Source organism: Aulonocara sp. 'chitande type north' Nkhata Bay, linkage group LG3 (genome assembly GCF_057382095.1).
Source record: "Aulonocara sp. 'chitande type north' Nkhata Bay isolate Kocher_YH1m ecotype deep benthic linkage group LG3, A_spYH_male_GT1.1, whole genome shotgun sequence".
Taxonomy (NCBI): Eukaryota; Metazoa; Chordata; class Actinopteri; order Cichliformes; family Cichlidae; genus Aulonocara; species Aulonocara sp. 'chitande type north' Nkhata Bay.
Genome location: NC_141346.1, coordinates 44,063,188 through 44,135,276, shown reverse-complemented (window position 1 = coordinate 44,135,276; position 72,089 = coordinate 44,063,188). Strand labels below are relative to the sequence as shown.

Below are 72,089 nucleotides of genomic sequence, written 5' to 3'. Positions count from 1 at the left end.
CAGCAACATTTACATGCATGGGGTGGGAGACTCTGTCCATCAGAGATGTTATTTTGGCCAGAGTCCTTCTGTCTCCCACCACCTGCACTGGGTCCAGGGTGCATCCCAGAACAGAGCTGGCCTTCCTGATGAGTTTATCCAACCTCTTCCTCTCAGCTGCCGATAAACTGCTGCTCCAACATACAACACTGTAAAAAATGACGGATGCCACCACAGAGTCATAGAAGGTCTTTAAAAGCGCTCCCTGTACTCCAAATGACCTCAGCCGCCTCAGCAGGTAGAGTCTGCTCTGATCCTTCCTGTAAAGAGCATCAGTGTTGTGGCTCCAGTTCAGTTTATTATTCAGATGAACACCCAGGTTGCCCTTTCTCTTGTCTGGCCAGGCTCAGGAATGGGCCGCGGCTCTCTACTACAATAAATCGGCAGCTTGCAATGACTATGCCCTGTTTGTGGAGGAATTAAAGAAGACGTTTGTTCCCCCGAGCAGCGAAGTGGAAGTGGAGTCACAGCTGCTTCATCTACGCCAGGGCAGCCGACCCGTCTGTCACTTTGCCTCTCAATTCCGCACCCTGGCCGCTAAGCTACAGTGGGGAGACGCTTCTCTGCGCTCTATTTTTCTGGAGGGACTGGCTGACTACATCCGAGACGAGATGACCGGCCGTGAGGCCCCTAAAACCCTGGATGAGGCCGTGGACCTCGCACTGAAGATTGACCAACGTGTGATGTCGCGGCCTCGCCATACCCCTCGGGCCTCCAAACCCTTCCAGCCTCAGAGGACCACGTCTTCGTGACCTCCTCCCCCCTCTGATGGAGCCACAGCTAGCCCAAGCAGCACATCCAGCGAGGAGCCCATGCAGCTGGGTGGACTCCCCAAAGAGGAGAAAGAGAGACGCTGGCGTGAGGGCCTCTGCGCCTACTGTGGATCAGCTCGACACCGTCGTCCCCAGTGCCCGCTACGGCCAGGAAACGATGACGCCAGGTAGACTGGCCCTTCCCACTCCTCTGACCCCTCTCGTTTTTTGTTACCGGTAACTTTTCACCTGAAACACCAACGGCTCTCATCTGAAGCCCTCCTGGACACCGGAGCCGCTGAGAACTTCATCGATCAGAAACTGGCCTCTCGGCTTCGCATTCCGTTGACTTCCGTCGACCGATTCCTCCTGGTGACCTCAGTAGACGGGCGACCACTCCAACCCTACCCGATCCAGTTCCAGACCCAGCCAGTCCGCATGTCTGTCGGGGATCATCAGGAGGAGATCCGGTTTTTAGTAGTCTCGGCCACTTCCTCTCCTCTCATCCTCGGCTACCCCTGGTTCCGTCAACATGACCCCCACGTCTCCTGGTCTCCCTGCCGGATCCTGGACTGGGGTCCCCAGTGTTCACGCCGCTGCCTTCTCTTCCGGACTGGAAAGGACTCAAAGTCAGAAGAGGCGTCACCCCCGGAGCCCATTGATCTGGATAAGATCCCTCTGGCTTACCACGACCTATCTGAGGTCTTCAGTAAGAGGCGAGCCTCTGCTCTCCCTCCTTATCGCTCCTACGACATGGCCATCGAGCTCCTCCCGGGAGCGGTCCCTCCTCGTGGTCGCCTCTTCTCGCTGTCACCCGCAGAGAACAAAGCCATGGAGGAGTACGTCGCTGAGGCTCTCCAACAGGGCTTCATTCGCCCTTCTACCTCCCCTGCAGCTGCGGGATTCTTCTTTGTCAAGAAGAAAGACGGCGGGCTTCGCCCCTGTATAGACTACCGGGGCTTGAATAAAATCACTGTTAAGAACCGCCATCCTCTTCCTCTGCTATCCACCGCACTCGATTCCCTCTCCCAGGCCTGCATCTTCACCAAACTAGACCTACGCAGCACCTACAATTTGGTGCGGATTAGGGAAGGGGACGAATGGCAGACGGCCTTCATCACCCCTAACGGACACTGGGAGTATCTGGTGATGCCCTTCGGCCTCTGCAACAGCCCTGCTGTCTTCCAACATCTGATCAACGATGTCTTGCGGGACATGCTGGGCCGATGGGTGTTTGCCTATCTGGATGACATCTTGATCTACTCCCGCACCGAAGTGGACCATATTCGCCATGTGCGGGCCGTGCTGAGCAGGCTGCTCGAGTACCAGCTGTTCTGCAAACTGGAGAAGTGTGCCTTCTATCAGCGGTCCACTACCTTCCTGGGCTTCACCATCTCCTCCAATGGCCTGACCATGGACCCGCAAAAGGTCCAAGCCGTGACCCAGTGGCCTCAGCCCTCCAGCCTTAAGCAGCTACAGAGCTTCCTGGGCTTTGCCAATTTCTATCGGCGCTTTATCCGCAATTTCAGCACCATTGTCGCCCCACTGACATCCCTCACCAAACCAGCTAACCTGCCCAAGCCCTTCTGCCTCCCCCCTGGTGCGAAACAGGCATTCCGAGACCTTATACGCCGGTTTGCTACAGCTCCCGTCCTGCTCCACCCTGATCCTGCCAGAGATTTTGTGGTGGAGGTGGATGCCTCCGATGTTGGCGCTGGCGCCGTCCTCTCTCAACACGGCCCGGATGGGAAACTTCACCCGTGCTGCTATTTCTCGAGGAAATTCTCTGACACGCAGCGACGGTACGGTGTCGGCGACCGGGAACTCCTGGCCATCAAGTGGGCCTTGGAAGAGTGGCGGCATTGGCTCCTGGGAGCGAAAGAACCGTTTCTGATCTGGACTGATCACCAGAACCTGATCCATATTCGTTCTGCCAAGCAGCTCAACCCAAGGCAGGCCCGTTGGGCCTTATTCTTCGAACCTTACAACTTCCACCTCGCCTACCGCCCTGGCTCCAAGAACACCAAGGCAGACGCTCTCTCCAGGCAGTTCGCCCAGGACGGCCTCACGTCAGACCCTGGACCTATCCTACCGTCTCATTGTTTCGCTGCCCCCCTTCGGTGGCCCTTGGAGGACTCTATCCGGGATGCCCTGACCGCCGAACCGCCTCCGCCTGACACCCCGGCTGGGAGGCTCTATGTACCATCCTGGTGCCGTCAGGAGGCCTTGCTCTGGGCTCACTCCTCCCCGCTCTCTGGTCACCCAGGGCCCGACAGGACCCTCCAGCTCCTCCGTCGTGCCTTCTGGTGGCCCTCCATGACTCGGGACGTCCATGACTTCGTTTCCGCCTGTGACACCTGTGCTCGGGCCAAGTCCTCCACCCAGCCGCCCGCTGGCGACCTTCGCCCTCTCCCTGTGCCGAGACGTCCCTGGTCCCATGTCGGTCTTGACTTTGTTACCGGCCTCCCATCTGTGGACGGTCTTGACACCATCCTCACCTTTGTGGACCGGTTTTCTAAGGCGGTGCACCTGGTTGCCCTGGCCGGCCTCCCCTCCGCCAAACGGACGGCCGAGCTCCTCCTGGACCATGTCGTCCGGCTTCACGGATTCCCCAAGGACATAGTCTCCGATCGGGGGCCCCAGTTCACCGCCAGGTTCTGGAAAGCCTTTTGCCGCCTGATTGGAGCGTCTCCCAGCCTCTCGTCCGGCTATCACCCTCAGACCAATGGGCAGGTTGAACGGACCAATCAACAGTTGGGGCGCTTCTTACGGTGCTTCGTCTCTGCCCAACCGTCGCTTTGGCCTTGTTACCTGGTGTGGGCTGAGTTGTCTCATAACCTTCACGTCTCTTCCGCCACCGGTCTCTCGCCCTTTGAGGTCTGTCATGGTTTTCATCCTCCTATCTTCAGCCATCAGGAAGCGGAGGTCGACGTGCCTGCTGCTGAACGGATGGTCCGCCGCTGTCGTCAGGCCTGGATCAAGGCGCGGGCTCTATAAACCCTATAAACCTTGAGTGGGCAAACAATAGAAATTAAACTCTTTAAATAAAAAATAAATAGTTTTAAAGACGGAGACTCTACAGTACGCAGCGGTAGCATCTCTTCCACAATATAGGCTGCAATCATGTTTTTAAGCTCGCCTTCAGACGCTTTCTGTGCTGCTGAAGTAAAATCAGGTTTTGCCTGCTTAGCAGGAGTTGCCGTGGTGTTATCCATGGATGATGAACAAGGATCACTCAGAAGTGTTCGTCTATGCTCTCATGTCAGGCGCTTCAGTAGATTACTCATGCTATTAACAGCAGCCGATAGTTTTTTCTCCCCAGGACATAGGTTACATATTACTGTAATATTCTTGTCTGCTTGTTTCAGAAAAGTGAAGACACGGGAATATGTCCATTTCATAAAACAGCCACTCGCTTCATCCGAGTCCGACATCTTTCGAATACGACTATGCAGCAAACTGGCGCAAAATGACGTGCACCTGCACTACAGCGATGTTAAAGCGGCAGAGTTTACTTCTAGGTTTAGAAGACAAATTATTGAAATTAAATAATGATATTCAGTGAGTTTAATTATTTTACAATGTAACGCAAGTACATTGTAAGTAACTGTAATGAAAATACCTAAAAATGAATAGTAATTAGTTACTCTACTTTTTCAGTGGAAAAGTAATTTAATTACAGTAACGCACTACTTAGTAACGCATTACACCCAACACTGATTATCTGACAACAGATAATGAAAGTGTCATTAACCATAGCTTTTGGAAAGCTTATTTCCACTTCAACAAACACACCCTGAATACTGGCAGAACTTTTGAATGAGGGAATCACTGAAACAGACTTGTCTGACAAAGTGAAGCTGGCTAAGAGATCTCAAAAAGCAACACATCATGCCACTATCTAAAAAAACACCTGTGAAACAAAGTCACTGCCATCTGTCAGTATGGAAAGGGTTACAAAGCCAGTTCTCAGGCTTTGGGCTTCGACGGCCGTTTAGGACGGAAGTGAGTGGCTGTGAAATTGGACAGCCTTCTACCCTTCGTTCAAGTCTGCCCTTACTTCGGGTTGCTGTTTTTCCGGTTGCTATCGCCACAGCGTGAAAACTTTAAAATGGACCCAGAAATGTCGCTCCATTTTTTTTTGTACATTTTTAATTCTCATGGAGCTAGTAAAAGGTAATCATCGTCGCTGGCATGTTTTGTACCTTAGACTCATCAGAGACAATCTTATCCAGGTAAAATACGTTTCTTTAATCTACACGCATTAAGGAATTACTTAGCTACACTCAACAAAAATATAAACGCAAGACCTTTGTTACTGCTCCCATTCCCCATGGGATGGACGTAGAGACCTAAAATTCATTCCAGATACACAATATAACCATCCCTCCCAAACAGTGGTCACAAATCAGTCCAAATGTGTGGTAGTGGGCACATCTGCTATATTGAGACAATCCATCCCACCTCACAGGTGTGCCACATCAGGATGCTGATCTGACATCATGAGTAGTGCACAGGTGTACCTCAGACTGCCCACAACAAAAGGCCACCCTGGAATGTGCAGTTTTTTGCGCTATTGGGGGTCTGGGGACCCAGAACCGGTCAGTATCTGGTGTGACCACCATTTGCCTCATGCAGTGCAACACATCGTCGCATGGAGTCTATCAGATTGTCAATTGTGGCCTGTGGAATGTTGGTCCACTCCACTTCAATGGCTGTGCGAGGTTGTTGGATATTTGTGGGAACTGGTACACGCTGTCGTATACACCGGTCAAGCACATCCCGAACATGCTCAATGGGTGACATGTCCGGTGAGTATGCTGGCCATGCAAGAACTGGGACATTCTCAGCTGCCATCTGCCCTGAACAATGTGAACCATGATTCATCCGTGAAGCGCACACCTCTCCAACGTGCCAGACGCCATCGAATGTGAGCATTTGCCCACACAAGTCTGTTACGGCGACGAGCTGGAGTCAGGTCAAGACCCCGATGAGGACGACGGGCATGCAGTTGAGCGTCCCTGAGACGGTTTCTGACAGTTTGTGCAGAAATTGTTTGGTTGTGCAAACCAATTGTTCCAGCAGCTGTCTGGGTGGCTGGTCTCAGACGATCTTGGAGGTGAACCTGCTGGATGTGGAGGTCCTGGGCTGGTGTGGTTACACGAGGTCTGCGGTTGTGAGGCGGGTTGGATGTGCTGCCATATTCTCTGAAACGCCTGTGGAGACGGCTTATGGTTGAGAAATGAACATTCAATGCACGGGCGACAGATCTGGTTGACATTCCTGCTGTCAGCATGCCAATTGCACGCTCCCTCATTGCTTGTGGCATCTGTGGCATTTTGCTGTGAGACAAAACTGCACATTCCAGGGTGGCCTTTTGTTGTGGGCAGTCTGAGGTACACCTGTGCACTACTCATGATGTCAGATCAGCATCCTGATGTGGCACACCTGTGAGGTGGGATGGATTATCTCAATATAGCAGATGTGCCCACTACCACACATTTGGACTGATTTGTGACCACTGTTTGGGAGGGATGGTTATATTGTGTATCTGGAATGAATTTTAGGTCTCTACGTCCATCCCATGGGGAATGGGAGCAGTAACAAAGGTCTTGCGTTTATATTTTTGTTGAGTGTAGTTTCATGGATAATTTCAGTGACTGAATTATTGCCGGTCATTCGTACACATGTACTGTATTATATAAAAAATATAAACTAAATGTCTTTGAAACTTATAGAATCTAATCTTGTGGTTTCTTTTTTTTTACATAGCATTTTATCAAACTGTTGTCTGTTACTGTCTTAGAGTATTATACTAATCTTAGTGGTGTGGCAGCTGACGATTGAGCCAGCACTGCAAAACTTGTGGATGGGCGATTCAGTGAACAGTGGGAGGAAGCATCCTATAGCTCTCTTTGCAGTGTGATTCTCCACTCCCTGACCAGAAAAGACAAACCGCATGCACATGCGCTACCCCATCCACGTCTATGGGGTTTTACAGCCTTAGAACATCTATAATAATTGTAAAAAATATAGCTAGCTACTTTGCAGATTTCACTTATCGCGGGTTATTTTTTAGAATGTAACTCCTGCAATAAATGAGGGACCACTGTAAACACAATAAATACAACAAAAATATTTTAATTTGTAATTAAAGTAATTTTTAGGAATTGTTAGGTGATGGCATCATTAAAGATTAAAAGTCAAATCTGAGACCTGGAGCCCCTTGCATAAGAATTGCTGCTGGAGGAATTTCCCTCAGTCCAGTTGCAAACATATGGACAGATTTCCACTTTTTTCTGAGGATGGAAAAGGAGGAAAAAAAAGTTATTTCTAATGAGAATAAACTGAAAAAAAGTCCCATTACACTATGCTGACATAAATATACACATTACTACAGTTTCAACCAAATTTAATACTTTCTACGGAAAGCAGGTAGTCTTGCCAGTGGCTTAGTACTCTCGACTGACGCCTGGTGCTGCCAGGTGGATGGAAGATGTTTTCTAGAACATCAGCTGTCAGCCTGGTCTTGGTGTAGCACATGGATGAGAAGAAGAGTGAAGGATGCTGTTCCAGGGCGTTAACAAAATCCAGTGTTGCTAGAGCTTGTCTGAAACTACAAAACAGTATCATTTTTAAATAATTGATTCATGTTATTTCTCAAGGTTGTGGTGCCTTACCTACAGCATAATCTGCATCTCAACAAGCAAGCAGAGTTAACATGTGTTACGGATTCAAATATTGGGGATGGATACAAGAGGAAAAACCAAAAGAACAACACTGGGCCGGTGTTCTGACAAACCATCCTACTTTGGCAAAACGTCCTACCCGTAGGAAAATTTTACGGTGTCCCCTGACAAACAGTCCTACTTTGGCAAACCGTCCTACCAGTAGGATAATTTTACGCTGCCATATGACAAACTGCCCTACTTTGGCAAAATGTCCTACTGTATGTAATTTATGCACATTTCTGCTGCCAAACAATAATTCCAGCACAAATTTAAGTAGATATGACTGTTTGCCACTTAACTTTGCCCATCAGAGTATGTTTGTAGCTGATATTCATAAAGGCAGTTCGGTTTGACACTTCTTTTTACCCATTAAAGTGTGCTTGTAGGTCACATTCACAAAGGTAGCATGTTTTGGCACGCAATTCTTCCTGTCAGAATTATGCTTCTTGCTCTTATTAACAAAGGTAGCATGTTTTGGCACGTAATTCTTCCCGTCAGAATTATGCTTCTTGCTCTTATTAACAAAGGTAGCATGTTTTGGCACGCAATTCTTCCTGTCAGAATTATGCTTCTTGCTCTTATTAACAAAGGTAGCATGTTTTGGCACGTAATTCTTCCCGTCAGAATTATGCTTCTTGCTCTTATTAACAAAGGTAGCATGTTTTGGCACGTAATTCTTCCCATCAGAATTATGCTTCTAGTTTATAATAACAACAGTAGCATGGTTTGGCACTTGTTTGTAGAAGCAGTCTGCATGCCAAGGTGCTTAAGTTATACAGCTGTCACCACTGAAGTGATTGGAACACCTGACTATATAAACTATGACAATGAACTCACTCCATTATAGTTACAGTATATATTTACTGAATATATTTACAGATACATATATTTGACATTTATAGATCCAACAGAACACAGGGAGAAAGAACTGAAAAAGAAACAGTGTACAAATTATGCACATTTGTCGCACAGGTACTTGACCAGGCTGCTGTCATATTGAGCACATCCAAAATGTACCCATCTGGAACAAAACTCGCACTGCACCTGAAGAGGGAGAAGGGGGGGGGGGGGGGGGGGGTGTAAGTGTGTTAACCAACATTATGAATTTGATGAGAAAATTATTACTACAGTGGCTTGCAAAAGTATTCGGCCCCTGTGAACTTTTCCACATTTTGTCAGATTGCATTCACAAACATGAATCAATTTTATTGGAATTCCACGTGAAAGACCAATGTCTCTACCAGTCTCTAGCTGGTAGAGACATACCCTAAAAGACTGGCAGCTGTAATTGCAGATAAAGGTGGTTCTACAAAATATTGACTCAGGGGGCTGAATAATTACACACACCCCACTTTTCAGTTATTCATTTGTAAAAATTGTTTGGAATCATGTATGATTGTTGTTCCACTTCTCACGTGTACACCACTTTGTATTGGTCTTTCACGTGGAATTCCAATTAAAATTGATTTGTGTTTGTGGCTGTAATGTGACAAAATGTGGAAAAGTTCAAGGGGGCCGAATACTATTGCAAGCCACTGTATATTGCATTTGTGGTTTATTTGTTTTACCATTTCAATCATACTGGACTCAGGATCGGCTTCCAGCATGGAACAAACCACACAGTAGTCATCAGCATTACCTAGAAACACACTGACATTCAACCTAACAGTTTTAAACAAAACTGAAAGTGCTATTGCAATACAAAAGCACATGACTCAACTTACTTTGTTGTTCTAGCAGTCCGCAAGCAATTTCAGTGCGGTGCAGCCCAATGGCTTCTGGAGTGGTCAGCACCCTAGTAACCTCTCCACTCAGAAGGTAGTGTTCAGCAAACTGTAAAATATGCTACAGTAATTGCAATTGATTAACTTAATTCTAGTTAAATACATTAAATACAATTGGTTATTAAATACCTTCAACACTAAAACTCCACAACTGCTGGAGTCCATGTGCTTGTTGTGTGGCAGAGTCTCCATTTTCCAATCCACTCAGGACTCTTCCTTTCCTTTCATCTTCAGAAAATTCCTAATAAAAACAAAACAAGTTTTTAAAATTTAGCCAGCATTTTGCTCTAAATAAAAAGAAAAAAAACCCCACAACCTAAAACAGATAATTAATGAATGATGAATACCTCCAGTTACGCATAACTTTCCTTTCATAACAACCTTCATTTCCAAGAGGGTCTAACAGCAGTATAGATTGTGAGGAGATTTTGACAACCTAAAATTAAAATTGTATTTAGTAGAATATGCGTATTACACTCACTTAAGTAAACATAATCAATTGTAAGCATTTTCAAAATAAGAATATGCTGCTAAAAAGAACAGTAAAACAAAAAAGAGAAAAAACACATGAGGTGTGAACATGTACCACAAGGATCCAGTGTGCACCAGAGTTCAGTAGGCACAACCAAATGTCCTCAGCCGGAAACAACATCTGTGGAATATTTTTACGTTTATAAAGGTTTAGATTTATTTACATAACATACACTATATAACCAATATAACCTCTACATTACCTTGCTGACACATTTAAACTTCCCAGAAAACAGAGAGGTTGCAACAACGCAAGACAACTGATACACGGGTTTCTGAAAAATGCAAGATTTATTTTTTTTTTAAAAAGATTACAAAATTGTATAAAATACCTTTGTGAAATAACCGGCATACGTTCTTACTTGCCTTTTGTTTCCTAATGAGGCAGTGCAGGTATGCATCAATGACCTGTTTGGATTAAAAGAAGATTATTTTTACAGACCACCACTAGGACCAAAAATGATTATTTCACTTACCTCATCAGAAAGCCACCCACTGTCCTCCAGTGTGCGAAAAGAAGAGTCATACAATTTGTATGGCCCAACGACTGCCTCCACACGCCAGGTGTCTTTTGCAGCCCAAAGCCACTTCACTAAAAAACAAAATATGATAAGTTTCTTTAGTAATAACAGTTGCCATTTGAAAATCACGGTCAATGGCCAACGGGCGACAAGCAGACAAGGGCCAACGGGCCACAAGCAGACAAGGGCCAACGGGCCAACAACATAAACATGCCAGAGGGGAGTAGCTTTATGTAAATCAGAAATTAGCCAAAATTGGACCAACAGGTCAAAATTAGCAAGAGGGGAGAAAAAAATAAAACATTCTATCCATTTGACTAGCCAAACAGGCAACAATTGACCAACCGGTCAGAATGAGATTTTTAGCTATGCCACCTTTTTCTTGCGTGCTGGGTTTCTGGGGGGTCACTGGTACAAGCTCTTCTGGTGCTTGGACTGATTTTACCTGAGCTATTTTTGGTGCAAACTGAATGACAGAGGATCTGTTATTTTGCAGCGCTTCATGTTGATGCTGAGGACTGCAAGGCCACATCTCAGAAGATGGGCTACTCTCAACAGATTCAGTTGGAGTTGAGACTTGGACAGGGTGGCTTCTTCTATAGGGTTTAATGTGGTCAATACTGTATAGACTTTTTAAAGTATTTCCCTCAGCGTTTTTCAGTCTAACACATTTTCCACTGAAGTCATCAATTGTGTAGGGACCTGAAAAATCCGGTTCAAGTCTTCCTCCTTTTCGCCCACGTTTCCTCATATTTAGAAGCAGAATTTGATCCCCTACATTGTACACAACATTTTTGTACTTTTTCAGGGCCCGCTTGGCGTATGCAACCTTTTGCTTGTCTTGTGACTTCGCAATGTTTTCTTGTGCAGTTTCTTTAACTGCATGTTGTGCTTCACTTTCAGACTGTACATAGTCACTGTACCTTTTGTCGTCTGGCAGATCTGTCAGTGCGTCCCAGGGTGGCTGTGGCTACAATGTAGCTTGCCATCACCAGTGTGTGAATGTGTGTGTGAATGGGTGGATGACTGGATATGTAAAGCGCTTTGGGGTCCTTAGGGACTAGTAAAGCGCTATATAAATACAGGCCATTTACCATTTACCAATGATGTTGGAAATCTAAAATTTTGTAGATATTAGCAATTAAAACAAGATGATATCATATTCATAAAGACATTACTGGGTTTTTTTCTTAAATGGTTTCAATTCTTAGTTCTAACATAGAAAGAATTTGACAAACACTCACCGGCACTTGAGCAGGCACTTCTGATGGAAATACTGCCTCTCTTCCATACATCAGAAAAAAAGGTGTGTATTTTGTTGTGGTATGTACTTTTGACTGAAGTGAAAACAGGGTGGGCTCTAGATACAGATCCCAGTTATTCTGCTGGTCATTCACCAGTTTTCGGAGGGCTCTAAATGCAGGCATAGAAATATGTAAACACAGTAAGTAAGACAGAAAGTTTAATTAGAAGTAAAGAAATTAATAAATTATTAAGTAACAATTAAGTTTGAATAACATAAGTAATGTTATTAAAAACTGATAGATAAAAATTAGGCATGCCTTTTTATGTTGTCATTGGTCTTTTCATCTAGACCATTGGTCTGTGGATGGTATGGTGCTGTGACACTTCTTTCAATTTGCAATAACTTGCAAAGATCAGAGTTGAGCTTCAACAGATAAGGACAAGGTTATACTTCTTATACAAGCACACAAGAAAAAATCTTTGACCCCAGTGAAGTAAAGTTAACAAATGTAACTGAAAATTATTTAACACTTACTTCATTCACAAACTCTCTGCCTTGGTCTGACAAAATCCTTTTGGGGCAGCCATGTCTATATATAATGGAGCACAAGTGCTGGGCTACCTCAGATGCAGATTTCGTTTTTAATGGGAAAGCTTCAACCCATTTTGAAAAGTAGTCAGTTGCAGTAAGTATATACTGGAAGCCGCTTGAAGTTTTAGGAAGAGGTCCAGTAAGATCTATACCAATAAGTTCCCACACTTCAGACACCTATCAAGGACAAATTAATAATTTGAATAACAATTTGTATAATGTACACATTAACATTGATGGTTAAAATTAGTTGGCAAACCCTCCTGCCTTTATGAATATGAGCTACAAGCATAGTTTGATGGGTAAACGGGGCATAATATTTACCTGAATACACTGCAACGGTTGCACAGCAGTTAGTGGTTTCCCAACTTTTTGACACTGGTCACATTCCAGAATCTTTAAGGTAAAAATATTTATGGAGTTCACGTAAATGTTCAACATTCTCATTTGGAAAAAACAAAAACACTTAATGACATATTCTCTAATGAACAAACTATTTAGCAACAATAGTTTGTGTGCGCGTCTTCAAATCTCTGCCAGGCCTACAGGTTCACTACAATATCACTAATTGACCATATTTATTTATATTTTGCAAGTGTACAGTTTCTCTTTTAACTGATATCAAAAAATTTGCTTATTTTAAACACTATTTAACAACAGTACAAACAGTTAATACATACCCATGTTTTAATGTCAACTGTCATACCAAACCAGTAAAATCTGGAACACACTGCATTTAGCGTTTTGTGTGTGCCAGTGTGTCCTCCAATTGGAGATGAATGAAACTCATGAAATATCTTCCTGGCATCATCCATGGTTTTTACTACTCTTCTGGTTCCAACAAAGAGTTCTCCACCTGCAAATTTCAAATTCAAATTCAAATTCAAATTTTATTTCTCACGTACACAGTCATACACAGTACGATATGTAGTGAAATGCTTGGACAACTGCTCGTGACCTAAAGAAAACAAAAAAGGAAAAGGCTATGAATAAGATAGGAAATAAATATGAAAAATTAAAAAGGGTAAATTTAACTAGGAAGGAATAAAATATAAATTAAGGTTAAAAATGAAATAACTGTACAACACAAATTAGAATGAAGGGTAAATTTAACTGGGAAGAATAAGATAAAATATATAAATTAAAGTTGAAAATAAAATAACTGTACAACAAAATACACAATACACAATATAGAACTATATAAGAATGTATGAAGAAATCTAAATATAAATAAATATATACACAATAACAGCAGCTGTACAAGTATTAACTGGAAATGAAGAATATAGTGACCAGTGTTGTGCAAAAACAATGTCCAGAATGTCCAGTGTGTGTGTAAGAACCATATGTGTGGGTCAGTACTGTGTGGTGGTGTGATTGAGAGACCGTATCGCCTGCGGGAAGAAGCTCCTCCTCAGTCTCTCTGTGTTGGTCTTCAGGGAGCGGAATCGCTTTCCTGACCTCAACAGAGAGAACAGTCTGTTGTTGGGATGGCTGAGGTCCTTCACGATCTTCCTGGCCTTGGTCCAGCACCGCCTGCTGTAGATTGAGTGCAGGTCAGGGAGCTCGGAGCGGACGGTGCGCTCAGCTGACCGCACAACCCTCTGTAGAGCTCGTCTGTCCTGCATGGTGCTGTTCCCGAACCAGGTTAAGATGTTTCCCGCCAGGATGCTCTCTATGGTGCACGAGTAAAAGTTCCTGAGCACCTTGGAGGGCAGTTGGAAGTCTCTCAAGCGTCTGAGGTGGTAGAGACGCTGTCGGGCCTTTTTCACCACGGTGTTGATGTGACAGGACCATGACAGGTCCTGCGTGATGTGAACTCCGAGGTATTTGAAGCTGTCCACTCTCTCCACTGGGCACTCGTTGATGACGGGGGTCTGGTAGTTCCTCTCCTGCTTAGTGCTGAAGTCCACTATCAGCTCCTTTGTCTTACTGACGTTTAGAAGGAGGTTGTTCCTCTGGCACCAGTTCTCCAGATTCCTAATCTCCTTCACGTAGGCCGTCTCGTTGTTATCAGAGATCAGGCCCACCACGACGGTGTCGTCAGCAAACTTGATGATGGTGGTGGAGCTGGTAGTGGCCACACAGTCATATGTGTACAAAGAGTACAGCAGGGGGCTCAGAACACACCCCTGGGGGGCTCCAGTGCTGAGAGTGGTGGAGGCTGAGACATGTCCGCCCATCCTTACTGCCTGTGGTCTGCCAGTTAGGAAGTTGGAGATCCACTGACACATAGATGAGCTGAGTCCCAGATGCTCCAGCTTGGTGGTGAGTGTGGAGGGAATTATGGTATTAAATGCAGAGCTGTAGTCTATGAAGAGCATTTTAACATAATTCCCCCTTCTAGTGTCCAAGTGAGTGAGTGATGTGTGGAGGAGATGAGAGATGGCATCGTCTGTGGAACGATTTGGACGGTAAGCGAACTGTAGTGGGTCCAGTGTGTCTGGTAGTGAAGAAATGATGAAGTCTCTGACCAGGCGTTCAAAGCACTTCATCACTACTGAGGTGAGGGCTACAGGGCGATAGTCATTGAGAGAAGCAGGGTGGGGTTTCTTCGGGACAGGAACAATGATGGACTCTTTGAAGCATGTGGGGATCACCGACTGAGATAAAGAGATGTTGAATATCTCAGTGAACACAGGAGCTAGCTGGTGTGCGCAGTCTCTTAGGATACGACCTGGGATGCCGTCTGGTCCTGCTGCTTTCCTGGTGTTCACTCTCTTGAAGGGTCTCCTTACTTCATGCTCGGAGATGACGAGCACGTTTCCGGTGCTGGCAGTATCTTCCTGTCTGCAGCCGTTAGCGCCGCTAACACTAGCATTGTTGGAGACCTTAGCTGCAGCCTCGAAGCGAGCATAGAAAGTGTTCAGCTCGTCTGCCAAAGTCACGGCCGCGTTCGTCATACCGGTTGTTGGTGCTTTATAGTCCGTTATTGTCCTTAGTCCCCGCCACAGGCTCCTAGAGTCACTCTGTTGGAGTTGTGACTCTAGTTTCCTCCCGTAGCGCTGCTTCGCCTCTTTCACCGCCCTCCGCACGTTATATGACGCGGCTTTGTACGGGTCCATGTCCCCCGTCATGAGTCCCGTGTTGTAGGCAGCAGTGCGGGATCTCAGAGCATCGCGGATGGTTTTATCCACCCACGGCTTCTGGTTGGGAAACGTTGTGATAGTCTTTGTCTCCACGGTATCATCCGCTAGTTTCCCGATGAATCCCACAACCGCTTCCGTAAACACGTTGACGTCATCGTCGGAGCTGTTTCTGAACATGCCCCAGTCTGCGTCATCGAGTGCGTCCTGTAACGTGGCCACCGATTGATCCGTCCAGCGCGCGACCTTCCTCTGAACCGGAACTTCCTGTTTCAGCCTTTGTTTGTATTTTGGCATGAAGATGGCGGCGTGATCAGATTTGCCAAACGGGGGGTGGGATTGTGCCTTGTAGCCGTCCTTGACCGTAGTGTAGCAGTGGTCCAGTGTCCTTTCACCCCTGGTGGGGCAGGTGATGTGTTGATAAAAGTTCGGCGCTGCGCGTTTGAGGTTGGCGCTATTAAAGTCCCCCGTCACAATAAGCGCAGCGTCCCGGTGTTGTGTCTGGTGCTGTGTGAGTGCCTCATGCAGCTCGCATAAGGCGGTGACCGTGTCCGCTTGTGGTGGAATATAAACGGCACTTACAATGACCGATGTAAATTCCCGAGGTAGATAAAAAGGACGACACATGATGGACAGTAGTTCCAGATTTGGTGTGCAGGAGCGTGTGAGAGGAACAACGTTCGCACTGTTGCAACAGTTGTTGTTCACCATTAAACACACGCCGCCTCCCCTTGACTTCCCCGAGTCCCGTGTCCTGTCCATGCGGTGAACCGAGAAGAACTCGGCCGGCTGGATGGCGTGGTCCGGCACCGCTGGGTTCAGCCATGTCTCGGTGAAGCAGAGGAGATTGCAGTCCCGAATGTCTCTCTGGAACTTTATCCTGGCCCTGAGGTCGTCAAGCTTGTTCTCCAGTGACTGGACGTTGGCGAGCAGGATGCTAGGCAGAGGTGTGCGGTGTGCACGAGCTCTCAGCCTGTTCCTGACGCCGGCTCGCTTCCCTCTAGGCCGCCGCCGCTTCCCTTTGTTCTCCCTCGAGATCTCACTCGGCCAGCTCGGATCCGGAGTTAAAAACTTCGAATTGTGAGTACATTGTATACCAATAGAAACAAGAGTGTCACTGTCATACCTAATGTACCCAATGGTGATTGTAGTGGCAATTCCTTTACTTTTGTAAGATCAAACGTCCCACAACTTAAAGTCCACAAGCCACTGCTGCACTGAGGTAATATTTCGTACGCAGGCAAAAGAAGTCCATTGTCCAAACCTTTTAGTTGAGAGTTTTGGTTTTGGTTTATTTATCCATTTGGCAAGCAATAACAAGATCCTTCCTACTGCTTCTCCTGTTCTGGTAAAAAAAAACCATAGGCCCACCCCAATGCATGCTGGTCCTATACCAGTCTCTTTATTTATAGAAACAAAATGGCCCTACAGCTCTTACTGACTAATTTAACAAAATAACAACAAACAAAACAAATCATTTAAAACAAAATATTAACCGACAAATAAACCCCAAAATATAAGTAAACTAACAACAAACTTTAACTAATTTCAAAAATAAGAACAAAAACAAAAATAAAGAACAAATAGCTCCAACACTCCGGCCCCTAATTGTGCATACAATCACAATTACTTTAAAGTCCCAAAAGGAGGAGCTATTCCCTTAAACAAATCCTTAATTTTCATTGAGGATTTTCTTCACGATGAGGCTTCCAGTAGCAAAATAAGTTTTGTCACTGGCCTTTCCAAAACACTGGTCCTTGTTTGTAGTCTCACAGAACGCACCAAGCCTTTTGCATCCTGGTTTACATTTAAGACTTTCGCCATCATCCATGATCCTCTTGGAGCTGTAGCGTCTGCAATTAAAACAACATCTCCAGGTATAAGACATCTTTTAGTCCTCATCCATTTTTGTCTTTCTTGCATCAAAGGTAGGTACTCAGAAAGCCATCTCTTCCAGAACAACTCTGCCATGTACTGTACCTGTTTCCACCTTTTCCTGACATGCAAATCACTTGGATGAAACAGTCCTGGTGGAAAAACTGGTTTATTTTTCAGCAACAACAAGTGATTGGGTGTCAGTGGTTCAAGATCATTTGAGTCATCTGAAACTTTAGTAATGGGTCTGTCGTTCATTATAGCTTCAACCTCACAGAAGACTGTGTGGAGTCCTTCATCATCCAGAACTTGCTCCTTAAGAACTGAGGCTAAAATATTCTTTACTGAACGAATGAGACGCTCCCACACATCGCCTTGGTGAGAAGCTGCTGGGATGTTGAAGTTCCATTTCATGCCATCCTGAACAAAAGCCTTTTGAATTTTGGCATGGTCCAGCTCAGTCAAACTTTCTTTCAACTCTCGATTCGCCCCAACAAAATTTGTAGCATTATCAGATCTGATGGTCGAAACTGGGCCTCGTCTACAGATGAACCTCCTCACAGCATTTATACAAGAGTCTGTATCAAGTGTACATGCAATCTCCAGATGTACTGCACGACTGGTGAAACAAGTAAAAAGAACTCCATACCTTTTAAGGAGACTTCGTCCTCTTTTAACACTTATAGGTCCAAAATAGTCCACTCCAACATTTGTGAATGGGGCTATGTCTGGCAGGACTCTCTCTTCAGGCAGATCCGCCATCTTTTGTTCAACAAACTTTCCTCTGTTGCGTCTACACGTGATACAACGAGAGATAATTTTCCTGGCAGCAGAATTTGCATTTAATATCCAGTAATTTTGTCTTAGTTTTGACAGCATGTGTGCTCTTCCTGCATGTCCCAACCTTTGATGGATATGGCGTAAAATCAGTGTTGACACATGCATATCTTTTGTCAAAATTACAGGATGCTTTAATTCCATAGGCATGGCTGCTTTATTCAATCGGCCACCCACTCTGAGGATTCCTGCATCCAACACTGGATCAAGTTTATAGAGACAATTTCCCTTAGAGACTCCTTTGAGGCCATTGCGGATTAAAGCCATTTCAGTCGTAAATTTCTGTTGTTGTGCATATTGAAGAATAGCTTGTTCTGCCTTTGCCAAGTCTTCTGGAGTGAGATTTCCTTTCTTCAAAGTGGTCTTAAATCTTTCCATTCTTATCTCCACTTCTTTCTGACCTTCCGGATCATTCTTATTCAAACCTGCAGCAAGCAACTCTTTCCTCTTCTGTGCCAACAACACCAAGACCTCTTTCATCTTTAAAAGCCAGGCTACAGAGATTTTAAGTTTTGCCCAAGACGAGAAGTAGAGGATAAAATAGCTGGTAGGATTTTGTAATTCTCTCACAATGGCATTCATTGTCAGGTCCCTTTTGACCTCTGGGTCATCTGCAGAAATTACACTGTACTCCACATCCAGTTTAGGCCATTCCTTTTCTGACTCATAGAGAAATTCTGGCCCTTTTATCCATCTCCTACATTTGAGGAGATCCCCAGCTCTCATACCTCTGGATGCGTCATCTGCAGGATTCTCCTTAGAAGAAACGTATCTCCACTGATTCACATCTGTTGCTTCCCGAATAACAGCAATTCTGTTTGCAACAAAAGTATTGAATCTTCTGGTTTCATTGGAGATGTATTTCAGTACTGTTGTGCTATCAGTCCAAAAAACTGATTTTTCCAACCTGACTTGCAGCTCCTTTTGCAGAAGCCTGTCCACCCGAACTGCAAGAACTGCAGCCGTCAATTCCAACCTGGGAATTGTAGTTTGCTTGAGAGGAGCAACTCTAGCCTTTCCCAGGATAAAAGCAACATGCGTGACGTTATTCTTTTCCAACTTTAAATATGACACCGTTCCATACCCATCTTGACTTGCATCAGAAAAATGATGAAGTTGTGCCCTATCTGGTCTTCCAAAGCAATTTGGTTTAATGCAACGTTCCACTTTAAACTTTGAAATCAGCTGGAGATCCTCCAGCCAATCACGCCACCGCTGGGAAAGAGAGTGGGGAATAACTTCATCCCACTTCAAATTTTGTCGGCAAAGCTCTTGTAGCAACAGTTTAGCTGGCATACTGAAGGGAGACAAGATTCCCAAAGGATCATACAGTGAGCTGACCACAGACAAAATTCCCCTTCTGGTTGTTGGACGGTCCTGCAGGGAGGTTCTGAACTGGAACTTGTCTGTTGCTATGCACCACTGTAAACCCAGTGCTCTCTCAACTGGAAGTTGATCTGTGTCCAAATCCAGATCCTTAATTTCCTTTGCTCTTCTTTCCTCTGGGATTGACATGAGCACTGTGCGACTGTTGCTGATCCATTTTGAAAGCTTAAATCCTCCTTTAGCGCAGATATCTGTCAGCCTCTTCACCATGTGCACTGCCTCCTCTTCTGAAGCAACAGATTTCAAACAATCATCCACATAAAAGTTTCTTTTGACTGTATCAACCACTTCAGCTGGAAACTGTTGTGCATTATCATCTGCAGTTCTCTGTAGAGCATAATTTGCACAACTTGGCGAAGATACAGCTCCAAACAAATGCACTTTCATCCTGCATTCCTGTGCAGACCTTGAAGTGTTGCCATGTTGCCACCACAGGAAACGGAGAAAGTTGACATGTTTTTCTGAGACGTGAACTTGGTGAAACATGGAATCAATGTCCGCCATTAATGCAACAGGCTCTTGTCTAAATCTGATCAGAACCCCAACCAGCGAGTTTGTGAGATCAGGTCCCTGTAGAAGCTGGCTGTTCAATGATGCTCCTTTATAAGTTGTTCCACAGTCAAATACAACTCTTAATTTGCCCTTTGTGGGATGATACACTCCATGATGAGGGATGTACCACACCTTTCCATCATCTTTGTGCAACTCATCTACAGGCACAAACTCGGCATATCCTCGTTCAAGCATGTTGTTTACACATTTAGTGTATTCGTCCTTATAATGAGTATCCTTTTCAAATCTCCATCTGAGACTCTGGAGACGCTGCTCCGCGACACAGAGGTTATTTGGCAAACTGGAACCTTCTCTCCTGAAAGGCAAATCAATGTGATAATGATTTCCAATAAACTTTATTGAACTACTAACAATATCCATGAAACACAGATCCTCTCTAGACATTTCAGTCTGCTCCTCTGATGATCTTTCATTAAAATCATGATTGTACTGTTTAATCAACATGTCTTCAAGACGCTCAACAGAAATCCTATTGGCTGTTACAGCAGTGCAGTTGGTTTTATTTCCACTGTTACTTCCAGTGCGCAGGGGACCATTTATGACCCAGCCAACTTTTGTTTTTACAGCATAAGGTCCACCTCCCACACTGTTTATCACCTTCCATGGCTCCAAAACATTGGAAGCATCAGTGCCTATCAGTAGCTCCACCTCTGCATCAATGTTGTGAAGTTTAACAGGTTTAAGATGAGGCCACTGATCGATGTCGCTTTGCTGGGGAATATTAACTGTAGAAACTGGCATAGTCTTTTGAGTCAAAACATCTGGCAATGGCATGAAATCATTTGCTTCCAAACCAGACACTTCCAAACCAGACAGAACTTGTGTACTAACAATCCTATCTTGACTCATTGTTCTCAAAAAGATATTGGTCTTTTTACCTTTTACATTCAGCCTTTTTGCCAAAGTTTCTGTACAGAATGTACCTGAACTTCCAGAATCCAAAAACGCATAAGTTTGCACAATTTTATTACTCTTTTGGCTCTTAACTTGAACTGGAACTATAGAAAAAAATTGCATCAACTTCATGACCAGCCCCAATATACCCACATGTCTGAGTGGTTGCAGTTGAAAAGTTGACATTAGAGTTTGTCCTCTGTTGAGTTTGTTCCGAAGACGCACCTGGATCCTTTCGCTCTATATGAAGAACCCCTGGGTGCCTTTGGTGACACACGTCGCAATCCAAACGACTCCTACAGTCTTTGCTTGTGTGACCAACTTTTAAACAACCAAAACAAATTCCCCTTTCCTTGATAAAAGTCAACTTATCCTGATGCGTTTTAGCTTTAAACTGCTTACAATTCTCTAGTAAATGGTTGCTGTGTGAACAAAACAAACAACTATGCAGAACGGCGGAAGTTGTTCTGCTTCCAGTTGATTGAGTTTTGATTCCTGGCACTGTACTGACATTAGTGGCAAAACTACTTCCTTTTCTCCTTTGCTTGGTAGAACTTGAAGCTTTAAAGCTGCTTCCAGATTGTGAGTCTTGTATGTTGCCAAACACTGGATCTGATGCTACTTTTACCTGTTTTATTATAAAGGCAACCAGATCAGTGAACACTGCTCTGTAACCATTTTGTTCCTGCAGTTCATAGGCAACAACTCTCCATTTTTCCCTCAATTTGTATGGAAGTTTCATAACAACCATTCTCATATTTGAGGGCAAATCCAACTCCTTCATATAAACAACTTGCTGTGTTAGATTCGAACATCCTTGACGAAAAAGAGAGAATGACTGTAGACCTTTCACATCCTCACTTTTAATAGGTACCCAACTCACAATCCTCTCCATATATGCAGAGGCAATTTTATTTTCGTTCCCAAAATGTTCTTCAAGAAGATCTTTGGCTGTGGAATAGCCCTGCTCAGGAGGTAAGTGCTGACAACTATGCACCAAATCCCTAGGCTGCCCCCTAGTGAACTGCTCTAAAAAATGCAAACAGTCGCTCCAGTTATCAGTTTTAGCTTCCACTCCATTTTCAAAGGCATTCATAAATGATCTGTACTGTAAAGGGTCTCCATCAAACACAGGGATGTTTCTGGCGGGGAGGACAGAAGATAAGTTTTGTTTTACAAGCAAAGTAGTGATGTCATTTTGTTTTTGCATAATATTTACAATCTCCTTCGTGCAATTCCCAGTCAAAGTAGGAGACTGAGGCTGTGTTTGCTGCGTCACTTGAGCTGAATCATCAACCTGATGTTGGGTTTGACTTTGTCTAGGTACGATTACTTGTGATTCAGATGCAGAATTTATACCAGAGTAATCTCTTGATGTTGGAACAAATGTATCGGCACAAGGATTTAAACTAGGCGCTTCTTGTACGTGCCCTCTTTCAAAATAAGAGTTCATTCCATCAGAATGCTCAGAGCTACAAACTGAATTTATTTTTAAGACACGAAGCTTTGCATTAATGGCTGCCAGCTCTGTTTCCAAGGATAATGTCTCCTTTTCTTTTCTCAGTTTCTCTTTTTCTTTTCTCAGTTTTTCCTCTTGCGCTTCGATAGAATGTTTTTTCTTTAATGCAGCGAGTCGCTCCATGAGCGCTGCCTTGTCAGCCGCAGCTTTAATGCATGCGGAAGATGTTGATGAAATTCGACTTTGCTGTGACAAGGTTTTTGAAGGTGGTTTTACACTTGAGATATTAGAGACACTGTCTTCAGGTTTTATTTCATCCAAACTTTCAACAGCTTTATCATTGCGAACAGTATTGTTTTGTTCAGTATACGGCTCGCCCGCCTCCTGCAACCAAACCTTTACTTTGTCCATAAAAACAGAGAATGCTGTCACCTTCGACTGAAAATGTGCAACTTGCCTTTTCACTTCATCTTCTGGCAGTGGCAAACTTAAAAAGGATTCTTGCAAAGCGTTTGCATCTTGATAGCATTTAATAAACGTCCCAAATTCAGAAGACACTTCCTTAACGTTTTCATGTGAGGTCATTAAAGCAGAAATTTTCCCCATGTACTTAGATGCTTGCTTACACATTGAACTGCGCTTTTCTTGGCATGTCTTTATATACAAATCCAAACCTTTTGGCGTAAATTTAACGCTTCTTTTCTCTGCTTGCATCTCAGTGTCATCCTCTCGTTTACTCTTAATATCCGACATTTTTATTGTCCTCTTGGATTATTTCAAACTTTATAAAGATGCACAGCACACTGAGAGTCCATAGCCTAAAGTACAAACACGACATCCATTTACCTGCCTTTTGCAGCGGACAAACATTTCCACAGAGGGCGTTGGCATGTTTCAATTAGCGATCCAATTATGCACCAATTTAGTACGTCAAAACTCAGTTCATCAGTCTTTGTAGTGAAATTATGTCTTTAAACTCCAATAGCTTCACCGTTTTCCTTTACGGCTTAAACAATATTATCACTCACCAGCTTTGATGAACGAGTGACATGTTGATCCAGGCCTCAACATCAAATCCGTCTGGATTACTCACCAGACGATCCAATAACTTTTATTCGAGTTTGACGGTGATCCTTGAAATCCTTATATCCATTAATGAAGGATTATTCCTTTGTCCACGGGAAGGTTTTTTACTTTGTGTAGTGGCAATTCCTTTACTTTTGTAAGATCAAACGTCCCACAACTTAAAGTCCACAAGCCACTGCTGCACTGAGGTAATATTTCGTACGCAGGCAAAAGAAGTCCATTGTCCAAACCTTTTAGTTGAGAGTTTTGGTTTTGGTTTATTTATCCATTTGGCAAGCAATAACAAGATCCTTCCTACTGCTTCTCCTGCTCTGGTAAAAAAAACCATAGGCCCACCCCAATGCATGCTGGTCCTATACCAGTCTCTTTATTTATAGAAACAAAATGGCCCTACAGCTCTTACTGACTAATTTAACAAAATAACAACAAACAAAACAAATCATTTAAAACAAAATATTAACCGACAAATAAACCCCAAAATATAAGTAAACTAACAACAAACTTTAACTAATTTCAAAAATAAGAACAAAAACAAAAATAAAGAACAAATAGCTCCAACAGTGATGATTTTGCCGATTTAGAAACGCTGAAAACTAACTTAAAAAACAAAGACAAAGAAAAAGTGGTCGGAGCAGTCGTGACGGCAGCCGACCTCACCGGCGCCATCTTAATCAGTAAAACAATATATATTTAGAAATTAATTTAACCACATATATGAGTTGTTAGTATTAACAATAAATTACTGACCCTTTTGTTTGAATTTTGAGGCATATCTTCTGAGGTTTTGCCTCTGAGCCTTGTCATATCCTGAAGGGTAGGAGCCCGCAGAAATGAACGCGTAAATCTCTTCCCACTTCTTCTCCATATCTACGAATGTCAGTAAACATTTTCTTATGAGCTTCAATATGTGCAGTTGACAATGCAAATAATTTAACTTATTAAATAACGACATTACCGAAACAGCCTTAAAACACTGAAGCTGCGGACTCAAAAGTGTTGTGCAAATACCACGTGTCCAGTAACTTGACAGCAGACTTCACTGAATCTGCAAATTCGACAGTTTTGTGTAGAAAGCAGATAGTGACTTCACTTTAATATTGACAAACAATCACAAAGGCTTAAAAAATCAAGTATCAACGTCAATAAAAAGTACTAATACTTACTACTTACCTATTCTCCTGCAAATATGACAATGGAGTAGCGTGAAATCACAGCCGGATGCGCTTAGCTTCCCTTTTTGTGTTGTGCGCATGCGCGCACATGCTCAGGAACAACGGGTAGGACGGTTTACGGGGTAGGAGAAATTCCCAGAACACCTGCCGGGTTGAGTCAAACAATGATTTTAATGATCACACGCGTGGGAGATGGACACTGTACGCAGACAGCCTCAGATCTCAAAATGGTGGAGCATTGATCAAACTCTTATAGCCTCTAGTGGCCCCCACCTTATCATAAAAGCTTAAACATTCACATGCTTTCTCTCACACGGCGCCTAAGCTACGACCTTGGCTCCCCGTTTATCTGCTCCTGCTGAGATGGGGCAGAAAACTCCAGTATATTCTGTTCTCTTCTAATCAGACAAATAAGGCGATGACTTTCTGCGAACAGTATTTCTTATAACTCAGCAGTATAATGCATCATAAAACAATATCATTCATTCACAATAAATCAGCAGTCTAATGTAATGCAAATCAGTTTAACAAATGCAATAGTTACCACCTTCTTCTAATTCAGGAGAATAATGCAAACTAAGACTACATAATAATTCACAATCTTTAATTAGGGGTCTAACACGGCATAAAATAATATTATAATCTCACACTCCCCCTGATGAGCTCTTTAGAATAAAGAGCTCACCTACACCCTGTAATCCAGTGTGGCTGAGTTTATTTCTTCTCACTCCTGAGGCCCTTTGTCCCCCTGTTGGGCGAACCATATGTGAGATGACCTCTGTGTTTGCGCAGTTCAGATGCAAGAAAAACTATTATTACAACAATAGCAGGTACAGATGACACTCCCCAGTTCTCCCACAGCTTTATTTTGGTGCTACCTTATACCCTTCAGACGTACTCAGACTAGAACCTCTGTCCAAGGAGCTTTTAGCCTTTATTTTATTGCTGCAGCTACCAGTGCCTTCCAGTTGGATGATCCTCTGCTCTTCTTTCTTCAACCTCAGGGGTTAGACAACCCTTAAGTCGTTGCACAGATCAAGGGATTATTCTGCCCCGATTTCAAACAACGATCTGTGTATCCTCGGGTTCTGTGTTTCCTATGTATCCCCCAGAAAAAGGAACAGGAACGTGTCCCCCTTTTGCCCAAGAGCCTCTCGAACCTCGTTGATCTGGTGTTCCTGGATTTCCGCCAACCCCTTCATGGTTATTGCTGTGTTTATGGGATCCATCCTTTTGAGGTGACTAATCGGAGCCCAAATGCCATGACACTTGAACCCAGTTGGTGTCTCGGCAGTCACTGCGTCTGTCTCTGCTGCGAAGGATCCTCGTATATCTGTGACCTCGTCTGGTGTCCGTTCGTTTCTCTGTAAGAGACAGAAAACCAAAACACCTCTCTTCCTAGCTCTAATAATCTAATGTTGTTATCTACTGACCTTGTGGTGATTCAGAATTGGTTTAGAATATTCAGAATGTCCCAGGGACTTATTCTAATCATCTCCTATGTGTGTGTAAGCGTGTTTGCATTTAGCCCTCTGCACTCAAGGCATTTCCTGCAATATCCCAGTCCGGACCATCACGCCGAACAAAGCTTATGACCTTCAAAAGACCAAGTGCCAACTCATTATAAGCACATTTGCAAGGTGTGTCTGAAAATTATTAAAACCACTCATTTTAACAAAAGACATCAAAAACAAATTAGCCATTTTTAATCCTAACATTTGCCCCCCAAAAATCATGTGTTTGCTTCCGCCTACTGTCCCACGGTTTCCACTCCAGTGTGGTACTCAGCTTCTCATGAACACAGGCATTTTATCTTCTAAACGCTATTCAGTTCATTTCAATGATTAATGCTTAAACATGGAAATAATGATTTATGCTTCTCACTGGATCTCTAAAAAAGTCCGGAAACCTCTTGGGTCACTATTAGCTTAAGCTTCACCATACCCAAGTTATTAAAACACAAATGAAGTCATAAAAATGTTCATATAACCCTTGTTTGATGTTAAAACTCAACTTCCCCCCCTTTTTTGACACATTCCCATGTGTCAAATCAATGGAGCTAGAAAATTAAAAGAAAAGGTTAGTGACCTCATATCTTAGAAAGTATGAGACCTTCTCCTATCCAGTGTCGTTGCTCCAGTCCTGTCATCCTGTGTTAGGGAATGAAATCAATTTAATTGTCATGTTAGATCTGTTCAACTCCCGGCTCCGCTCAGAGCCTGCATCCGCAGAATTGCCAAGAAACAAAACCTGTAATAATACGAACTTCACTTCAATATGGACCTGTTGACTACTTCTGAGACAGCAAAGGAAGATTCTCTCCTCCTCGAGGACAGGCACTGACTCCCACCTATCTCCTGGAGCCAACTGTCCCTTATGGAGACACAACAATGCAGCTACAAGGTTTTCCAGATTGTTAAGTTGATCTGTGTGTAATGCTCTGAATCAAGTATGAAATATTAAATGAATGTCGTTTAATTAACTGCCACTACTTAAAACTCAGCAAAAGATATAACTGAATAAAAGATCACAAAGAAAAGCATGATATCAGTGTCATGTAAGTGCGTGCGGCCTTCTATGCTCGAAGTCACTCCAGTCCATAGATCAGCCAAACATCGCGTTGACTGTAGCTTTTAACCCTTATTAACTTGAGCACAACTCTATAATGAGCAACAAACTGCAATATGTATAAAAATGATCATGGTTACACCTGCAATGAAAGATCATATGATTATCCTGACACCCGTAAATAGAAGATTAACCTGAGGTTATAACAATCACTGGAACACAAATGTTAGTATAATGTCAAAAGCTTCAATAAATGATCAATGCAATGCTTGTTATATGATTCTGATGTAACAATAATGCTGATGCTGAAATAACAGTAAAACACCCCTTTTATCCTGTTTATAAACTTGACACATAAACGTTTATAAATGCCTCTTTTAAATTTTATTTCCCCCTGCTTTTCCCTCACTGACCACAGCAGGGGAATCTTTGTCTTGATTCAATCAAAGCTTTATTCGTCACATGCAGGTTGCCCTGCAGTGAAATGGGACCCCACCCCCCCCGACCTTACACATATAGCACAAACATTACATGGGGATACAGGTCGGAGATTGGTAGAATCAGAGAAAAAAAACATTGAAATGTACACTACAATGGGGAAAGTACAAGAGGAAAAAAAGAGACCCCTACTCATGCTGTGCTTCCATGGTAGGACAGCATCAGAACAGGAAACAGAAAAACTCCTCTGCACAAAAAAGCACATAAATGACCACAGCACAACATTGTGAAGACATGACAAGCCACAGGGGTGGGTGGGGGGTGAGGAGTAATCCGAAGCGAACACAGCAGCCGCCCTGCACAGCGCTACCATTCCAGCGCGGCACACAGACCCGCCGTGTTCCCTCACAGGAAACAAGCATCGAAGGTGTTGGAAAGGGAGGGGGGATGAGTGAGTGCCTATCAGTGTAAGTGTATGTGTGTGCGTGTCCATAGTTCAGCTGAGACAGTGTCCTTCGGCCTATCAGGCTAAGTAAACAGTCCTCCAGCCAATCCAGGTGTCCTTGCATGGGATGGGAAGAATAGCCGTAACACAGTCGTTATCAGGGAGTGATTGTTCAGCTCCAGCCTTGGGCGTGCAGCTGGCGCCGTGATGGGGATCCGCAATGTTCATGTTGATTTTGTTAATTTCCATGCGAGCAGCCCAGGAGAATTTTCAGCCATGAATCCGGCTCACCTGATTCATCACTGAGCCCCACCGTGACTGGCATCTGACAGGGTGGCGCTGCATACTCTTCCTTTAATGTCTCTATGTTCAATCTGTTAATTAGAGTGCTTAAACATGAAGTAGACTGCGTCCACAACAAGTCAATACAGTTGTAAATGTGGCCAATTATCAATGTATTACCAATCAATAACGAAAAATAGCTTTTATTTTATGCATGCTTTCAGTCAACCACTCACCCAGAGGATCTTCAATCCCAGGAAATTCCTTCTCCCCATTTAATGAGTCTGTCCTCCTTCCATGCCCTGGTAACTGGTCCATCCAGAGCCATATGATCTTGAAATATACATACAACAAGCCAAACCACACCTTGGTCACACCAACCCTTTTCCGCCCTGAAGATGTCCAACATGGCGTCGGACATCTTAGTCTGGACTGTCAAAGGTGACTTTAACGCTGACTGTTCCGACAATCCATTTTATAACATTTTCTGGTCAGATTTGCCAATCTCTGCACCAGGGTTTTAATAGTTTTGCAATTTTCATTTGTTTTTATTTTTATTTAGCTTCGACTTCAGATTTTCAATTTTATATCAGTTGTAATTAGTTTTTACCAATTGTTTGCTAGTTTAGTCTAGTTTTTATTTTCTGAAAATCCTTAGTTTCAGTTTAGTTTCGATTAGTGTCAGTTATAGTTTTAGTTGTGTTTGCAATAATCAAGTGCAACAAAATCCCAGTTTCATCATATCAGTCATGCTCTTCTGCTTATCCTTGGGTATTGAGACTATTAACTCTTGCCGCCCCAGGTGTTCGTAATTTTGGTTCAAGTGAATTGATAATCTTTTTGAAGGCAATTGACTCACACAGTTATGTAGATGTCCCCGTCCTGTTGTCTCGGGGTGCATCACGCTGCCTTGCATGAGGTTAGCTTCTGTTTTCTGGGGATGAGGGTTGAGTGTGCTCCCTTACCTTTTCAAGGTAAGCTAGGTTAGCCTTCTTGTGTGAGCTTTTCAAGTGCACTTTAAAGTTTGTGGGATTTTTCCCTTTATAAATGTCCCTCATAATTTGTCTCTTTCCACTACCAGACATTAGCTTTATCCAAAACAGAGTCATATTCAAAGTAATCCCAAATTGGACTCTGGCGCTTTCTCCCGACTTTTCCTGACATGATTCTGCGCGTGGACGGAGCAGCAACACAGACGACTCGACTAACGTACTGCCACCTGCTGGCATAATGAGACAGCAAGAAAAAATCTGGAAACTAAACTTCATTTTCACCCTTGACTATTGTAGGACACACACACATCAATGAAACTAAACATATTTTGCTATAAATTCAGTTAATTTTAGTTAGTTTTGTGAACACTCATTACAGTTTTAGTTAGTTTTCCTGTTTTTGTTTTTATTTTATTTCCGTTAACGAAAATGTTTTTTCACTTCTAGTTTTCGTTGTTTCATTTTTTTCGTTAATAATAATAACCTTGCTCTGCACCCTGGAATAAACATAATCAACATGATCAACATTTTACTGCGTGTTATTTCACCATCTTATCGATTCAAATGCTCCATCCTTATGTGGTTTGCGACATTATGTTTATCCACTCTGTCTCTAAATGTTTGAAGAATTTTCAAGTTTGGGGTCAAATTTTGAGAATTTGACCATAAGTGAAAGTTAGCTGTAAAAACAAAAGCTCAGGACAGAACAGTTATCAGTCATGTACTTCATACAAAATTAGCATATATTGAATTTCATATTGATCCTCTGAGTGTAATGGTACATTTTAATTTGAATTTATCAAAGCTAAACACAATAATTTTTCTTTATTTTGCTCTTGTTCTTGTGCAGCACCACCTCCTATCACATGTCCCTGTCGGTTCTATCCTGCTTTTAAATTGCTGACTATTTCAATGAAAGGACCTAAATGACGGGGACCAGTGTTTATTGTTACATATCTCCATTTTGAATGTGACAAGCCTACCATTTCCCTGTTATCCATAGATAACAGGGAATAGAGTTTTTTTTTTCCTCTATAAAAGTTAATTGACTCTTTACAGTGGCCTGCTATGGTTAATAATAAAATGTTCAGTCATGAGTGAAATCAAACCTCTTCTTCCCTTTAGCATTTAACATTCCCAACAATATACTGTGATACATTAATCGAAACACAGCTACTAAAACACAATTTTCTTAATGCAGACCTCAGTAACTCAAAATTAGCAACCAAAGGGTTAAGTCTGCAGTTCACACTCATGTGAAGCTACAGCCTCCCCCTTTAGTCTCTGTCATCCTTCTGTTCTTGCAAAAACAAAACAAAGCAAGACAAAACATCCACCCTTCTTTTACAGGCTGGGTGAATTGTTTGTGGACATTTACTAATTCTAAAGTCAGTACCGTTTTTGTCTCAATATCAAGTCAGTTAAAAGTTTTAGTCCTCAGTCCATCACCATCCAGACACATGCATAAATCCACACACATTCATACCAGATATTGCTGATAATGGAGTCTCACGCGCAACCTATTCGAGCCTTCCTCACCAGCAAGATGACGTCATCATTTTAAAGGAAAACAGTTCCTTGTTTTTTAGACTGGATTGACTCGCTGCAATCCTTTTAGGCTCAGGACTTCTCATGTGATCAATGTCCCATATAAGTGAATTTCTCCCAAGCCCATTATAATCATGGGGAAAAATACTTTGCGACTGTTTCCAGTAAGAATATTTTATAGCGCTTTAAAGTTCAATCTCTCAGGCCTGGATTAAAGAGCTGATTTGTTAAATCAGGAACTCACAAAATACCAAAATATCACCACCGGTGGATCACACCTCTCAGATTTTCTTATTTCAGTGCACTGTAACAAATGCAAAAACAAACGTAACCAATAAAATACTCATATAATAACCAATACTGGGGCCCATTGCAAACATGTCCAAGCATAAAACCATCTTTCTCTCTCTTAGAGAAAGAAAACAATCCAAACCTCACTGATAAAATCAACCTAGTGTCAAGAAAACCCCAAAAATCAATCAAAACTTTACCAGAAAGTCTTTCTCCCTCCCGGGACAATATTGTGTAGGAATACAGGTATTGTAACTCCTTTTTGCACTGAAAAAAACCATGTTGGATTTACTTGATTCAATAGTGGACACTGGTTGCACACAAATGTTTTGCTTTGGCAGAAACTTAAACAACTGAGTTAAATCAACACAACCTTTTCATATTCAGTAAACCTGTGCATTTTGTGTTCATAAAACACGATTGAAACATGTTCAGATGGAGTAAGTTGAGCTCCTGGAATATTTTAATCCTTCCCAATTCTGTCAGTTTATTTCAACACTATTCAGTAACTTTTATCCAAATACTACTTGGTCACTTAAATACTACATGTTGTCTTCATATTGCATGCGGTTCAAGAAAGTCTAGATCATGGTTACCATAAAAATTGAAGGGGTCTACAACAACTACCATCCTCTTATCTTTATCCTGGTTACAGCAGGGCTGGGAAATAACCCTGAAGTGACAGGTTACCAGGCAGGGTACACCCCGGACAGCTGACCAGTCTATCAGATAGAAACAAACAGCCGTTTACACTTACATTCATGGATAATTTAGAATCATCAATTAACCTAGCTCTAATAACTGCATGACTTTTCACTGTGGCAGGAAACCAGAATACCCAGAGAGAAACCACTGCAAACTAGCCAGACTGTGGATTTGCACCCAGGAGCTTCTTATTGTCAAGCAACAGCACTAACCAGCATGCCAACAATGTAGGAAATACAGGAAAGCCATGATTTCCTGTATTTGAGGCAGAATTCTTTTGTTCTTGCCCTTGACAGGTTAATCCACAATAAATAGCAATAGCATGCATGGGGTGTGTGTGTCGTTGTCTGCCTCTTATAACTCCAGTGATTTTCCTGTAGTTTGAAATCTTATGCGGTGTTGTGAATTCCGTGAGTTCAGCAACTAACCACTCTTATTAGATTGTTCTCATTGAGATGACATGATACAAATTGAGTTGTTGGATTTCGTACAGATCTTTAAAGCCTGAGGCAACGCGTTACTTGTAACGCGTTACTGTAATCTGATTACTTTTTCGAGTAACGAGTAAAGTAAGGGATTACTATTGCAAAAACGGATTACCGTTACTTTCCCATAGGAACGCTGCGTTACTGCGTTACAAAAACCGTGATTTTTTGCGAGAATGTCTCATGACAGTGACGTAAGCGAGTGCGACGGCTGTGGTAGCTCGTGTGTCAATAATAGAAAACATGGAGCGAGGGATAGAATACGATCGTGCAGCATTTAATACTTGGAAATACCGACATTACTTTGAATTTGACTCTTTAAAAAGCGACAAAAACATAAGCGTACGTTGTACACTCTGCATCGGAAGAAAACTTTTTTCTACGTCGAAAAATTCCACTTCCAACCTGAGCAAGCACCTAGCACGCTGCCACAAGAATGTTAAATTGACAGAAAACCCCCAGGATCCCCTCACTGACGTGACCGCTGTGGCTACCACATCTACTTCCACCGGGCAAACCTCAGATGGACCCACTCCTGCTAAACAGGTTAAACTAGACGTAAGAGCGACAGGACTTAGTGCCGCTGAACTGAAGAAGCTCGTCGCTGCTTATATCGTCGAGGACGTTGCCGATTTCCACTGTTGACTCTGAATCATTCCGACGCATCATAGAAAAAATACCAACTAAAAGTGGTGTCAAGCTGCCCCAGAGAAAGTCATTTGTAGGATACCTTGAGAGAGAATATGACAAAATGAACTCTAACTTGAAGGCTACACTCGAAGAGGCAGAGTTTGTTTCCACCACTGCTGACATCTGGACGGTAAATAATAAAAGTTTTATGGGTGTAACAGTTCACTGGATTAATTCCACATTACAACGCAACAAGGCCGCTCTAGCATGCAAGAGAATTAGAGGCAGCCATACCTATGATGTAATTGGAGCAGAGATTGAAGAAATCCATTCATCATATGGACTAGCTGAGGAGCCAGCGCAGCTGCCGGAGGAGCTCGGCGAGCGGGGAGAGCCCGCACCGCAGTCGGAGGGGCTCGGCGAGCTGGAACAGGAGATCGGCGAGCCTGCCACCGGAGGACCTCGGAGGTCCGGAGGGACCTGCTCAGTCAGACCTGGAGGTCAGTGTGCCGGAGGGACCTCTGCGTCTAGTAAGCCTTTTCTGGGATCGATTAGTAATTAGTAGTCTATTCTCCACTAGGGGGCTTTCGCGTGCTCTCCTCATTGCAATAAACAACTGCATGAGAGAAACAAGTGAAAGTCACCCTCGCGATTCTTTTCCCCATTTTCAGGTAAAGGTGTTTAAAAGTTTATATATTTGCGGTCTAAAATATTTAGGATATTAAGATAGTTAAGTTACGATATTTCATAGGTAATGTTAGGGAGTTTTTATTGTTTTATTTGCTTATGCTTCAAAAGTTATGTTATACATATTTCACCAGACAGTTTTCTGTAGAAACAGGAAGCTGACCCTGTGACACTGACAAGAGACCAGTACAGAAATACATATCCGCAGAAGTTGACTTGCATTATATTATTCTTAGAAATTGACCTGCAACACACATACTTTGTGACACACACACACACAGCTTGCACACAGACAGCATCAGGACCTGCGTAACAGGAAATGTGATAATATTTGCATATTGACGATGAAACCTATAAAAATAAACGAATACTGCAGTTCGGGGTGATTGCTCTCTGAGTAGTTCACCTGTGCAGCACGTTAAATATCTCAAGTATCTCAGTGTTGATTATTGTTAACTGAATATCTCTGACATTTAATTGGTCCTTCGAAGCCGTTAATGGACTGGTATTAATAATAATATTATGCTCCATTTCACAGTGGTATCCTTCCTCAAGTCCCGACGCCGTGACAAGCCTGCGTCGAAGTCTCTGCAGAGCGCCCTCCAGTAAGGGTTGAAAGTCCAGGGACGCTAAAATTCTGTTAGGATGCCTGGGTCGTTGACCCAGGGTATTTGAGTTTATTATATTATTTATACTTTTTAGTCTTTGGTTTCTTTGAGTTCTGTCTTATGGTTTATGTCTCTGTCTTCTTTAGTTGCTCTGTCTCCCCTCAATGGTCAATGGTCAATGGTAACTTTATTGTCCCTGATGGGAAATTGATTCGCAGTATGTCAAAACAAAACAAACAACAAACATACAACCAACACATCACGTACACTCATTAAAAAAATTCTATAATATAATATAAGCCTGATAAAACAACCTAGATTTTCCATCGAAAAAAGTGCAATGTGCAATGGCAACAACACTTACAATTTAGTGTTGTTAATTAAGATAATAGCACTAGGTACAAACGACAATTTGTGTCGCTTTGTCTTCACTGCAGTCATTTTATAACGACGACCTGATGGAAGCAGTTGAAAATCGTTAAAGAGAGGATGATCTGAGCACAACAGGACAGAAGTTGCCTTCCTCAGCACCTGCCTGTTATAAAAGTCCACAAGCTGGACCTGAGACCTCCCTGAAATCTTGCCCGCCACTTTAACCAGATTGTTAAGTCTGGTCTTATTATCCATGGACATACTACTGTACCTATCACCTGTATCCCCTTGTCTAGTTCGCGTCTCTGTGTATCCTTAGTTCCTATATCCCCGTGTTCAGTCAGTGTTTGTGTCTGCCCTGGTCCCACGTCTCTGTTCCCTCTGTAGTGCCTGCATGTGAGTCTGTGTTATGTGTTTCCTGTTTTACTTTGAAGGTCTCTGTCTTATCTCAGTGTGTTCAGTTTACGCTTCCTTTTGTCTCGTCAGTTCTGATTTGCCCCAGCTGTGTTTCCCTCCTGTTATTCATTCCCTGATTGCTCCTTCTGTGTATTTAAGCCCTGTGTTTCTCTGTGTCCGTGTCGCGATCTACCGTTTATTTTGCTGTGTGTTTTGTCAATCCGCCGGTGTTAGTTTATTTTTGACCTTTTTCCAGTTATGTTATGTTTGAGTTCAGCATTAAAGCTGTTTTGGTTTAAGTTTCTCTCTGGAGTCTGCATCTTGGGTCCTATCCCTGTCCGCACACAGCCGTCACCTAACAAATTCGGGTCCCGGCCGACGTTATACAGGCTCACGGCGCTGGGGCTTGAAGGTGGACGCCCGACAGGCTGGCAACAGCGAAGCCAGGTGATTATTCCACATTTGACACACCTTGCGTAAAATTATCGGTGTTTAGGGTGACACTGTTCCAAGAAAACTCGTCCTACGGGGACTGGCAGTTTTAAGACTCGCTTGTAAGACGAAACTGGCAGTGTAATAGACACTCGTTTCGCGGTTAAAAAAAAGCTGGTAGTCTGAATAAGAGACTCGCCTGTAAGACGAAACTGGTAGTGTAATAGACACTCGTTTCGCAGTTAAAAAAGGCTGGAAGTCTAACTTTACTGGAAAGTAAATAAGTGTACGGAACGTGTCAACTAACATAGGATAGAAATTGCGCGCATAAACTGTTTTTACTGTTTTGTTGGTGGAGTAAGTTGATTTAACAGCACATTAAGGTGGCTGAACTACTCCACTGAATTGTTTACCGTTGATAGCTCACGTACTGGCTGAATGAGAAATTAAGTTGTGCGTCATCACGTAAAATCGACAACCGCTTTCAAGAATCGCTTGAAAGTAGAAGCCTGATGTTGATAACTTATCTCATTCTTCGTGCCAGTGACAGCTTCACGGGTCTCTGTATATTTAACTCAATAAAATCCCTAGTAAAGAAATCTTCTACAAAACGAAACCAAATGGTTTGCAGTCCCTCTGCAGTAACTATTTTAAGAGGAACCTTACAAACAGAACTAAACAATGAAATATAGTTGGCATGACGATCATGCCCAGATTGTATAAAATAAATAAAAGGAAATCATTCACATGAAAACCTTTTCTATAAAAAAGAGAGATGCATAAGGTAGATTAAGGCTGTGTCATTGTTCAGCCAAGGAAAGTGTGTGAAAAGGTAAATGTCTCCAGCCTGGGTGAGGGTGGGACTGCAGCCCACCCTAAGCCCTTGATGGATACAAAATAAAATATAGAAATAAAAATAATAATAAACTGCTTGTTTCGGCATGCAACAGAGAGAATGAATGTGACTGAAGGTTGGATCTGAGATGAGGCAAACAGAGGACCAGTCTAAAAAGTAGGCACAAACCTGTTAAGAGAAAAAGCAAATTTGTACAGATTGGATGAATTCTAAATTATCTGTTTGCTGAGTAAGATGATCCTAACTATTAAATTGGCTGAGTAGTAGTATAGTGATTTACACTGATAAAATGTTGTAATATACTGTTGTTATTATATAGTAAGAAAAATATGATAATATTAATAAAAATATAATATTAATGACAAGAAGTATCCTAGTAAGTATGATGTGAGATGGATAATTGTTATGAAGTAGTCTGCATCAAGCTTAAGGTTTGCTCAAACTCAGTATAATGACATATGAGATGAAGAAAATAAAGGCAATATCTAAACCAATTAGGTGCATAGAGGCACTTACCCTGCTTGAAAACCTGTCATTTATCCTAGATAAATATTACTGAGATGTAGAGCACATTTATAATGACAACTAATAAGCCAAACCCTGTAGATAATAGCTAAAGCTACAAGATTGAGAAGCTGATTTAAATATGTGGACACTACTAAGCTAATGAGCGAATTAAACATTTTTATTTATTTGTTTTTAGAGCAGAAGCTGCATAGAGGACAGCACAGGGAGCTGTCTATCAATGAATAAGGAAACACACATACACAAATTGTTACATGTGAAATTATTTTTGGAAAAAATCAGAAGTGAGATGGTTTTGAATTAAGAAATCAGTGAAAAGATGCATGAATTAAACCTGATAATAACATACAGAGGCAATGAAGGAAGCAGCTCACACTCACTGAACATTAACATGCATAGGAAAAGTAATGAAGACCTGCTTACACTTATACACATAACATGAGTTGGTATTTCTGACCAGAGAGAGGGAAACGGGTAGTTTAAGTGCTCATGATAATAATGAAAATGTCTTAGTTGTGTTTCTTTAGGAGCAAAACAGACCTGGACCAATTCTCCAGGTGCAGCGGTCGGAAGAAACCTATAGGTTAACATGACTGGACATGTCAAAGCAAGTTTCTGGTTGAATTGTTCACAGCGCCATGTCTCCATAAACCTGACAAGTGGGCCCTAACTTGTGTCTGAGGACAAGGGTTGCTGTTAATAAGGTGGGAACTTAAAGTTTGAGTTAGCAAATTTGGGAAAGAGAACTGACTGCTTAAGCGGAGAATTGTGCAGGAGTCTGAAACACTGCAAAAGCAACATGCAAATTCACGTACATGATTTACAAATGCCCAGTTTTAGAGCTGTAAACTGTGAGCAATTCAAAGTGTGTGTGTGTATATATATATATATATATATATATATATATATATATATATATATATATATATATATATATATATATATATATATATATATATATATATATATATATATATATATATATGTGTATGAGAGAGAGAGATAAAAATAAGAAAACTTTAACTTCAAAGTTGAAATATGTAAGATGTGTGAATTCTTTGAAAAACTAGGGGGTATCTAGGAATGCCTCAGGTATAAACGTAATGAACAAAAAAACACAAAGAAGAAGCAAAGAGCAATGGAAGCACGGACGTGTATAACCTAGAACGATTACTTCTAGGCTCTGAACACAAACACTCTGTTGTCAGATCTAGCAGATCCAGTTGTAGTAAAAACTACCACAACTTACAGGCCAGTTAAACCACAATATCCCTTAAGCACAGAAGCAAAAACAGGGATCAGGCCAGTAATTGCAGATATGGAAAAACCAGGCATTTTAGTAAATACAACTGAAACAACCTGTAACACTCCGATTTTCCCAGTGAAAAAAGCAAACACGGGGAAATATCGACTAGTACATGACCTTAGAGCAATAAATGACATAACAGAACAAATTCCACCTGTGGTGGCAAATCCACACACAATTTTAAATCAAGTGACACCAAGAGAACAATGGTTCTCAGTTATAGATCTTTCGAACGCGTTTTTCTCTGTGCCATTACATCAAGATTCACAAAAGCTATTTGGATTCACTTTTGACAACCAGAAGTTTACCTATATAGGGTTGCCTCAGGGATTCCAGAAAAGCTCTGAGAAAATCCATGTCATTTTGCACGCTTCCTGCCCCAGGTAAATTCCTGCTATACGTTGATGATATTTTGATTACAGGCTACACACAGACGGATTGCAAAGCAAACACACACAGTTTTGCAACATCTAGCAGAGCAAGGCCATAAAGTCTCACAGCATAAATTGCAATTGTGGAGCCAAGAAGTAACGTACCTTGGCCACAGACTGACAGGGCTAGGCAGACAGCTGTTAGACAGCAGAAAAGTAGCTGTACAAAATGCTCCTAAGCCTGTCACCAAACAACAAATGAATGAATGAATGCTTTATTGGCCATATGCAGGTTGCCCCACAGAGGAATAGGACCCCCCCCGACTTACACACACAACAACAAGACATCACATGGGAATACAGTCGGAGACCGGCAGCGTTGGGAGAATAACACTGAAAAAATTACACAACATTGGGAAAAGTACAAGAGGAAAAAAAGAGACCTCTTCACACGCTGGGCAACCTATGGGAGGACAGCATGAGAACAGGAAACAAAAAAAACTCCTCTGCACAGAGAGCACATTAATGTCCACATCACAACATCAGAGCACATGACAAGCCACAGGGGATGGATAGGGGGGTGGGGGGTGATTCGAAGGAACACAGCAGTCGTCCTGCACCATGCTATCATTTCAGCGCGGCACGCAGACCCGCTGCCTTCCCCCGCAGGAACAAGCATCGAAGGCGTTTGGAAGGGAGGGGGATGAGTGCGTGCTTATCAGTGTAAGTGTGTGTGTGTGCGTGTCCATAGTTCAGCTGAGACAGTGTCCTTCGCTCTATCAGGCTAAGTAAACAGTCCTCCAGCCGAGCCAGGTGTCCTTCATGGGATGGGAAGAATAGTCATCACACAGTCGTTATCAGGGAGTTGTTTTGGTGGGCTCCAGCCTTGGAGCAGCTGGCGCCGTGGTGTCCAAATGTAGAATATTGTTGATTTCTCCTTTATGCGAGCAGCGAATTTAGCACTCTGACACTGGGGCCTCGATTTCCCGTTGGAGCGCTGCGAGCCTCCCCATGATGGTATCAAGCTTCTGTTCCGTGGTGTTATCATTCTTTTGGTTCTGAGACCCCACAGCTACAGTGAGCCGTTCTGCGATGTTATCCAACTTTCGCTCAAGGGTGTTATTGTGAGCAGGCCCCTCTCTGATGTATCCCATCATACGCTCAATGGTGTTAGTTTGAGTCTTCACGGCAGCTGTAAGCGTCTCCAAGGTGTTACCCATGCTGCGTTCGGTGTGGGAGGCCGCGCCTCGTCCCATCGCTTCAATTCCAGCGGTCAGCTTAGGGGGGGTTTGAACAGCTGGTTCCGCTCTCTTATTTCTCCGATAAGTCAGGGCCAAGCCAGCTCCGATCAGCAAGAACCCTGTTATCATGGTTCCGAATAGGTAAATATCCTCAGCGTCCTCGATAGACAGTCCCGCCAGGCACAAGATCCTCCAGGTTTGCCACCCATCCATCGTGTATCCGGCAGGGAAAGTCCCTCCAGGGCACTCGGGCTCTCCCGAGCCCAGACTTCTCGTTGAGAAGAGGGTGTCAGTAGCGTTCAGAGACCAGTTGATCAAATCCATAATTCTGTTAGGTTTTAGAGAACGACAGTGAGAGACTGTTCAAGGGAAAAGTAGTGCACGCGAGACAAGACAGGACACAAGAGGCTAAGCAGGGAAGATAAGGGGAAGGAGGAGAGGAGAAAAGTGCGACCGCCTTCACCGAGAGCCAAGTAAGAGAATGATGAGTTATTTAGGTCTCTGCAACTTTTGCAGATGTTGGATACCTGAATATGCACTGCTGGCCCAACCTTTGCAAAACCTGATCTATGGCAAACACTTAGCTCTGAAAGATGAAATAGAATGGACACCAGAGGCAGATAAAGCATTTATTGACATAAAACTTGCCCTGCAAACAGGCGCAGTTTTAGCTTTGCCTGACTGTGACAAGCACTCTCCTTCCTGCGGAAGTAGATGGTGCCGAACACAGCTGTATGCAGAAGCTAACTGAAAAAATGAAACCCCGACCAGACATTTTTAGTACACTGCAGCCTACTGTTTTAGAAGCGAAAGCCCTTACTTCCTCTTTTTCAGCACAGAGTGCAGAACTAGCGGCTATCATACGTGCATGCTGCGCAATGGTCGAGAAATAGAAATATATATAAATATTCACACTGACATTTAATTGGTCCTTCGAGCCGGATCATATCATAGTCGTTTTGTGCACATAGACACAGCGGTTTTGAGCCTCAATTTGGTACTGTATAACGGCCATTAAGCTAACGGCAGGAGCTAGAACTGTGGCTATTATTATCCATTTGGTGAGGAAACATGTTCCGATACATGTATATTAAGCACTTTAGTATCATGGTTTATTATTTAGTCTTCCCTTCCACCACGTCACATTAAGCAGTACAGAATGTGAAACATTTATGTTCATTTTCATTGCAAAGTCAAAATCACACTCGTGATTCTTTCCCCCCTGTTTTCAGGGGTGACACAACTGATGAAATCAAAAATCTAATTATCAAAAGCATTGTACAATAAACATTGCTTTTTTTTATTTTATTTTCTTGCACTGCCACCACCTGGATTGTAAAAGAACATTACACTATATCTGTTGCAAACTGACAATCATAGCTGGACTGGCCATCGGGCATACCGGGCATTTGCCCGGTGGGCCAATGGTAATCTTTCGTTTCTATGGGCCGATGTTTTTTTTGTTTTTTTTTTTCCCGTAAAGGTGAAAACAGTGAAAGATGGTGGATTGGACAGATGCTGGCAAATGTGTTAAAATAACTCACTTGTTTGGTAGTGGCTATGGTGGAGCTTTCACAGATTCAGTAAAATTAGCACGTGGTGGAGGCCAGCAGGTGGATGAGGGAAAGAGGAGGCTGAGGAGGAGAGACCCGAGGCGGCCGCCGGTCCGAGTGTCAGGTGAACTGAACTTCAGGTAAGAAGTTATGACCTGCAGTCTATCTGGGTCAGATATGAACCAAGTTTTGGTGTAGTTCATTTTCGTTGTGCTGACTTTTTACAGTCAGTGACAATAACTCGTACTGTGTACTAGCTAGCATGACGGAGTTTCTATACTGCTGGGCAGGGGCTATGATGTTACTGATAGTGAACTTTATTTTATTCATAAGGTTAGTTAGTAGAGTTGCCAACTGTCCCGTAAAAAACGTAATCCTCTCGTATTCAGAGTTAATATTACGCGTTTCGTATTGCGCTGAAAACAAAGGCGATTTGTCCCGTACTTCAGCTAGAATGGAAAAAAAAAAAGACACAAAGCTGGAGTTATTCTGTGTCTTTACGCTATCAGCTGCCTCTTCTCTCTTTTTTTTTTTTTTTCTCTCCTTTTGCTACTTCAATCACGAAACTTATAAATGATCAGCTGATGATCTGCCGCAAGTCCTGTCTCTGTTGTTTGTTTATTGCCCACTTTGCGCCAGAAAGAGGAAACCAGCGGAGGTCGCATTAAACAACAGCAGCACGTTTAAGCTTGATCAGCTGTTGTTAGAATTTGTTTAATATTACTTTCTAGTATCAGCTGATGTTTGTTGGAGCCACAGCTGTAAAAGCTGTTGGTCATGATATCGGCTTAAATATCCTGGTGAGAGGGAAACATGAAGATGAAACCAGGAGATGTCCTTACTGAATTATCAGAGCTTAACAGGTGATGGAGAAACAGGTTTACCTTTTAGGTGACATGAATGAGTTGAAGTTATGAACTGTTTCTGAGAGACAAATAACAGCAGGATCCTTTTCTAAGTAGCGGACAGCTGGTAACTAGTGATGTGCGATACCACTGATTTCCGATCCGATACCAAGTAATATTCAGGGTGGTATCGACGATACTGATCCGATACCGATACTTTATTTTATTTATTGTATCTCAAATTATAGCGTCATAATGATTACAGGGCATCAGATTACTTCTTCTTATCACTTAATAATGCAGGGTTCATCATATAGAAATAAAAAAACTAAAGTTGTGCCTATTTGAACACCTTGCCTGCCTGCAGCACTAAAGGACTCCGTGAGAGACGTCTGTCTCGCCCTAGCAGCATCTGCCCCTCTCCTCCTCTTCAGTTCGCCTCAACATACACACCTCATATTCTGCGATATGATTTACTCTGAGGTGTTTGACAAGGTTAGTGATGTTGCCACAACCATACATGCCAACCCTCCCAATTTTTCCGGGAGAATACCGAATTTCAGTGCCCTTCCCGAAAATCTCCCGGAGCCACCATTCTCCTGAATTTCTCCCGATTTTCCACCCGGACAACAAAACTGAAAAACCATATCGCAGAATTCATAGCGGGCCCAGCCAATTCCAGTTTCCTTTTGTTTTGTTTTTTTTTTTGTTTGTTTTTTTTTTTTTTTTTTTTTGGCCTGTCCCGTTTGGCTCTTTTGCCATCAGAATTGTTGTCTAAAGGCAAAGAAAGATGCCTAACGGATTTACTTTACCAAACTGACCATCCCAGCCTTGCCGTAATGGTCCATTTGATTCACCTTTTATTGTTTATTTTATTTTCACTTACTGAATACGGGACAGACTTGACTGGGGGAAAGAAGGGGAGAAAGAAAGAGGGAAAGAGAAACAGCTGAGAAGAGGGACGGGGGAGAAGGGCAAAAGACAAAAACCAACAGAACGGGCAGAGAAAAAAAAATTCCAGTTTCCAACAATGGTGGCAGCTACTTAGTTTTAATATCACTCTTATTTGTCTTTCTGGGTCGCAAAAAACTTTTAACATATTTTTAGGTGAGAATGTGGCTGTGTAAACTTCAAATATCTGAGCCAACTGACACATTGTTTTCAAACCCCCGCGGTCTTTCGCTACTCGGGTTAAACATGATATATAAGTCACTTTGATAACTTAAAAATGTTATTGTTTGGCTTTTTCAGTGTTTTATTTGTTCGTGAGTAAATCGGTTTGGCTGAGATTAAAGTTATTAGATTAAACTTTATTAATCCCTCAGGAGGGTTCCTCCGGGGTTTTCACACAGCTGAATAAACGTCAAACAGAAGTGTGAGACGGTCGAGAGTTTACGTCAGCGCCCGGTTGTATTCACCCTCCACCGAGGGAGCTCGTGACGTACAACCCGGCTTTCTTTAGACCGCGAAGGCCAGGTCTTCAGGTGGACCCATATGGAAAAGATATGTATAAATCTTATAAAGTTTGTATCTGTCTTGTGTGAAACTTGTATGAAAAGCATATAAGTGTGAAAACAGATATAAGATCCCTTAAAAAATTATATAATGAAACTTGTATGTTTTGGATACTTACTAAAACAATGTATGAAAGTAATGTGAAAGTGGCCACTTTCATGAGTAAATCATGTAAGCCTTATTTGATTTACTCATGAAAGTGGCCACTTTCATGAGTAATCACATAAGTTTTTACTATTTCTTTTCCATATGGGGAAGCAGCCTCTGAATTTGGACACCCGTTTCCGGGCCGGCCAATAATAACAGTTATTTAACGTATTTTATCCGATAAATAAACCCTGTAAAATGTATTTATCACCCCCCCCCCAACAGACCTTTTGAATGTCTCCCTAGTAGGCTACGGCCACAACACCTCACTCTTGGAGCACTTTTTTGCCACATGTATCTCAAACCACGTCTCAGCTGTTTGTGGAGGTAAATTACTTCCGCACAATTACGCTCAGCCATTGTTGTGAGTGCTCACGCCAAGGCGCTGCGAGACATTTATACAGCCGTATTTCGCACATGACTATGAAAGGCGGAAGAGGAAGTAGTTCCTTTGAATGTAGACAATCCGAATGTTATAGTTTCTTTCCACTGTGTTCCTGATAATGATAAACTACAAATTTAATCTAAATTACTAAAATATTGATATTTTAATGTGAGAATCGATTCTAGAACATAAATGATTGGTATCGGAGGAATCGATATTTCAGGATTGATCCGCACATCACTACTGCTAACTGTGCAGGGGCGGGTGAAGCAAAGTTTTGGCAGGGGGCAGGTAAGGCATTAACAGGAATAGGAGGGCATGAGGTTCTGGGGGCGCTCCGTCTCTGGGCTGGGGCCCGGGCCGGGCCTCGGGGGCTCGGGTCCTGGTTGGTGTGTTGCCGGGGTTGTGGGCGGGTGGGTGCATGGGGGCCCGGCCCTGGAGCAGGGTGCCGCCGGTGCATCGAGCCGCCTGGGGGGCTCTTCAACTGGTGGGGGGGATGGTCACATCTTGCAGGAGCTTTCTTCTCTCAGGAACTCTCTGCAGGAGGGGGAGATACAGGAGAGGTGGAGGAAGATCTCAGCCTGGGCGTTTACCGTCTTATGTAGTCTGGAAGATGTGTGGTTGGTGGGGTGGGTGCAGTTTTCTCTGTGGTGGGGTTGGGTGGACTGTCCAGGGCTCTGTGGAGCCGGGGGGCGCTACTGCACTGTCTGATGGGCCTGGGCCCCCCTTCCCTGGCGGGTCGCGGAGGGTGGGAGTGCCTACTGGGGTCAGCGGGGGAGCTGGCCCCAGGGAGGGGTTACCTGCCCCTCCCTTCCTTCCCTCCCCATCTCCAGCTGCCTCCCTCTTCCCGCTCCTCCACAACCACCCACACATGCAGGGCCTTGGAGTGGGGGTATGTCACCAGGGTGCAGAGGAGGCTCCCCCCCCCCCCCCCCCCCGTCCCCTTCTGGCTGCCTCTGCCTCAATTTTATCCCACAACTTAGACATTCACATTATTCACACTCTCATTACACATACATATAGGATCTTGGGGGTGGGCACAATCACGGAGTCCAAATCACCATCAGGGTGTATACCTCACCCCTGACGTCGTTGCCCACCTCTCAATTTTAAATACACTTAGTCATTGAGGGTTAGCAGGAGGGACTATGCGCTTACCTGCTGCTCCTTGGCAGGTAGCTCCATGCCCTCCTGGGTTTTAATTGCACCTTAGAACACATATGCATCAACACTACAATGAGCGGGTGGAGGGAGGTTTGGAGTCTTCTCTCACCCCCATTCTCTGCGGCCTGCTGGAGCGGGAGGGCTAGTAGGAGGAGTTGGCCGTCCGACTGCGGTCTGGGGTGTGGGGCCTCCCTGCTGCGGAGTCGGGGTGGTCTGCCTCTCCCCACCGCAGGGAAAAGGGTAACACCACCTGGGTCTGGGTGCAATTCCCCCCTCCAGGGGCAAGGGTACCTAGACCCGGTTTGTAGAGTACGCTTGGGGAGTGTGATTGTGTGTACAGCGTCTCTTTATGTCTGTCTCCACGTTGGTTGAGTGTGGAGTGAGTGCATATGAGAGCATGAGGGTGGGAATGGATGTTTGTGTCTGTGTGTGCCTGTATGTCTGTGTCTATATGTCAGGTTGGGTATCAGACGCCACCTCTCTGGGGACACCTCAGGCCCTCCAAGGTTTAGAGGCCTATCTCCACCCACCACCACTTCCCCTGCCGGTGGCGGACTCCCTCAGGTGTCGGTGTGTTGGTGGTTCTTTGTGTCTGGGGGTGGGCGTCCGGGTACACACCGGCTCACTCCTTGGCGGCCGCTTGTCGGGGCCTGGGGCCTGGGGCTCGCTCGGGCCCCTTTGGAGGTGGGGTGCCCCCGGCCTCTCGGCCTAGGGCTCGGTCACTCAGGCGCAGCTGGGGGCCGGCGGAGCTCACGGGCGCGTCACTGCAACTCCCCCTGACTTCTGCTCCGCGGCTGCTGGGCGAGCCCTCATCTGGGACTCTCCTCAGCTCTTACTGGGACAGTGGCGCGGCTGCCCCTCTGTTGGTCTTCCATGGTCTCTTGTGTTCTGGGGGCCTCTGGATGTCTGGAGTTTTGATCTCCTCCATACCCGCTTCACACCCTGGAGGACGGGGCTGTGGCCCCCCCACACTCCCTAGCAGATCATTACATGGAGAAACCTTTGGAATGCAAGCATGCTGATCCACACAGGTATGCACACATGGGTATTCACAGACGCGGACTAAAGCTTTCTTGGCTGCTGCCTCAAAGCACACTGTGCGCTGTCTATCTTGCGTGCTGCACAATATCGTTTATTACTTAGTAAATACTGATATCTATGACTAGCTAGTTTATTGTGATGGTGCTTTGTTTTCTCTATTATGTTGCTCTTTGTTGTTTGCTGTCTCCTCTGTTTGTTTTTGTTTGTTTGTTTTTTTTTTTTCTCCATACAGGTGACCCAGGAGTTGTTTTTTTTTTTTTTTCTCTCTCTTCCCCCCCTTTCTCACCGTCTCTTCTCCCCTTTGGTTTTCTTTCTTTCTCTCCCCCTCTCTCTCTCATTCATTCCCCCTGTCCTATTTATTAAAAAAAAAAAAAAAAATGACAAAGGATGAACTGAAGCTCTGCCATCACGTAATGTCGCATACTGCTGTTTCTGATGTCATTTAGAAAAAAAAAAAAAAAGGAATAGGAGGGCACAAAAAATACGTTTCTTTCTTATTCTATTTTAAAATGTCTAGCTTTTAACAAATAATTATTCGAATCTTACAACCAAAGTTTTCATCTGATGTCACATGTATAGAAATCCATTATTGTACATAGTAATTTTTTTTCAGGGTCCCAACATAATTTCTTCAGAAGTAAGTACTGTATATCATCGGTGTTGGTCAAGTTACTTGAAAAAAGTAATCAGTAACTAATTACTGATTACTTCATCAAAAAAGTAATCCGGTTACTTTACTGATTACTTATTTTCAAAAGTAATTAGTTACTTTTTAAAAACATGATTTACAACCTGAATAGGTGATAAAGCGATAGATCTTTCAGCCCAATTCTACTTTTTCTGTTTGTTTTTTTTTTGTTTTGTTTTTTCCTTGGAAGTGACATCAGAAACAGCAGCATGTGACATCACGTGATGGCGGAGCTTCAGTTCATCCTTTGTCATCCCTTTTTTTTTTTTTTTTTTTTTTTTTTTTTTTAATAGGACAGGGGGAAAGAATGAAAGAAAGAGGGGGAGAGGAAGAAAGAAAACCAAAGGGGAGAGGAGATGGTGAGAAGGGGGGGAAGAGAGAAAAAAAACAAAACAAAAAAAAAAAAAACTCCTGGGTCACCTGTATGGAGAGAAAGAAAAACAAAAAAAAACAGGGGAGACAGCAAACAACAAAGAGCAACATAATAATAATAAAAACAAAAAAGCACCATCACAATAAACTAGCTAGTCTTAGATATCAATAGTTACTAAATAATAAACGATATTGTGCAGCACGCAAGATAGACAGCGCACAGTGTGCTTTGAGGCAGCAGCCAAGAAAGCTGTAGTCCGCATCTGTGAATACCCATGTGTACACCTGTGTGCATACCTGTGTGGATCAGCATGCTTGCATTCCAAAGGTTTCTCCATGTAATGATCTGCTAGAGAGTGTGGGGAGCCACAGCCCTGTCCTCTATGGTATCAAGCAGGTATGGAGGAGATCAAAACTCCAGACATCCAGAGGCCCCCAGAACACAAGAGACCAAGGAAGACCCACAGAGGGGCAGCCGCGCCACTGTCCCAGTAAGAGCTAAGGAGAGTCCCAGATGAGAGCTCATTCAGCAGCCGCGGAGCAGAAGCCAGGGGGAGTTGCAGTGACGCGCCCGTGAGCTCCGCCGGCAGCCAGCTGTGCCTGAGTGACCGAGCCCCAGGCCGAGAGGCCGGGGGCACCCCACCTCCAAAGTGGCCCGAGCGAGCCCCAATAAGCCGCCGCCAAGGAGTGAGCCGGTGTGTACCCGGACGCCCACCCCCAGATACAAAGAACCACCAACGCACCGATACCTGAGGGAGTCCGCCACCGGCAGGGGAAGTGGTGGTGGGTGGAGATAGGCCTCCAAACCTTGGAGGGCCCGAGATGTCCCCAGAGAGGTGGCGTCTGATACCCAACCTGACATATAGACACAGACATACAGGCACACACAGACACAAACATCCATTCCCACCCTCATGCTCTCATATGTACTTCACACTCAACCGACGTGGAGACAGACATAAAGGGACGCTGTATACACGATCACACTCCCCAAGCGTACTCTACTAACCGGGTCTAGGTACCCTTGCCCCTGGAGGGGGGAACTGCACCCAGACCCAGGTGGTGTTACCCTTTTCCCTGCGGTGGGGAGAGGCAGACCGCCCCGACTCCGCAGCAGCAGGGAGGCCCCAGACCGCAGTCGGACGGCCCACTCCTCCTAGCCCCCCAATTCTACTTTTTCTGCATAATCCATCATACATAATGTAATCAAATGGAAAAGTCTTTTTAAAACTTGTTTTGTTAGTTTTAATCTTTTAACTTTATGCATCAAGTAAAAATTTAATTATATGCCCCATTCTCTGACTTGAAGAAATTAGTTTAACATTTAAACCTATTTTCTGCACATTCCAGCACATAAAATAAAATATTTTTTGTGTTTACACTCACTCTTTCAAATAGATGCAAGTAAAACACAGCAGAAAATAAATAAAGTCAAAGACTAGCGGTCCTGTTGCTCTATTTTCACCTGTAAAGCAGGAGTGGCGTAGGCGGAGGTTTACCCTGGTGCAGGTGTGCCGGAGCGGTCAGTGGAAGAATCCGCAAGTTTCTCTGTGAGTTTCCCATTATGTCGTAGCGCACTCGGTGCTTGTGTAACCCACATAAAAATAAAAAGAACTGCATTTATAACTAAATTGGAATCTTAAATTCCAACCGGAGTGTGTCCGTGAAGGCATCGCGACGCGTTGTGACGCACGCCACACCGCGAGTCTGCACATGCCTGTTGTGACCAATCACATTCGCAAGGCACCGATATATGCCTTCCGGGTTGTCGCCTCGAAACGACGCGGGGGAGAGGCGTTAGCGGATGGAAGCAACAGGTACGTGGGGCGAGCGCTTTTCGCTGTTTACTATCTTGACTTGTTTTTGAATTAATTGTGGATTGCGTTCAACAGTATTTTGATACCGCCGCGGGTAGATGCGTGGGGCTCGTATGTGACATCGCACGTAGTGAATGGTGAGTTGAGTCTGAATGTTTGTTTGTATTTGTAACCTGTATCGGTATGCCAGTGCTATTAGCTGATGGGATAGCTAAGGCTGAGGCTTACTGCATTACTACTACTCTCACTTTACGTGGCTGTAGTTTTGTTATTTGAGACTGTCATTTATTTTAATTCATTACAATGGTTGGATATGTATTTGTTGTATTTTCTCATGAACTTTATTGTGTACACTGGAACTAAAGCTAGCTTGGGAAATTTAGATGAATTTTGCTAATAGTGGTCCTGTGATTATAGTGCAGGCTAGTGGTGCCCTGGAGAGACCACAGCGACACCACTACTTTGGATGGCGAGCTAGGCCCAACGAGCCAGAACCCCAGCTACAACTTCCTGCGGTCTGGTAGGAGGCTGCTGCGGCCTACACTCTCCCCCCTGGTTTTCAGTCCCCCAAATCTCACTTTCGAGATCTCAGTCTTGGAATCTCAGTTCTGATCATCACACTTCCAATTTCAACCTGTTACAGACTGTCATACGCGTTGTACTTATATCAATCATGAAATAGCAACTTTATGGACATTGTCTGTCGGGGGTTGGAGGAGGTTGCTGCACCACTGTGCAGCGGATATTTTACAAGCTTGAATTATGTTTTATCTTTTCCCTGTCTGCAGAATTTGTAAATATTGGTATTTGGTAATTTCACTTTATTTTCACTATAAATAATAACTGTAATCACAATATCTGTGGTTGTATGTTTATTGTACTTCACTCACCTCCTAGAGCCGAATCTGATATCTTCTGAATTAGCCCAACTACTCTTAACCAACTTAAATTATTTTAGCTTATGTACTTGCTACACTTGCTTGGAAGTTTAGGGGTTTTTTTTCGCTGTAAAAAGAAGTTTTCTTCCCACGCCTGAGCCAAGGTGTGAAACTGGGTGTGGGTCCCAATCAGCCACCCACGCCCAGTTTCACACCTTGGCTCAGGCGATTAGAGGATCATCAGGGGGTCCTTTTGTCCCTCTGTGGGGGGTTACTCCCACTAGGTTTATATCTGGGACTCTCCACCATTTGACCTTAGAACTGAAGAAGCTTCTCGGATGAGAGGTGAAACGTCTTCAAGCAACTTAAACAAGTCCAGACGCTTTTCTTTGCAAGCTCCTTTGACTACGATGACCTGGATGACTGAGAACCTTCACAGACATATTGTCAGATGAGATTAAATGTAACAGCCAGTGGCACATTAAACCTTAAAATGGTGAGCAGTGTTTTGCTTTTATTCTGGGGATTTGTGTGACAAAACTATGCATGAATTGCTTCAAGGTAAATTTCTCTCATTTAGTAGGTTTTCTAATTGGCAGTGACATGTATATAAACCTTGACGTATACAAATGTACTGTTAATGATGAATCAGTTCATACTATTGAAGAAATATAGTATCATCATAATTCAACTATTTTTAGATATTGAATTTATAACACAGAATTTTTATCCTCCAAATTTCCTTGCAAAAATATTCACCTGCAAAAATTCACCTGCAAAAAATTTACCATTAAATATTCACCTGCAAAAATTCACCTGCAAAAAATTCACCATCACATATTCACCTGCAAAAGTGATTAACTTGAATGATCCAAGCCAGAGCAATCAGCACTAGATTGAGTCGAGCGGCTCTCAGCCAATTAAATTACGCTGTTTGATCACATGACACTGTTAGCCAGCAGCGTGTCTCCTAAAAGAGAGCTGTTTAAAGGTGAGTGCGTTTTTCTCCTAAATAGAGATCATTACAGAACGCCTAGTCCTACTTAAAATCCCATTCATTTTTCTTTTCTTTTATTATCTACTCGAACTAAGGAAAATGTTTGATTAACTCCAAGACAATATCCACGCCTTGCTCTACATGCTAGCATCCTGCTAACCGAGCTAACCTTTACATCAGGGGTGTCCAACTCAAATACACAGTGGGCCAAAATTCAAAACTGGAACAAAGTCGCGGGCTAACGTTAATATTTATTGAAATATATTTATTCCTCCAGATATGAGAATGAATCTTTTCTTATGGACTCAAACACGTTTTGCTGAAAAACTGGATATGGAACAAGCAAAGCTTAATACTAAACAATATATATATATTAGCTGTATAATACCACAAGGCCATCTCTGATAGTAATTTGGTATGGCTTCGCGGGCCAAATGTAATTAGGCTGCAGGCCAAATTTGGCCCGTGGGCCAGAGTTTGACACCTATGCTTTACATGCTGTGCTTTAGAAAATAGGATACTCGGTACAAAACAATACTTCGCAGATATTGATAGATAGACGAACACTGCAAATATAATGTTGGAAACAAGAATGGCATTTGGTGAAGGGGTAAAATACACCATGAATAAAGCCATAGAGTGAATGGCTGCCTTGGTTGCAGAACGGCCTGATTTAATGACAAGAACGGGGAAGAGTGAGGTGAAGTGAACCAAAGCCACAAAACACGGTCAGACAAGGCGGGAAAAGGGCAGTGATCTGTCCGTCAGTATGAAGTTGGTGTGTGCTTTGGTGAACAAAAACTCCAGACCGGTAGCAGGAAGATGGGAGACTCGTGTTTCACTGAAATAGTGGTGAATTAAAACATCCTTTGTTGGGGAAATTTAGGTGTAAATATTAAAACAGAAATATAGGATTAATATAACATACAATTAGGGATAAATGTAAGGAACACAATGTAAATTATATTGTAAAGTCATTAAAACAGCATACTCTGATTAAAAGAAACATGTAATTGGGTAGGATAATAATAATAATAATAATAATATTGAGAAACACGTACAAGATGGGCATGTATACTTGTACCCAGAATTTAACAACTATAAAGTTGCAGCATGCCAGACCATCTTGATTGAATGTAACTTTGCTCCGCACAAGTTTTATGGTAGACATATTCATATTGGTATCTAATAAATGATTAATTCTTAGATTTTATCGAACGTTAATTTATAAATTGTTTCTGTCTTTATGTGTTTGTTTCAGATTATGCAAGATGAAATTATTCAGTCAGCAAGACACTTGCTGCAGTTGCAGACATCATCCAACCGAACCATCCGTTCAGCAAGAAATGACCAGGTGAAAAAGTCATAAACTAAACACTCTGCATGAGCATGGAATTTAGGATGCAACTTTATATCTTACCTGCTCTACACTCAGGGCTTGAATTAAAACAACAGTCAATCACATAAAAAATACTTTTGGTAGTTCTTTTTTTTTTTTTTCCCGATATTTTTATTAAAGTTTTTGCATCGACTTTTACAAAAGACAAATTGAACAATATGCCGTTTTCTTTTTAAAGAACATAAAGCAATATAAGACATACACTCCCACCTCATAATTATAGCAGTACCAGTGGGTGTACAAACAGAAAAAGGAAAAAATCCAATCTAATAATACTAGTAACAAACCCTAGGGTACAAGACAACAGTTCCTGAGTGTACAAGGGAGATGTGGAGAGTATCCAAAACCCCCACCTCCACACAGACACATAAAAACCAAAACACACAAACAAACAAAAAAAAAAACAAAAAAAACCCCCCACACATGATAAGTGGTCAGCTTAGTTATAGGGATAAATCAATTCTGTTAGAGAAAAGAAATATGTATAAAGTAGTTAAATAAATACCATCATAGGACGCAGGCACAATAGAATCCATATACTTAAGCTTAGGCCTCTTACTTGAACATAAGATAAGAAAAAATAAAATATGATAGAGTCTGAGCTGGCTAATTGGGAGCATTGCGAGACCGCAAAGTCTGAACATGGTCAAAAAAGGGTTGCCAGGTCTTAAAAAATTTGGCCGTAGACCCGCGCAGGGTGAATTTAATCTTTTCGAGTTTGCTAAAATGCAGAACGTCTCTGATCCAGATTTCCCAGGATGGGGCAGAAGGGGACTTCCAACATAGCAATACTACTTTTGGTAGTTCTGTGCCTCTGTCTCTCTCCTCCAAACCCAGATGGCTGCTGGTACTGAACCGGGTTCTGGTTCTGCTTGAGGTTTCTTCTTGTTAAAGGGGAGTTTTTCCTTTGCACTATCGCTTCATGCTGCTCAGTGTGAGGGATTGTTGAGGTTGAGTCCATATGTCCTGGGAATAACTGTTGGGCAATGACACCATGCAATCTTCTGGGATTCCTTAGATAAAAAACCTGTGAACCGCACTTGTCCTTGGTCTTCACAGCTCACCTTTTTACAGTTTATTGAATCAAAATGCTCCAGTTTAGGCTTAGACATGATGTCCAAAACTTGAGGATAACTCTGGCCAATCTAATTCCAAGTAGAGGCTATTATGTTTCAAACGTGCTTGATTAGAAATCTCAGTCAATCCTACATCAATCAAAACAATGCCACCAGGCATTTATGGTGACAGAATAAATTAAGCGAGTTATTTTCATAAGTATTACAAAAATTTAATATGTGAAATGTAACTTAACACAAAAAATTTTAAATGTCTTTTAAAATCTAAACACATAAGGAGTGTAGATAAAACACAATGTAAACTAAATTAACCCTTTAAAGCCGGTCAGAGCGGGCACGCTGTTTTGCGTAACTATTTTTAAATCCCGGTAGCACTGCAACGTAAGCTAACGCAATAATTTTTTTTGCATATGAAACTGGAGGAGTTGTACTTACATCTTATGTCATCTGCTTGTCCAAGGTCATGGTTTCCTTCCACATATAGCTTTGCAAAAATTGCATAAAAACCACTTGCAGCAACAAAAACATAATATTCCAAAAACACGCTTTGCCGATCTGATCAGCTGTTCGTAACACTTCCTACGTTGGAATAGACGTCAGCGCGAACTATCACATGTCCGCCATTACCTGCCCAAAACCGGAAGTGGCGTCATTTTCGCGGAAATGTAGTTTTTTTTTTTTTTTTTTTACCTTGATGGCCTCACCAGCCTAAACTGGTGTTTTTAAAAGTTATCTTTGACTTTATGACTTTCTGAATAGTTTCTGGGATGCTTAGAACTCAAATTGCACTGCTGGAAATAGTTTATTTTGATGCACATGCTGTTTAATTTGCATTATAATATTTATTTTCATTTTTCCTGCAGTATATAAAAATTGTGTATTTCAAAAATAAAACTATGAAGACACTCAAAATAAATTTCCTGTGGTGGGAAACTATTTTGTGCAACTTTTTGGAATTTACAGTTTTGAGGGATAAACCTCTTAACCTTCTTATTATGTTAAGGGTCAATTTGACCCATTCCAGTTTTTGTGTTGACCAAAGTACTGGTCATCCTTTCTTTTTCTTCATGAAAGCTTATGACTTTTCCTTATCTGGGGTCATGAACTGGTGTGTAAAATATGGACACTTTGATGTGTCCTGGAATGTCTCTGCAGTGTTTGTATACAAAGATGATGTTGCGGGTCATTTTGACCCGCACACTTTTATGTAAGTAAAAAGTTGTTCAGATCCAAAATAAACATTTCTCTTTGATGTACTTTGTTTTGACTGCTTCTGAATATACATTCAGACCCAGGTGTGCATGCAAAAAACGTTCTCTCCCCTATTCTTTTCACTGTTCTCATGTCATTTCAACACACCAAAAATGAGCTCCAGAAGGTTGACGACTGAAGAAGCTTTATCACTGCTTTTCAACTGGGATAGTGATGAAGAAGAAGATGTTTCAGAGACTGAGGACAATGTTATTGATGATCCAGACTGACAATTTTCAGACGAGGAGGAGAGTGTGCCGCCATCTCTACATCAAATGAAAACCAAGGAATGCAGCAATCATCATCCACAGAGGAGACATGGACATCTAAAGATGGTAATATAAAATGGTCATTATCACCACACCGAAGTCAAGGCAGGCTGTCATCTTCTAATATCATCAAAATGACTCCTGGTCCTACAAGATTTGCCATCACACGAGTTGATGATATTCAATCAGCATTTCAACTCTTCATATCCCCTCCAATAGAGAGGATTATACTGGACATGACTAACCTGGAAGGGAGGCGTGTATTTCAAGAGAAATGGAAGCCACTGGATCAGACTGACTTGCATGCTTATATTGGAATTCTGATATTAGCTGGAGTATACAGGTCCAAGGGAGAAGCAACTGCAAGTCTATGGAATGAAGAGAATGGAAGGCCAATCTTTCGAGCAACAATGTCTTTGGAGACATTTCTCAAGATATCTCGTGTGATCAGATTTGACAACCGTGAAACCAGAGCTGGTCGACGTGAAAGAGACAAACTTGCTGCAATCAGAGATGTATGGGATAAATGGGTGGAAATTCTACCTTTGTTGTACAACCCTGGTCCCCACGTTACTGTTGATGAGCGCCTTGTCCCATTCAGGGGTCGCTGTCCTTTCCGACAGTATATGCCCAACAAGCCGGCCAAGTATGGCATCAAAATATGGGCAGCCTGTGATGCAAAATCTAGCTATGCATGGAATATGCAAGTGTACACTGGAAAGCTACCTGGAGGAGCATCTGAGAAGAATCAGGGGATGCGTGTGGTGCTGCAGATGAGTGAAGGGCTGCAAGGGCATAACATCACCTGTGACAATTTCTTTACATCCTACTGGCTTGGAGAGGAACTTCAGAAGAGAAAGCTGACTATGTTGGGAACAATCAGAAGAAATAAGCCAGAACTTCCCAGTGAAATTTTGAAGATGCAGGGAAGATCTCTGCATTCCTCAATATTTGTTTTCACTGAGAAAGCAACAGTTGTTTTATATTGCCCAAAGAAAAACAAGAATGTTCTTGTCATGAGCACAATGCACACAGATGCATCTCTGAGCACAAGAGAAGACAAAAAACCACAAATGATCCTAGACTACAACTCCACCAAAGGAGGAGTGGACAATCTTGACAAAGTCACAGCGACATACAGCTGCCAGCGCAAGACAGCTCGTTGGCCCTTGGTAATTTTCTACAACATTTTGGATGTGTCTGCTTACAATGCCTATGTCCTGTGGACTGAAATCAACCAACATTGGAATGCGGGTAAATTGTACCGACGTCGCCTTTTCCTGGAAGAACTGGGAAAAAGTCTTGTCACTCCCAAGATCCAGATGCGAGTCAGACCAGCTCGATCCCCAGCAGCAGCAGCTGTCATTGAAAAGGTCAAGTGTGCACCATCCAACCAATCTGCAGTGGATCCAGTGGATACAGGTGTAAAGAAACGAAAAACGAGAAGACATTAAAACAAGCACTGTTTGTGAGAAATGCAAAAAGTACATCTGCAGAAAGCACACAGTCACATTCTGTCCATCATGTGGACAAAATTGAAAATGTTGAACACTGAAAAACTGAGAAAATCGAGCAAGTTCAAAAGAAATGTGTTTGTAAAGAAGGAAAAACTTTTACTAAATTGTTCTTAAAAAGAGTTATGGTAATTCAAACTGTATTGTATGTCTGTGTTCTAAATGTTTTTCTAATGGAAAATAAAGTTGCTATTGTTTTATTGTACTTTTTTGACAATTCTGAGTGGATTTACGCAGCACGGGTCAAAATGACCCGCAACATAATCAATGTGATTTTTTTTCAACATAATACAAGGGTTAAATTTCTCTAACTAGAAATATATGTTAAAAAAACAAAAACAATTTTCAACTTTTTTGTAGTTTATTGCACTGTTTTGCAATTTATGTAATTACTATGCACTTAATGCAGACATATTATTAAAATTTGGGCTATAATGGTTGTATTTATGTATAGCAACTTGAAATGCTCCCAAAAATGGCTCCACAGCATGTAAAAATATAATATAAGCACTGGCGGACTTGGTTCTATGGTAGGTCTTAAAGGGTTAAAAGTAGGCTATTTATAGAGCTCCTCTATAGTGTGTCAGTTGAGGGCTGTCAGGGGAGCCCATCTCTCTTTAAGAGGAGCCGAACTCTGTCTAGCTCCCCCGTAATTCCAACCCTGTGTATACTGCAGTGTTAGTGCTGTGTTGAATTTGTATAAACAAACTAAAAAAAACTATTCATAATAGTCTCTTTTAAATAATTTTGTTAAAATCTTTGTGACAGGTCTTTTCCTGGTATTTTTGCAAGAGGAAAGGGCAAAAGGCGGTTCCCTGCTACATCTCTGGTGCCTGCTAAGAAGCCTAAACCTCTTGAAGTGGTATTTTATTTGCTCCCAAAACAAATGGAGAAGACCCCCAAAGAACATGAAAAATATATCCACACACAGGCAGGGATGGGTCAAAGAACAGCACATCTTGATGAGAGCACAACATATGAAGAGGTATAAACTTATTCTTTTTATTCACTGATCAAAACTGAGAAGTTTTCGCTTAATAAAAGTGTTATTGAAGGTGACCATCACTGCAAGTCACAGGTGGCATTTACAAAAAATAATATTATTATTGGATATTCATTATTAATCATGAAAATGGAACTATAAAGTTTGGATTGAAAAAGATTTTTTTATTACACCATGCCTTTATATTTATCTGTCTCGCTCATGTCAGACAAAACTGACTAACTTTTTGTCAATATCAAATAAACTGAGAACTAAAAGGAAATTCTCAATCTCTCCTTGTTGTATAGCTTAGCTTTTCAAACAGTTTTAACAGTTACTTTAGTCTGACAAAAGCCGAATGACGAATTAGCGCTTCCAGTCAGAGACTGAGGCTACGTCCACACGTACACGGGTGTTTTTGAAAACGGAGATTTTCCGTTTTCATTTTAAAAAATAATCCCGTCCACACATAAAGGGAGAACGCCGCTATGAACATGCCAAAGCAGCAGGTGGAGCTAGAATCCTAACCGTGCAGAAATGTTGGCCAATCAGAAGTCTACAAGGCTCGGTGGGAAAAAGTAAACAAAGCTGGGGCATAGAAGCAGAACAGAGTCGTATGTGTGGAGGGACAGTAACTGTGTGTATATGTAAGCATTTAAACACTGCAGAGAGTAGAATTAACAGTATTGTAGAAATTCATTTCACTGAAATAATAACGTGGCGCACAGTGTGACGTCAAAAAATGCGCAAACCTTTGGCGCTGCGTTTTCTCCGTTTTTCTAGTCCACACGTAAATGCAAAAATGGAGTTTTCAAAAATATCCACCCTGGCCGGAGTTTTTGAAAATCTTCGTTTTCAGTGACCAAAAACGCCATTTACGTGTGGACGAAAGGTGCAAACACATAGAAAAATCTGCGTTTTCAAAAATACCCGGGTACGTGTGGACGTAGCGCATGCACCAGTTTATTGTATTTCCAGACTTGCTTTCGGCACAATTTACAGTGCACCCTACTCTGTTTTTTGTCAGACTTGAAATAGCCGAAATACCTTCACACTACGGAACTTCTATGGCTCTTCCGTTCGACAATCTCTCCGGCATTGGAACCATCATCTGTTTTCTCTTCGGTAACCTTCGGTCACGCTCGGTTGATTTTTCTAGTCGGCACACTCATTTCCTCCATTACCCGGGCGGTGCGGTGGCTGGCTGCTTCCCAAACAAATACACATGTGCGGCTTGGCACTTGGCACGTAACAAGTCTCGTGACGTGACGCTGCGGCTGTGATTGGTTCGGTTCTGCGCTACTTAATTTGGATTGGCTGTTCTTTTTTTTTTTCCTTTTTTTTTTTTTTAAAGAGGACAAGAGCGGCGAGGTCTATCGCGATAGTTTAATTTTTCTATCGAGAAAAAGTTATAACGCGATACATATCGTTATCGTTCTATCGCCCAGCTCTAGTATGGCTACAAGTGTTTTTGTATATTTTTTGTCCCTCTCGCTCCCCTCTCGGGGAGAGGGCTCTACCGGGGCGGAGTCAGAGCCTCTGGCTCCTGCACCTGCGAACGATCAACTAATCAACGCTCTCACTACTTAAGGCTGCCACTGGGAATGCCTTGTCGCTGGATTATTGTGTAACACTTGTCAGTGTCTTCACTAAGGCTCATGCTTCTCTCTGAGTTTCCTTCATGCCGTGATTTAACCTGCTCTCTTCTCCCTGTATCAGACCCTACCTGCCAGCTTAAGGGCCGCCACTACTGTGAGAGTAAGACCTGTGTGAAAGAGCTAATCCCAAGCGTTGGAGGAGGATTGCTGTAAATAGCCTGCCTGTGTTTCCCTCACCGTGCCTGTGTTCCCCGGAGACCCCCACAAGCTACCTGTTTCGTGTATTAATAAACTGTGAACTTTCGATCTCAGTCTGCCTACGAGTCCCTCCTGAGCCTTGACAGTCTCATTCTTATCCACATTTTCATTTTTAAATATTTTTTCTTTGCAATGTCTAAAATGTAACCCTCCAAAAATGTAAAATTAAAAAGCTTTAAGTCAACATTAAAACATTTGCTACTAGGCCATGTTCTTTTCCCTTAAAGCTTTTTAAAGTCTACCCTGTGTAGAAGTCACTGTATTTTACCAAACCTAGGAAGCGTTCTGGCTCTCTTTCCCTGACAAATAAACCCTTCATTAAATCCTTTTACCTAACTTGTTTGTTGTTGATGCCCCTTTTTGTCACACTTTGAAATGGGGCTCACAGAAGTGAAAAAGAAATAGAACACATAGACATGAAATATGTTCTGGCTTCTACAACATGTCTTCACATTTTATCATTTCTACAGATTGGTCTTAAATTTAAATATGTGTTAAATTTGTTATTAATTAAGGTGACTTAGGAAGCATAAGAAGTCTATTATTCCACACTGGCATGTATATAAAAATTGGTTTAGATTGGCGTAGAGAGGTTTGAGGTCTTCACTCACCCCGGTTCTGTTAGCCGTCAGGGCTGGGGGGCTGGGAGGAGGTGCTGGCCGTCAGACTGGGGTCTGGGATGCGGGGCCTCCCCGCTACTGCAGATAAGGAGGTTGTCCGCTTGCCTCCACCCCAGAGAGAAGGGTTACATGTCCTGGGTATAGCTGCGGCTTGCCCCTCTGAGGGCGGGGATACCGGGACCTGGGATATAGAGTATGTTTGGGGAGTGCGACTGTCTGTGCAGTGTCTATTTGTGTCTGTCTACACGTTGGGTGAGTGCCGAGTATTTGGTGGTGCATATGAGGTGGGAATGCATGTCTGTGTCCGCGTGTGCCTGTTCGTCTGTGTCTATATGTCAGGTTGGGTCTTAGACTCAACCTCTCTGGGTACATCTCAGGCCCTCTAAAGTACGGAGGCCTATCTCCCCTCACCACACTCCCTGCCGGTGGCTGATGCCCTCAGACGTTGGTGTGTTGGTGGTCCTTGTCGTCTGGGGCTGGGCGCTCATGTATGTACCAGCTCACTCCTGGTGGCTGATTGGTGGGGCCGGGCGCCTGTGGCCCGGCTGGGCTCCTTCCGGCCAGAGGCCCTCAGGCCTCTGGCCTCTGGACCTGAAGCTCGGTCCTCTCTGGCACAGCTGGCTGCTGGCAGAGCCCGCGGGCACGCCACTGCAACCCCCTCTGGCCTCTGCTCCGTAGCTGCGGGGTGACCTCTCCTTTGGGGCTCTACTCAGCTCTTCCCAGGAGGGTGGCAAGGTTCCCCCCCTTTGGTGATCCTCCTCGGGTCCTTGTACTCTGGGGCCTCTGGATATCTGGGGCCTGGATCTCCTCCATACCTGCTTCATACCCTGGTGGACGGGGCTATGGCTCCCCACACTCCCTAGCAGATCGTTACATGGAGAAACCTTCGGAATACAAGCATGCTTATCCACACAGGTGTGCACACGGGTGTTCACAGACGCGGACTACACCTTTCTTGGCTGCTGCCTCAAAGCACATTGTGCGCTGTCTATCTTGCGTGCTGCACAATATCGTTTATTATTTAATATCTACTGTTATCTACTGCTAGCTAGTTCATTGTGATGGTGCTGGTTTTTTATTATGTTGCTCTTTGCTGTTTGCTTTCTCTTCTGTTTTTTTTCTCCATACAGGTGATCCAGGTGTTTTGTTTGTGTTTTTTTTTTTCTTTCTTCCCCCCTCCCCTTCTCACCGTCTCTTCTCCCCTTTGGTTTTCTTTCTCTCCCTCTCTTTTTTTCATTCTTTCTCCCTTTCCTATCCCCCAGTCATGTCTGTCCCGTTTGTAGCAACTGAAAATAAAATAAAATACATAATTATAATAAAGGTCAATCAAATGGACCAATATGGTAAGGCCATGATGATTCACTTGGTAAAATAAATCCGCTTGGCATCTTTCTTGGCCTTAAGACAACAATTCTGATGGCTAAAGATCCAAACGGGACACAAAAAAAAAAATTGGTTTAGATAAAAATTTGTTTCGGAATATCATTTATCTGCCACTGTAGCTGTAGCAGCTGGAGTGCTAATGACTTGGATTGAGGACATTATTGAGCAGCAAAAGGAATACTTTAAGGACATACTCCTTCCACTGACACGTCTTGGATAGAGAAAGCAGAGTCTTGGGACAATAGGGACAACTCGTCCATCACCACAGGTGAGGTCACTGAGGCTCTGGTTGTTGTTAGGCTTTCTTCCAAACCAATCAAACTTTATTTATAAAGCACTTTAAAATAGCCAGCACAGGACCAAAGTGCTGTAAATAAATTAAAAACAATAGAATGAAAGATAACAGAAAAAAATAAAACAACATAGAATAAACTAATAAAAATAAACTAAAAACTAACATGTTACAAGGTAAAGTCAGGGTGAAGTGGTGGATTTTCAGAAGTGATTTAAGAGATTTACTTCCTGTCTTCACTTCAGAATCAGAAAGGGTTTTATTGCCAAATGTTGAGCGGGTTTACAACATTAGGAAATTGCTGCGGTGCTTCGGTGCAAACATACTGTTATAAATTAAGCTTAAATAGACATGAAAATAAAAATGAGAATAAGAATTAAAAGTGCTAAGTAGATAGATATATACATGATATATACATGAGTGCAGGTAGTGATCAGTGCCAAACATGGAATGATGCAGTGAACACAGCGTAGGGTCATGTGTTAGTGGTGGGAACAGTTATACGGTTATTGTTCATGTGTTCAACAGCAGAGGGGAAGAAACTGTTCTTATGGCGAGAGGTTCTGGTGCGAATGGCCCGGAGCCTCCTGCCTGAGGGGAGCAGGTCAAACAGACTGTGTCCAGGGTGAGAAGGGTCAGCTGAGATCTGAGCTACACGCCCCAGTGTCCTGGAGGTGTACAGGTCCTGCAGAGATGGGAGTCTGCAGCCAATCACCTTCTCAGCAGAGCGCACAACACGTTGCAGTCTCTGTTTGTCCCTGATAGTGGCACCAGCATACCACACACGGTGGAGGAGGTGAGGATGGACTCGATGATTGCAGTGTAGAATTGCATCATCGTCCGTGTTGGCAGGTTGAATTTCTTCAGCTGCCTCAGGAAGTACATCCTCTGCTGGGCTTTCTTAATGACGGAGGTGATGGTGGGCTCCCACTTCAGGTCCTGGGTGATGGTGGTACCCAGGAAGCGGAATGAGTCCACAGAGGTGATGGGGGTGTCAGTCAGGATGATGGGGGGGAGTGGAGCTGTGTGCTTCCTGAAGTCCACAATAATCTCCACTGTCTTCTGGGCATTCAGCACCAGGTTGTTGTGGCTGCACCAGGACACCAGACGTTCAACCTCCCTCCTGTAGGCAGACTCATCCCCGTCCGAGATGAGTCCAATAACGGTGGTGTCATCTGCAAACTTGATTAGCTTGACAGACTGGTGGGTGGAGGTGCAGCAGTTAGTATACAGGGAGAAGAGCAGAGGAGAAAGAACACAGCCCTGAGGGGAGTCGGTGCTGATGGTCCGGGAGTCCGAGACATTCTTTCCCAGCCTCACATGCTGCTTCCTGTCCGTCAGGAAGTCAGTGATCCACCGGCAGATGGGATCAGGCACATTCATCTGGGAAAGCTTGCCTCGGAGATGGTCTGGAAGGATGGTATTGAAGGCAGAGCTGAAGTCCACAAACAGGATCCTGGCGTAGGTTCCTGGGGAGTCGAGATGCTGCAGGATGAAGTGTAGGGCCATGTTGATGGCGTCATCTACAGACCTGTATGCAAACTGCAGGGGGGTCCAGGAGGGGGGCCGTGAGGGTCTTGAGATAGGAGAGAACCAGGCGCTCAAAAGACTTCATGACCACAGATGTCAGAGCCACGGGTCTGTAGTCATTTAGTCCAGTGATCCTAGGTTTCTTGGGGACAGGGATTATGGTAGAGGACTTGAAGCAGGCAGGCACATGACATGCCTGCAGTGAGGAGTTGAAAATGCCAGAAAACACTGGGGCCAGCTCGTTTGCACAGTGTCTAAGGGTGGCAGGAGACACACCGTCTGGGCCGGGAGCTTTTCGAGCATTCAGACTCTTAAACTGCTTCCTCACACCTTCTTCATGAATATGAAGAGTTATGGTGGGAGGAGGTGGTGTGAAATCCTCTTTTGTGTGGGGTGAGGAGGGGGGTGTTGTAGGTGAAGTGTTTGAAGGTGGTGATGGCTCTATGGAGGGGGGAGAGGTGGGGGAATGAGTGTCCAAAGTGTCTCTATTGTTGGGGCTGTTGGAGGTGTGAAGGCTGCCTGATTGCTTCACTGTGCAAGCTATTATTTAAGGTAGATCAGTAATGGCATTAAAACCAAAATGAAAGAGAGGGCCTTGAGCAGGGTGCTGGTTCATAGCCTCTAAAGATGAATAGCACAGGACTTCTATAAAATTAATACAGGTCAGAACAAAAGGTATTCCACAGCTCATCCGTGAATCCCCCCAGAGGTAGAGAAAGTTTACAACCTTTATCTCCTCTTACAGTTTCACCTAAAGATTGCTTCTAGCCTTTTTCCCCTTTCCTGAAAGGCCCCACCACCTATCCCACATATATACAATTAAGTGACACAAAAGGGATATTACTAAAACATGTGAACAATAGATAAAATAAAATGCATTTCCATCACAGAATGCTTAACATAAAAATTTTTTTCACAAATACGATTGAAATCATACTGTCTTCATAAATATTTACAATATATTTTTAGATTTTGGTTTTATATTTATAAGTGATAAATATGTATAAATTGAAATTGTTGTGACTAAACACTTAAACACTCATTCTCATTCACTGTGTCCACCTGGGTTACAAATGTCATTACGTTAAACTTTCTTGTAAACTGACTTTGATGGACTTTTTGAAACAAGCAGCGCAAAAACAAAAGAACTTCTGGAACATTGAGTTCCAGGGTGGAGCTGGAGTTTCATTCCTAAAACAAGACAGTTAGGGTGGTAGGTAACTACGGAGCCCCGCAGGGGACATGGGAGAAAAAAATTAAGACGGACTTTTGCAAGATCTCGCAAAACTTTTAACAACAGATCACAAAACAAAAATTATAAGGTGTGCTCTTGGTATGGCCTGTTTCATCCAGCGCGACTTTGCATCACATATAAGGCTGTGGAGGAAGGCAATGATTATGTCAAAACTTTGATTTCTAGTTGAGCCTCAATAGCCCCTCAGTTTGGTGCTGTAATGCTGCTAAGGGTTTACGCTCTCATTAGGTTTAACGCCACCTGTGCTTTGTTTTCTTAAGGTGTTGCATTAGTTATTGTGCTGGTTCCTTTCATTTTCATTATCATATAATGAGACTGAATTATATAATATACTCTCAAACTTCAGATCGGTCCAGTACAATGTTCTCTAAGTTTACTGCATTGATTTGCACAGGACTGGGGGTTTTTTTGGTTGTTTTTGTTTAGTTTTTTTTTTAAATTTAATTTAATTTAATTTTTGGTGTTTTGTTGAAATGTTCACCTTCTGAGGAAACAATATTTTGTACTGTAAGATTTTTTGTTTGTTTGTTTGTTTATTAACGTGTTTTTTGTTACGCGCACACTATTATACAGTAGGGAAGTTGGCGAGAGGTTTTTTTTCCTCTCTTGCTTTTATTTTTATTCAGGCTCCAGTTAGTCCAGTCACTTTGGTGAATCATTTTTGCTACTTTGGGGTACACTGCTGTCTCCTTTGTTCTGTTCTGTAGAGACTTGGGGTGTATTTGTGTTCAGTGTTACTTGAACTTGTTTCTTGTTGTTGTTGTTTTTGTCTTCTTCTTTATGAATGGTTAATGGTAATATAGACCCCAGCATTGCTGGGTCAAGCATGCCTCTTAGATTCGTTAGTTGGAATATCAGAGGTATGGGTAATCCTGTTAAGTGATCTAAGGTTTTCACTCAATTGAAACACCTAAATTCTGATATAGCATTTGTACAGGAGCTTCATCTTCGCATTAAATATCACTATCAGTTATATTGCCCTTGGGTGGGTCAGGTCTTCCACTCAAATTTTAATTCAAAAGCTAGAGGAGTGACCATTCTCATTAATAAGAAAGTTCAATTCTTTTTGACCAATGTTATCGTTGATAGGAATTGTAGATACATCATTGTTGTTGGTACCCTAATGCAGAAAAAGGTTTTGTTGGTAAATGTATATGACCTGAATTTTGATGATGCTGAATTCGCTAATAGATTGCTGAGTAACATCCCCTTTTTGAAAACTCATTTGCTGATCCTTGGTGGTAATCTGTATTGTGTTTTTGATCCAATCTTGGATTGATCTAGTCCTCGTAATTTGACTCCATCATCTGTGTCTAAAACATTCTCAGATTTTATGAAACAGAATGTGTCATGAACTGGCTGTGTGGAGGCAGATGAGGACCCAAACACAAAACCCACGGAGACAGGAACTGAACTCAAAATCACTGCTTTATTGCAGGCCTTAAAACGAAACAGAACTAAACTGGGAATACTAACAGAAGACCGAGGGAACACAGAAAGACACACAGGTTCGGGGAGGAGACATTGACGACGTGACACTGAACTGAGGGAAACATGCACATAAATACACAGAGGGTTAACGAGGGAAGTGGGAGCACACAGGGAACACAGCTGACAAAGATAATCGTAATGGGACAGGGCAGGAGTGAACACAACATGACGCATACTGACGAGAGACTGTCAAAGTAAAACAGGAAGTACACAGAGGTGCAGACAGGAGGAGAGAGAGAGCACGGGCATAGTGGGCTGGGGAAACATGGAATGAAACACGAGGTGAGACGAGGGCTCACAGATACATAGAGGGGCACACGGGATAAAAGTCACAAGGGGAAATCAAACAAGGAACAAAATACAAAAAGGCATGAATACTAAGACTGCTGGGCCAACATGGCCCAGGATCATGACAGAATGATCTTATTGATCCATGTAGATTTTGCAACCCTTCAGTCAAAAATATTTTCTCCCACGTCCACCATACTTATCTCAGGATTGATTACTGTTCGACAGAGCTTTTAATTTGTGTGTTAATTCTTCCGACTATTCTGGTATTGTAATAACCGATCATTCACCTCTGCTATTGGATATTTAACTCTCTACCTATCAATGTAGCCCACCACTTTGGAGATTTAACTCTCTCCTTCTGGCAGTTAAAGAATGTTGTGAATTTATTTCAACTTCTGTCGAGGAGTTCTTGTCCTTCAATCAAAACGCTTCAGTTTCAGAGTCTTTGCTATGGGAGACTCTTAAATTCTACTGACGACAGACCCAGGATAATATACGTAGAACTCTTCATGTAATACATCAGATACAGACATCTAAGAGTACAACCATGCTTATGAGTATTGATGCAGAAAAAGCCTTCGACTCCATAAATTGGGACTTTCTATACAAAGTCTTGGATAAATTCGGCTTACATAAGGGAATTGTTGATACGGTGAGGGCATTATATACTAACCCCACCGCAAGAATTAAAGTTAATGGTTGTCTCTCAAATAGCTTTGTTCTGCAGAGAGGAAATAAACAAGGCTGTGCTTGGTCCCCGCTTCTGTTTGCTTTGTATTTAGAACCTTTGGCACAATCAATTAGACAAAATAAAGATATTAAGGGGATTACCATTGCGGGACAGGAACACAAGCTTGCTTGCTATGCGGATGACATATTGATATACCTAGATCAGCCTACTAACTCCCTGCCTTCGTTGATGAATCTACGCCAAAAATTTGGGAAACTCTCTGGCTATAAAATTAATGTCTAAAACTCAAATTCTCAGTTATAACTAGAGATGGACCGATCCGATATTACGTATCGGTATCGGTCCGATACTGACCTAAATTACTGGATCGGATATCGGAGAAAAATAAAAAATGTAATCCGATCCATTAAATATCACGAAAGCACCTCACAAAGCTTGCAACACGCCGTAACTCACCTCAGAACGTTAGCACGTCGGAGCAGTATGCATCACGTGATAGAGCAGCTGTGGCGTGCGGGACCTGTCGGTGGTCTGGATAGCATGTGGAGCTTCGCTAGCAACCCGGCATTTCATCTCCGACAAAGTTATGCCCGAGAGAAGTAAAGCAAGTGTGTAAGTCCATCTCTGAATGTTTGTAAAGCATTCCTGCGTTAAGCTTAACGAGCGACTGCCTCTCCTGCTGCTACTTCAATCATGAAACTGCTTAACGATCAGCTGATCGGCTTTTCTGTCGCGAGTCCGTGTCTCTAGTTTGCTTTTGGCCCACTTTGCACCAGAAAGAGGAAACCAGCGGCTGAACAACAGCAGCATGTTTAAGCTTGATAAGCTGTTGTTAGAATGTATTTATTATTACTTTCTACTCGAGGATCTTTTTCTACGTAGCTGACGCTGGTAACTGTGCAGGGGCGGATCTAGCAAAGTTTAGCCAGGGGGGCCGATAGGGCATTAACAGGGAAAAGGGGGCACAAAGACATACTTTTCTTTCTTATTCTCATTTAAAATGTCTAGCTTTTAATAAATAATTATCTGACAGCCAAAGTTTTAATTTGATGTAAAATGAATAGAAGTCAATTACTGTATATAGTGACTATTAAGTCTAATATATATACCCTAGTAAGCTATAGTACTTTTTCCTTTGGGAAGGTACCATCTGTGCAGTCTGCAATTTTGTTGAAGAAAGATGTTGAATCTATTTAATATTTCTTGAAAAATAATTGATTTCTGTGCATTTTTTTTCACACTGCATCAAATTAAGGTTGATTACGTCGATTAAGCATCATGAGGTGGAGCGTGAGGGGTGGTTCCCTATTTTTTATTTATTTATTTTTGTTGTTGCTGGGAGTTGGAACCCTGTTAGTTAGGTTGCTTAATATTTATGCTAAGTACTCTTTAAAATACCAGAATAGGGAGGATGGTGTAGGTTTAAGTTTATTAGATTGATCAGTATTGCTGAACTATGAAATATTTTTTTTTGCATACAGGTATAACAGAATAGCTTTAGTGTAGTTGTTGTTTTAAACTTGAGTATGACCTTATACAAAATGCAGCAAGATATTTAAAAAACAGTTTTGTTGATTAAAAAACACTATATCGGATTCATATCGGTATCGGCAGATATCCAAATTTATGATATCGGTATCGGTATCGGACATAAAAAAGTGGTATCGTGCCATCTCTAGTTATAACTATAGCCCTCCTGCTCACTTGGTTGTTCAATATCCAATGAGTTGACAAGCACAATCATTGAAATATTTAGGAGTTGTTATTCCCAAGGATTTAACTAAACTATTTGAGGAGAATTTTGGTTCCCTACAAAGGAGAATAGTGGGTGATATTAGACGATGGAACATGATCCCCTCTCTTTCTCTACACTCACAAATTGAATCTATTAAAATGAATATTCTGCCAAGATTATTATACTTATTCCAAACACTACCAATATCTATTGATTCAAGCCGTTTCAATGAATGGGATAAAATAATATCGCGGTTTATACGAGGGTGGGGGGGAAGCGGCCGAGGGTTTGTTTTAAAACTTTACAACTACATAAGAAGGCGGGAGGATGGGGGTTGCCGTCACTAAAAAATTATTTTCGGGCTGCTCAGCTGAAGACTGTGGTCAATTGGTGTGATACAAGCTACCAAGCACACTGGAAGACTATTGAGGAGAGCATGTTTCCCTCTCCAATACAAGCTGTCCTGATGGATTCGAACATTCGAAAATGTATTGACACGGTTTGCAATCCCTGGGTGTCGTGCACACTTAATATATGGAGAAAAGTCGTGAAAGAATTTAAACTGGAACAGGATTTGGCTTTATTTAAATGGTATGCATATGACTCTGACTTTGTCCCGAATAAATTGGACTCACGTTTTAAAAGTTGGTCTGCTAAAGGGTTATCTACATTCGATAGTTTGATTAAGGATGGGAACTTTATTAGTTTTGACACACTGAAACAGAAATACAATCTAGAAAAACAGGATTTTTATCGATACCTGCAAATAAGACATTATATAAAGACAACAATCGGTGTGATGTCAAACACTAATGCGGAACTGGTAACTTTGTTCAGACAGGCGTACAGTGGGGATGTCGATACAAGACTCATTTCCTTTTGGTATAATTTTCTTAGAAATAAGCTTCCCCACTCAACTGATTATGTGAAGATGTTATGGGAAAAGGAGGGAGGGATGTGTATTTCAAGGGATGAATGGACTCAGATGTGGGAACGGCAATGGAGGAGTACTTCCTCCAAGAGCTGGAGGGAATTTGGATGGAAGTCTTTGATAAGGTTCTTTATTACTCCGTGTCAAAAGGCTCATTATGATGGGACTCCTCCTGTGTGTTGGAGAAACTGTGGACACCAATGAGCACATCACACCCATATTATGTGGGACTGTCCTGTGCTACGGACTTACTGGAAAGACATTCATGGTACATTACAAGGCATTTTTGACTGTACATTCTCTTTGGACATGAAGACAATCTTTTTGGTTGTATACCACAGAACTGGTCTAAAAATGATACATGTCTGTTAAGAGCTTTACTTGTTGCAAGTAAGAAAAGAATAACTAAGAAATGGTCCTTGCAAGATATACCGACCTTGTCATTATGGTGGGAAATTACGCTAGAGATTTATAGGATGGAGGAAGTAACAGCTCATGTCAATGACAAGGTGGGTTGGTTCCATTTGTGTTGGGATAAGTGGGTCCTATACAGTATGCCAATACCCATAAGCCGAATCTTCTTTTCAAAGCTTGAAACCACCAACCTAGCTAACTGGTCACTCCTGACTGTTTTTTCTTTTCTTTTTTTTCTTTCTCTTTTTTCTTTCTCTTTCTTTTTGCTTTGTTTTTCCCTTGTAAATTGTGTTGATTAATGCCTGTAATCACCTTCGTGAAGTAATATTTTAGAAATAAAGATTTAAAAAAAAATGCTACCTGAGAGGTCAAATTATTTCTTACTGTGTTTATGCTAATAAAAAGATTAATGCCAGGCTTAAAGACCTTATAGCTGCAATTAGTAACCTTGATCAAAGTTATACACTGAACCCTTCTCCAGAATTACTGAAGCAGTGCTTTGTTACTTCGCAGTCGTGGCTCATATTATGAATATGGCGACAAGGCTAGTCATTTGTTGGGACATCAGTTACCACGTCAGGCCTCCTTGCGTGTGATACCAAGTATTAAAAACTCTTATAACATTATTACTACAAATCTCTTGGAAATTGATTCTACCTTTAGAACATTTTACTCTTTGTTGTATAAGTCCGAATTTCCTACGGACAAAGCTAAAACAAATGAATTTCTGCATAATCTTTCAAACCCCGTTATTGGTACTAATATTGCTGGGCAATTGGACTCCCCAGTTTCTGCTGAAAAAGTATTAAATGCTATTACAGCTATGCCAGGGGTATCCAAACTTTTTTCACTGATGGCCACATACACAAAAAATATAGGAGGGGCTGGGCCACTTACTAGAAATTAGGTATATAACCTTAACTATAGAGTATTAAAGTTAGAAAAATCACTTAAAAGTGGTCGAATATATGTTATATTGTTGAATATAATTAAAGACAAAACTGCCTTCATCACAGCTTTCCATAAATGGATCTTTATTGATTTATTCAGAAAAAGCTTTGGTAGCTCATTCTTAGAACAGCAGCCTCAGATTTCTTCCTAGACAGAAGATTTACAGTACAGAGAAAAAACAATAAAGGAAAATGGGATGTGTACATTTCAAGTTTATTATTTAAGTTATTAGGCTTAGCAACACACCTATTAACGTTCGTTTGAAACCATTATCAACATTAACAGACTGAACTGGACTTAATAACAGGAGTGCATATAATTTTAGTAAATTATTCTGGTGAGTATCAGCTGCGCTGGGTATGTAAATCGGGCCATCCAGCCGCGGTGCTGATCGTACGCCACTCGTGCCAAAACTCCGGACAAATGTCACTTGATCAAAGAGCAAATCTGCAACAGATGAGATCAACTGACTTTGCATGTGCGTGCGCCGTGCACAGCGGTGTGTACTCTGTGTGTTAACAAGAAAAACGCATATAAGAAAGTGGTGCGCAAAAGCAGGGTAGTGACAGAATCGATGCGCATTATTGATATTTGAAGCAGGTGTACCTGCACATTAACACACGGGTACTGTGGAATATATTTTTTACTCACCTAAAGCGCTCGTGCTCTCGTCCACTCCCCACAAAAAAATAGCAGCTGTGCGGTGTCTGTGGCATTGGTGCTCTCATCACGTGCGATGGAGTAATCAAAAGCACAAGCTTTATCAGACAGTTGCAGTTTAATGTTCGCTGACAAGTCTTCAATGCGTCGCACAACTGTATTTCTGGACATGCTGACGTTGTTGAAGTCCTGCACTTTTTCCGGGCACATTATTTCGGTGACTTTAACGAGGCAGTGTTTTATGAGGTCTCCATCTGAAAAAGGCTTGCCATGTCTTGCGATGAGTTGGGCGACCTCATAGCTCATTTCTAATTGACTTTTATAAAACATATATTGGTAAATTGCTTTTATCTGT

At 42.7% G+C, this 72,089-nt stretch overlaps 2 long non-coding RNA genes and 1 pseudogene across 2 annotated transcripts; all 3 read left to right on the top strand.

The window, feature by feature from the left end:
- The first annotated feature begins 32,500 nt into the window (after positions 1-32,500).
- On the top strand, positions 32,501-33,509 carry LOC147335833 (uncharacterized; annotated as a pseudogene).
- Positions 33,510-34,897: 1,388 nt separating this feature from the next.
- Positions 34,898-59,802, top strand: LOC147335831 (uncharacterized). Its single transcript, XR_015127134.1, has 4 exons — positions 34,898-35,457; positions 52,405-52,497; positions 57,421-57,637; positions 59,354-59,802. It is a non-coding gene; the product is annotated as an uncharacterized LOC147335831 (long non-coding RNA).
- LOC147335832 (uncharacterized) lies at positions 49,214-49,813 on the top strand. The gene is made up of 3 exons (XR_015127136.1): positions 49,214-49,268; positions 49,344-49,405; positions 49,686-49,813. It is a non-coding gene; the product is annotated as an uncharacterized LOC147335832 (long non-coding RNA).
- Positions 59,803-72,089: the final 12,287 nt, after the last annotated feature.